This window comes from Chiloscyllium punctatum, chromosome 36 (assembly GCF_047496795.1).
Source record: "Chiloscyllium punctatum isolate Juve2018m chromosome 36, sChiPun1.3, whole genome shotgun sequence".
NCBI lineage: Eukaryota > Metazoa > Chordata > Chondrichthyes > Orectolobiformes > Hemiscylliidae > Chiloscyllium > Chiloscyllium punctatum.
Window position 1 is genome coordinate 21,287,705 of NC_092774.1, and position 72,089 is coordinate 21,359,793.

General features: G+C 46.1%; 1 protein-coding gene across 2 annotated transcripts; it reads left to right on the forward strand.

The window, feature by feature from the left end:
• The first annotated feature begins 4,178 nt into the window (after window positions 1–4,178).
• Window positions 4,179–52,324, forward strand: LOC140460235 (uncharacterized). 2 transcript variants are annotated; one of them, XM_072554667.1, is made up of 3 exons: window positions 4,179–4,289; window positions 5,789–7,333; window positions 7,382–14,425. In XM_072554667.1, exon 2 carries the CDS (start codon window positions 5,893–5,895, stop codon window positions 6,832–6,834), a length of 942 nt encoding a protein of 313 aa, XP_072410768.1. In that variant the 5' UTR covers window positions 4,179–4,289; window positions 5,789–5,892; the 3' UTR covers window positions 6,835–7,333; window positions 7,382–14,425. The 2 variants fall into 2 exon arrangements, with proteins under 2 accessions (XP_072410768.1, XP_072410767.1); XM_072554666.1 differs by lacking the exons at window positions 4,179–4,289; window positions 5,789–7,333; window positions 7,382–14,425 and adding exons at window positions 39,611–39,737; window positions 50,283–52,324.
• Window positions 52,325–72,089: the final 19,765 nt, after the last annotated feature.

Genomic DNA, 72,089 nt, shown 5'->3' on the forward strand with positions numbered 1-72,089 from the left:
GTATCTTGCGGCATAATTTAAACTAATTGGCCAAATTTGAATGTGTTTTTGTCTCATGGCAGCCCAGCTGTTGCTGGCTGTTTTGACCAAATGTTAAATAGTTACCTTGTTCCGGACTCTCTGTGCTTCTCTAAGTCCCGACTCGCTTTTCAATTCTCTTAAAGGTAGGGTAGCCCTACACCTTCATAACACTGAAAAAAACTGATGAAGATGAAGATGTAGGGGTGAGTTGAATAATTTTCAGATATTGAAGGAGATGTGGGGAAAGCTACCCTTGGACCTACGATCAGTTATGCTAGCATAATAAAAATCTCTTTAGGCTATTCCTTTAAAAAACTCCCTTCTCTGGAAAGAAAAGGTAGCCTGCTAATGTGATATTAAGATGTAGGCATTTCAGCCAGTATACATAGTTACAGAGAATTGTTACTTTTTGACCCTTTTAGATAGGTTCATGTGCAAATATAACATTTACTTAGAATATTTAATGATGATCAGTATGGTAGCTAATGAAGCAGTCATTTACGTTTTATTGGTGTATATATTTACAATGGAATTACTGGAATATCAGATTGACATGAGTGATGAAACTAGGGACCTGGGATTCTGAACAGGCCTATTCTGAACAGGCGATAAACCTAATTTGAAAGAAAAATTGTGAGAATATTGGAATATTGCATGCAATTCTGATCTTCTTCCTATCGGAAGGATGTTGTGAAACTTGAAAAGCTTCAGAAAAGATTCACAAGGATGTTGCCAGGGTTGGACGATTTGAGCTAAAAGGAGAGGCTGAATAGGCTGGAGCTGTTTTCCCTGGACCATTGGAGACTGAGGGGTGACCTTACAGAGGTTCACAAAATCATGAGGGGAATGGATAGGATAAACAGATAAGGTATTTTCCCCGGTGTGGATGAATCCAGAACCAGATGGTAGAGATCAGATTGAGAGGGGAAAGATATAAAAGAGACCTTAGGAGTGACTTTTTCATGCAGAGGGTGGTGCGTGTATGGAATGAGCTGCCAGAGGAAGTGGTGGAGGCTGGAACAATTATGACATTTAAAAGGCATTTGGATGGGTATGTGAATAGGAAGGGTTTAAGAGGGATATGAGACGAGTACTGGCAAATGGGAATGGATTAGGTTAGGATATCTGGGCGTCATGGACAAGTTGACCCATAGTGTCTGTTTCTTTGCTGCACATCTTATGACAATCTCCTGGCATAAAGTGTCTGGTTAACTTGCCTGCTTTCCTCGCAATGTGTCTGCAGCCTGGCTTCCAGCTCCATCTCTCAGAGCTGGAGGTTGTGTCCAGCATGTGTTTGCCCTGGATCACAGCAAATCCAAAGACAAGTCCTACTCTGCCCTCTCCAATGTGTATTGTGTAACTGCTTGATCATTTCCGGTGGCTGATAGCCAGAACCCATGAGGATGGCCTCAACCAGGATCTTGGATTCATGTCACACTACAGGTGACCCTTCTTCACCATACACTCCCTCTCAGACACACACATTCTTACATACTCACACACTCAAACAGACCCTCTCATTTACACTCTGTCTCTCAGACACAGGCTTACATTCCATCACACACATACTTTACAAAGCATGCACATACGCAAACACACATTCTCTCATGCACACTCACCCGTGCATATCACGTGAACACACTCACACACACTCTCTCTCATGCACGCACACACACATCAAAGTCTATGGGGTGAATTTGCATTTGCCGAAACATTCTATTTTACTGGGAAGGCGCAAAATATTTTGGAAATAGAACCAGTCTGACTCAAGATTGGGATACAGACAGACTCTAACCTCACACCATTAATACATAGTCTGAACTGAGATGTCATGTTTTTAAATAAAACATTGTTATCTCGAGAATGTGACTTAGAAAAAGTTCTGGGATTTACATATTAATGAACTGAAACCTGCAACCCATTCTAAAAGATGAAAGACTTAACAGCAATCTAGGTTTGTTCAATAGATCATTTCAGTTGCATGATGCTGTAATCGTTTGCGATAAATTCTGTGTCTTATGATCTCCACTGCTACCTGATGAAGGTGCAGCACTCCCAAAACTAGTTCTTCCAAATAAACCTGTTGGACTATAACCTGGTGTTGTGTGATTTTTAAACTTTATTTCTAGATAATACAGCCCACATCTCCCGCTGATGCCAGTAAACTTTACAATGCTGATGAAACGATGCAGTATCTGCAAAGATGAAAATTTTAAGTTTCTAATGATAACAGCGACTCATTCACTGCTCCTTCAGATACACGACAATGGAAACTTAGCTGGAGGCTGTAAGAAATGAGCTGTTTTAAAACAGAAACCTTTTGCATCTCACAGCTTTCAATGAGAGTCTGAGCCCGGCAGTAAGTTCAGGTAACCTTTACTGTGACCCAACTTTGTTACAGCTTCAGATCTTCCAGCAAAAAGGCGTACAAAAAGTAGCTTTTTAAAAACAACTCAAGGTCAAAGCACAAACATGACCCCCCCCCCACCACCACTTTCTTTACTATTCGTCAGCTGAGTTGTCCCTTTGTAACTGGATCCTTGGTACAGCTTTAACCTGTAGCAAGTATTGCCTCACTCAGCAATTTCAACTTACACACTGTATCCAAGTGACTTTCTCGCTGCTCATGTGTCAGGGGAGGGGGGACAATATCAAGAGTTAACTACACGCCTGTGGGTCTGGAGTCATGTGCAGGCCAAACCAGGTAAAGGATGTAGCTGGGACGGTTGAGCGAATCCTTTCCCGCAATGGCAGTTTCCTTCCCTAAAAAGGACATGAGTGAATCAGATGGGGGTTTGTTTTCCCCTGAAAATGATTTCATCATTTGATTGTGAACTCCAGATTTCTGACCGAATTCCAATTCCGCCATCTGCCACAGCGGGATTCGAATCCAGGAGTCCCCAGAACTGGGTTGATAGTGCAGTTGAAATTGTCACTTGCCATCGCTCCTTCAATCCCCTTGTGATGGCATGTGAACTTGTTGGTGGGAGGAGCGAATGAAGCCCTTCCCGCACTGACAGCAGGTGAGCGGGCTGTGCCCGGTGTGAACCCGCTGGTGGGTCAGCAGCTTAGCCGAGCAAGTCAAACCCTTCCCACACTCGAGGCATCTGAAGGTCCTCTCCCCCATGCAGAACTGCTCCTGCTTCTGCAAGTTGGTCACATGACTGAAGCCCTTCCCTCCCTCGGGGCAGGTGAATGGCCTCTTGACCACGTACACCCACATTGGTGCTTCCACAGATCGCCCATATGACTGACCCCCGCCTACACATGGCCTCTATCCAGTTGCTGGTGTTTCAGCAGGCTGGAAGAATCAATGAATGCTTTCCCGCAGGTGAACTGCCTGTCCCGGGTGTGATTGCTCTGGTGTGTCAAGAGGTGGGATGCGCTAATGAATGTCTGCCTACACTGACAGCAGGAGAAAGGTCTCTTCACAGTGTTAATGCATCTGTGGTTTCCAGCACCAATGGGGAAGGGAATCCCCATCGTAATAGTGATTAGGAGGTGAAAAATAGTAGTCATGAAGGCTTTTACAACAGCGAATAATATCAGACGTACACCACAAGAAGCAACATATATGTACATTTTATATCAATGTGCTAATGGTTTAAATGCTGCTCCATTCCTTTAAGTTATGAACATGAGAAAAAAAGCAATCTTTTTCCAAGGTGCAAATTGTATTCTAATAAACGTGTTAAACTGAGGGGGAAAATGACAATATCTTTAAGAGAGACAGAGTGCATCTGAGCACCTTTGCAGAGTCTGCTCCCTCCCTGGATTTACCCCAGTTGCAACAAGTAAATTCTTTCTTTCTTTCTTTCTTTCTTTCTTTCTTTTCTCCCTCTTCCTAAATGAGGAATAGAAAGGAGAAGACATTACTTCACTCTCAGATGTTACCCAGAGGAGGAAGTAACACTCTGAAACTGAGAGGGCGACTTCGGCGTTATGACGTCAAAAATGGGGGCGGGAACCCCTTGAAGGCCAATAGGAGCCACGGTTCCGGCCGGGGACGTACCCCGTGTTCCAAATTGCTGGTCTGGCAGTGGCCAAGCCCTTTGCATCACAAAAGACTACAGTCAGCCGCCGGGCGATTGACCAATTGAGTCGCTGGAGGACCGGCCTTCTTCCGGTCCTCCTGCCAATCAGAGCCGGCCTATGGTCGTAATGCAAAGTTGGACCATGAGCTGGAGAAGCTGCAGCTTCTCTCTCTCTCCCCGAGTGAAGATTGAGCTTTATTCCAGGCTGCAACTTCGTTCCTCTGTCAATCATCTGTAAGTACGGCACTCTCTTTTCTCACCCCGGTTTCCATTGCTTTTGTTTTCATTCTGGAATTCAATTGTTGACTTACAAGAGCTGAAAGGAAAGGAAATGAAATTCATCCAGGAAGGGAGGGGGGGGAGGGTTACACTCTGGAAAGGTTGGCTTGGTCTCACTGTTGTGGGCTTTTGCCCGAAACGTCAGTTTCCCTGCTCCTCGGATGCTGCCCGACCTGCTGTGCTTTTCCAGCACCACTCTGATCTAGACTCTGGTTTCCAGCATCTGCATCTTTTACCTTGGTCTGAACTGTTGAGGACATCGACAGGCTTGGCTTCCTGCACTCGGCAGATTTATTTGTTTGGGTAATACTCGCAGTTAAAGGGGGTGGGCTTCCCCAGGAGATGGTTAGCATTTAGCGCCACGGCAAATTATAATTAGCTGCTTGGCAGTCCAGTCATAGAGGCGAAAGTAGGCACTGCTGGAGATCAGAGTCTAGATTAGAGTGGTGCTGGATGCTGCCTGACCTGCTGCGCTTTTCCAGCAACACATTTTCAGCTCTGATCTCCAGCATCTGCAGTCCTCACTTTCTGCTGGAAAAGTACAGCAGCGTCCGAGGAGCAGGAAAATCGACGTTTCGAGCAAAAGTTCCTGATGAAGGGCTTTCGCCTGAAACTTCGAATTTCCTGCTCCTCGGATGCTGCCTGACTGCTGTGCTTTTCTAGTGGCAGTCATAGAGTCATAGTCACAGAATTACACAGCACAGAAACAGACCGTTCAGTCCAATCAGTCCATGCCGGACGTAGTCGCACCTGTCCTGCCTGCCTGCCTGCTCCTGGCCCATATCCCTCCAAACCTTTCCTATTCATGTACCTATCCAAAAATCTTTTAAATGTTGTAATTGTACCAGCATCGACCACTTCTTCAGCAAAATCATTCTACGTGTGACCCACATTCTATGAAAAAAAGGTCCCAGTGTCTTTTTTTCAGATCTCTCTCCTCTCACATTATAAATGTGCCCCCTTTCATGAAATCGTCCATCCTAGTGACTACATTTATACCCCTCATTACTTTATGAACTTCTCTTCTCGCAACCTCCTACACTCCAGTGATAAAAGCCCAGCCGATCCAACATTTCTTCAAATCTTCCACACCAGGCAACAACTTGTAAGTTTCCTGTGAACTCGCTCCAGCTTGATAATACCCTTCTGATAACTGGATGACCAGAACCGAGCTTGTAAGGGTAGATTCAGATAAAATGCTTTCTTGTCAGAGAATCTAGAATTTGAAGACCCAGATTACAAAAACGTGGTATCTCATTTTAGGCAGAGATGAATAAGTTATTCTCTCTTTTTGCAATGCTCCCCCATAGGGAGTAGTAGAATCTGGCTCTTTGAATGTATTCAAGGCTGAATTGAAAAGAATTTTGAGTGACAAGGGAATGATAGGTTATGGAGGCAGGCAGGAAATGGAATTAAGGCCATAGCAGGACACACATGATCTTCTTGAATTGCAGAGCAAGCCTGATGAATGGCAGTGGCGAGAGACTGAACACGTTCCATGTGTGAGTGGTCCTTCAACTGAGTTTCAAAGCTGGAGAGAGACGAGAATTCCCGTGTGATGGAGAAACCGTGGAAATGTGGGGACTGCGGGAAGGAGTTCAAATTCCCATCCTTGCTTGAACGCCATCGGCGCAGTCACACCGGGGAGAGACCGTTCACCTGCTCTGTGTGCGGGAAGGCATTCATTCATTTGTCCACCCTGGTGACCCACCAGCGGGTTCACACGAGGGAGAGACCATTCACCTGCTCTGTGTGCGGGAAGGAGTTCAGTCAGTCGTCTACCCTGCGGACGCACCGGCGCATCCACACTGAGGAGAGGCCGTTTTCCTGCTCCGTGTGTGGGAAGGTGTTCACCCAGTCGTCTACCCTGCTGATGCACCAGCGCATCCACACTGAGGAGAGGCCGTTTTCCTGCTCCATGTGCGGGAAGGCCTTCAGTCGGTTGTCTACCCTGCTGATGCACCAGCGCATCCACACTGAAGAGAGGCCGTTTTCCTGTTCCATGTGTGGGAAGATGTTCAATAGCTCATCCGCCCTGCGGAGACACCAACGGGTCCACACTGGGGAGAGGCCGTTCACCTGCACCAAGTGCGGCAAGGGATTTACTAATTCCTCTGACCTGCGGAGACACCGGCACATTCACACCGGGGAGAGGCCCTTCACCTGCTCTGAGTGTGGGAAGGGATTCACTAACTCCTCCGCCCTGCAGAGGCACCGGCGTATTCACACCGGGGAGAGGCCCTTCATCTGCTCAGTCTGCGGGAGAGGTTTCACCCACTCAACTGCCCTGCTGATGCACGGGCAGGTCCACACCGAGGAGAATCTGGTCTCCTGTTCTGTGTGCGGGAAGGGATTCACGGACTATTCCAGCCTGCAGAAGCACCAGCAGATTCACACCGGGGAGAGGCCATTCATCTGCTCCGAGTGCGGGAAGGGCTTCACCCGCTCCTCCCACCTGCAGAGGCACCAGCGAGTTCACTTGCCATCGCAGGGGGATTGAAGGAGCTGCAGCTGAGTGCCATTATTGACTGGAATTTCAGTCCAGTTCTGGGTGTTAACTCAAATTCTCAGACCACAAGTAAGTTACAAAAAACTACAATATATTATAATTCAGCTGGTAACAGATCAATAGTCAATAATCCAGAGTATCAATCATAGATATCCCTGAATATGCTAATGAGATCTCTGAATCTTCGGGACAGCATAATTTGTACCCTTAATATGCGTTATTATCTTATTTTCTCTAATTATCACCATATAATATTTTTTATTAGGTTCCCATTAGATAATTAATAAATTTAGTATTATTAAGCATAGCTGCTGATGTGTCTGTATTTGCTTCACTGCATATGAACCAGATAGTTAATGCTTTCAGTATAGCTTCCCCTAAGTGAAACAAAAGCCATTTATGTGGCTTTATTTACGTCAGCTGTAGATTAATACCTGGGATACAACCTGTATTTTAGCCATTTCATTATAGCAATTGCCCATAGTGTTAGGTGCATATATGGGGAATGGGTCTGGGTGGGTTACTCTTCAGAGGGTAGGTATGGACTTGTTGGGCCGAAGGGCCTGTTTCCATACTGTAGGAAATCTAATCTAATCAACAAAACTGTCATGGGAAAGAAACAAATCTGCACATTCCTTATTCCATTCCTATGGTCACTGAGCTAAACCATTGTAAAAGTCAAGTTATTATTTCCGATCGGGAAAGGGTTACTCAGTGGTGGTCACTTGGGCATCTGAGGTAGGTTCCACCCCCAGTTGGTATCCTGGTCTCAATGAACCTCGCTGGGATTGGCACGTGAGGTATAGGGATCATGAAGTTGCTGGACATATTCGGATCGTGGTTTGGGCTCGTTCTGGCCATCCCAGAAGACTACCGCTTACCTCATTAGCGACAGGGAATTCCTGGACCAGTTCATATTGTTTGTCTGGGTCATGTCAGCGATACCAGGAGGAATACATTGCAAAAGCATCGTGTTAAACAAAAGGGAGTTAGCTTCTCAATTAAAGGCTTGATCACTTGCAAATGTTCCGTAACAGGAAACAAACTTTTTTAGATTAGATTAGATTACTTACAGTGTGGAAACAGGCCCTTCGGCCCAACGAGTCCACACCGCCCTGCCGAAGCGCAACCCACCCATACCCCTACATCTACCCCTTACCTACACTACAGGCAATTTAGGATGGCCAATTCACCTGACCTGCACATCTTTGGACTGTGGGAGGAAACCGGAGCACCCGGAGGAAACCCACGCAGACACGGGGAGAACGTGCAAACTCCACACAGTCAGTCGCCTGAGGCGGGGATTGAACCCAGGTCTCTGGCGCTGTGAGGCAGCAGTGCTAACCACTGTGCCACCGTGCCGTCTATAACTGTTCTCCATAATCACCTCCTGACTCCCCAGGTTTGGGGTTTGCATTCCAGTCCATAACTAATGTTTACAGGTTGTTGTAAAGCTCATTCTAATGACTGGATTAAGTGAACTGCCTGGGAATCATTGTGAGAGAATCTCTCCTTCAAGTTGTCGTAACTGTACACCACCCTGGCTCTACACCACCCTGGCCCATCTGTCCTTGCCATGTGATAACTTCTTCAGGGGACAGGAACATATAGCAAACAGCAAACAAGTCCCGAGGAGTATGTATTGCCCTTCGGACATATTGAGTAAATTGGGCTGGTTTCTCCTTGCGGTCAGGTTACTCAGTTTCCTGCGACGGCCCTTGGTTGAGAATGGTCTTGGCTGCTCATCCTCATAATGTCGACTATGAAGCTGGTGACCCGATATTGGACTTCTTGATCTTCCGAGTAAAGGGGAAGGTTAGAATTAGGGGGGGTGTGCTGGGGATTATCAGGAGATGTTCTGGGCTCATCCCCATCAGTCTCATCCCCTTCCTCAAATAGTGTCAGTATGCCAGACACCCATATATGTTCCTCTTTGCATGAGGAACACTGAAAGTTTCACTTTCCTTAATGTTTCTTCTCTCGCTCTGCTTCCTATACTTTTCTTTGTATGGTCAGACCTTCATTGCCAATTGCATGTACAATAGGTTCAGGATGCAGAGTAAAACTTAGATTATTTTTACAGCGGTGTGCTTCAACTCCTTTCTTATCTTCCTTAGTGTCCTTACAGTGTTTCTCCTGTTCCCTTTTTCACCCCCCATCTACCCATTCACACTCAACTTTTAACATCTTGTCTAATCTAATCTCCCAATTTCTGGGAGTTCCATCTGTTGTATGTACCTCTATCCCCCTATCACGTGCATTATTCCTCCAACTGGCCAGCAAGGTATCTTTCCATTTAATATTGGCTTTGTGCTTCCAGTTTTAATTAATAATTTACACTATTTCTCACAATTTTTCGTTCAAATTAGGCTTACTGCTTGTTCACAAGATGTCACATCCCAGGTCTCTAGTTTCCTGACCTATACAGAGGTGACAGAATCAATACTTAAGTGTCATATACACAGTATAATAAAGTGTTTAAATTTAAAATTTACAGTTATTTAGCACTTCTTTTAAATTTTAGAAGAATTAAAATGGAAGTAACTCAACTACAGTATTGTTTGGTCCTAAAATCTTCAATGTACCCACAGCATCTGCTGTTTTGGCTGATCTGTTTGTTCATGCCACACTTTCTCAAGAGTGACCTTTCTTTAGCACCTTTTGATGTCAATTCTTTAATTTTTCCTTTCTGACTTGTCATTAATACATTCAATTTGAACATTTAAGAGAATTAATGCCTCCATTCTATCCAGAAATAGTAGTGTATATAATTCCAATAAATAGATTTTTCGTACTGTTTGGCAAGTTTATCATGTAACACTAAATCAAAATGGCTACAGAATAGAAGGTTATTAAAGCTGCTTTTTCAGTGCCAGTTCTTTGCATGAGGAACACTGAAAGTTTCACTTTCCTTAATGTTTCTTCTCTCGCTCTGCTTCCTATACTTTTCTTTGTATGGTCATACCTTCTTTGCCAATTGCATGTACAATGCTCAATTTGTTTTAAGGGATGGTCCAGGTGAACATTAATTATTACAACCATGTTTAAAATTAACCATGAGGCAATGACACAGATCACTGACAATGTATAAATGGTATAAAGACCAATCAAACTTGCCAATTAGTTCTGATTTTGTAATTCAGGTCTAATACAAATGGTGTAAAATATATATTGACTAATATAAGCATGTACTCTAATTGAGAGATGGAAACTGAACAAATGCCTGACACATTTCACTGTTAATTAAGAATAACAAACAGACTTTAAAGTCACAAAATGAATAAAATTTGTTTAGGGTTGTATGCAGAAAATTGTATCAAGTTTTTCCTAATAAGTGCAACATTTAGCCTGCATCCAAATAACTCCAGTTCCACTCAGCTATTAGATTACATTTTTCTCCAAAATATGATACAGAATTCAAAATTAATCTGAAAAACTTGTGCAATACTTCCTGTGGACCACTAACATAAGCCTAGTTAGTTAATTAAACTACCTAACAAAGCTTGGATGAAACTGGACTGTGCATAATGCATTGTTGAAATAAATTAAAAATCTATTTAAACCACATCCACAATTTCCTTTGCCACTGCCTTCAAAGAGAAACTAAAAACCATTTAAGTGTTCTGAAATGCTGTAGGTCTGATTTACACTACTGGAATTTCAATTTAACCCTCATTAATTCCACAGTTTTTAAAAGGCACCAAACCCAGAAATACAAATTCAAATGGTCAAGACCCACATAGGAAATGAATAATTTTCATGTCTGTGAGCACAAACATGCTAATTTATAACCTCTGAGATAATCGATTTATCATGTCTATTTTTACATTCGCAAAATTAGGACAAACTGAAAAAAGTAATTTACAGAATCAATTTTATCTCCAACTAACCAAACAGATTGTGATTGACCTTATCATGTCAATCTGTCCATTCCAGTAATTCCATTGTAAAGATATACCAATAAAATGTAAATGATTGCTTCTTTGGCTACCATAATCATCATCATTAAGTATTGAGTAAGTGTTTTATTTGCACGTGAACCTATCTGAAAGGGTCAAGATGTCATCACTCTCTGTAACTATGAATACTGGCTGAAATTCCTACATCTTAATACCACAGCAGCAGACTACTTTTCTTTCCAGCGAAGGGAGAGATTATTTTTAAGAATATCCTAGTGAGATTTTTATTATGATAGCATAACTGATTACAGATCTACAACAACACATACAAGGCAGGTGTTCCCACATCTCCTTCAATGCCTGAAAATTGTTCAACATCACCCTCCTATCTTCATTAGTTTTCTCAGATTTTAGAATATTTTACTAAAATCTAGTTCAAATGGCATTGCATTTCTGGAATTAGAAATTAGCTTATCCGTTCAAACAGTATTTGGTCATTTACTCTGGCCAGAAAATGAATTCCAAACATGATAAAATCAAATTCCAAGAGACTTTCACCAATCTTAACAACCCAATTTTTAAAAAATCAACCTTTCCTGGCAGATATTGATTTAAGTTAGTGTAGAAAGTCCCTCAAAAGGATGTAACATTAACCATGCACGATCAAACCTATTAAAAGGCACAGACAACATTTACGAATTACCATGATTTTCCAAAATGCAGACTTAAATCAAAACATTCCCGGATCTTGAGTTCCAGGGGCAAAAAACAACAAAGATTATATCGGACCACATGGAACCACCAACAAACAAAAGTACATTCAAAACAGACCACAAAGAGTTAACACTTAGTTTAATGAGAACTAAACCAAAAGCCTGTTTCTGTGTGTGTGTGTGTGTGTGTGTGTGTGTCTCTCTCTCTCTCTCTCTCTCTGTGTTTCCTTTGAATGTTCGAAGTTTTCAAAATTTCTGCCAATTGTTTTCTACAATCACAATTAAATGTGCCATCAGGTGGAAATGGCTTCTCAGTCTTTTTGTGTCCATTTCATCTGTTTGTTGACAAAGTAACAGTTTTGCAAACAGTTCCCCATTCTATTGACAGCTGTCTTTCTCACACACACACTATCACAATCATTCAATAATTCAAACTGGACGTTCTGTGTGGAATGCTCTGCCCCAGAGGGCAGTGGAGGCCCAGTCTCTGGATTCATTTAAGAAAGAATTGGATAGAGCTCTTTAAAGATAGTGGAGTCAAGGGTTATGGAGATAAGGCTGGAACAGGATACTGATTGGGAATGATCAGCCATGATCATATTGAATGGCGGTGCAGGCTCGAAGGGCTGAATGGCCTACTCCTGCATCTATTGTCTATTGTCCTTTAATTTGTACATTACAATTTAACAAGTTGCCCAATTCACACAGAGAACTTACCAAAATCTCCAATTTCCCTGAGGACCTCAACCCCTATAAATCATTTTCCTGATCAGGTATTCTCTCTCACACAGTCTGAAAGGGAGTCTCCTTTCCAACTACATAGAGGGACTGTCCCATTGTTTCTGTATCATTACTTGCTCAACAATAAAAAATTTCAACCGGCCATATCAATAATACCGAGTGAGAAATTTACAGAGACTGCCTTCCTTTTCCTATAACCTCAGAAATTTAACTGGCCATATCCAAAGGAGTCAGGTCTCTAAGCCCAATTTCTCAGGTAGCGGGGAGCACTTCCCTGACTGTGGTCACCAGTCTAACTGTGTTATCTGAGGAACAATACGAAATGGCTACGGTCACTCTGCAGCAACCTCATAAAAAACAAAAACCTTCTTACCTTATAATCCTGGTCCAGGTTGTTTGTTTAATCCCTTTGAGGTACGAGGTGAGGGGCAGATCATCTGTTGGGACACAAGGAGTGGTCTTAAGGAAAAATGCCTAAGGGTCCCCCACCACTGTTGCATCCGATCAAAACTTTTTTGGTCACTTTATCAGCCTATAGAAACGGTCCCTATGTTGAAAAAAGATTCATGACACTAAAATTAGAAATTCTCAGACCACACGTAAGTTACAAATTAATTGTAATTAAGCCATCGAGAAATCAATAGTCTATAATCGAGTATCAATCAAGATATCCCTGTATGTACTAATGAAAATCTCTGATTTTTAGCAAAAGCGCAGCATATTTTATACTCCTTATGAGCGTAACAATTTTGTATGTTCTAGTTGACACAATGTAATGTTGATAGCTGTAGTTAAGTTCCCATAATATGAACTAGATAGTTAATACATTTACTGAAAATGTGTTGCTGGAAAAGCGCAGCAGGTCAGGCAGCATCCAAGGAGCAGGAGAATCGACGTTTCGGGCATGAGCCCTTCTTCAGGAATCCATTTAGTGTTGTTCACATAGATTAAAACAAGGTTATTAATGTTTTGTCTGTCTGGTGCCATTTGTGTCAACGTGGATAAAATCTAAGATACTGTGAGCATTCTATTCATTAGGTTGTGGAAACTCTGTCTGGGAAAGGATAGACACAATGTTATTGCCAAGATTTGTGCATTCCTCAATTCATTCTCATGGTCAATGTACTTACTTAGCCATTTTAGAGTCATAGCAATGTATGGAAACAGACCCTTCAGTCCAACCCATCCAGATGTCCCAACCCAATCTAGTCCCACCTGCCAGCACCTGGCCCATATCCCTCCAAACCCTTCCTATTCATATACCCATCCAAATGCCTCTTAAATGTTGAAATTGTACCAGCCTCCACCACATCCTTTGGCAGCTCATTCCATACACTTACCACCCTCTGCGTGAAAAAGTTGCCCCTTAGGTCTCTTTTATATCTTTCCCCTCTCACCCTAAACCTTTGCCCTCTAGTTCTGGACTCCCCGACCCCAGGGAAAAGACTTTGTCTATTTATCCTATCCATGCCCCTCATAATTTTGTAAACCTCTAAAAGGTCACCCCTCAGCCTCCGACAATCCAGGGAAAACAGCCCCAGCCTGTTCAGCCTCTCCCTGTACCTCAGATCCTCCAACCCTGGCAACATCCTTGTAAATCTTTTCTGAATCCTTTCAAGTTTCACAACATCTTTCCAATAGGAAGGAGACCAGAATTGCACACAATATTCCAACAGTGGCCTAACCAATGTCCTGCACAGCCGCAACATGACCTCCCAACTCCTGTACTCAATACTCTGACCAATAAAGGACAGCATACCAAACACCTCCTTCACTATCCTATCTACCTGCGACTCCACTTTCAAGGAGCTATGGACCTGCACTCCAAGATCTCTTTGTTCAGCAACACTCCCCATTAAGTGTATAAGTCCTGCTCAGATTTACTTTCCCAAAATACAGCACCTCGCATTTATCTGAATTAAACTCCATCTGCCACTCAGCCCATTGGCCCATCTGGTCCAGATCCTGTTTTTGTAAGGCAAACTTTATCACAAAATGGAGACTTACAAAATTGAGGCACTTGACTATTTTGTTCCCCAATGCTTTATCAGTCATGTATTAATAAGATCAGAAATAAGAATGGGAGTTGGCAATTGACCGTTGTGATGCTCTGTCTTTCATCACCATCCATGGCTGATCATTTACCTGAATGCTCTCTCCTGCGCTGTTTTCATGATTTCACCTAATGAAGGGGCTATGATCCAAGAGCTTGTGCTTTAAATAAATCTGTTGGACTGTAACCTGAGTGTCGTGTCACTTATGACAAAAGAAGATGATTGAGGGTGTTATTAAACATTGATGGAGCAGTGGGATTTGAACCTGGGCGTCAGGATCAGAGGCAGGGGCCACTACCACTGTGCCACAAAAAAAAACCTCTGTAGTGAACAAGTCCTCTTTTGTTGAATGAATGGGTCAGTATGGGTCACCCTCCTCCTACCCCCAGAGCCCATTGTAGTTAACTGTTCATGAATGTATGGGTCACCCCCCTCCTACCCCCAGAGCCCATTGTAGTTAACTGTTCATGAATGTATGGGTCACCCTCCTCCTCCTACCCCCAGAGCCCATTGTAGTTAACTGTTCATGAATGAATGGGTCAGTATGGGTCACCCTCCTCCTCCTACCCCCAGAGCCCATTGTAGTTAACTGTTCATGAATGTATGGGTCAGTATGGGTCACCCTCCTCCTCCTACCCCCAGAGCCCATTGTAGTTAACTGTTCATGAATGTATGGGTCAGTATGGGTCACCCTCCTCCTCCTACCCCCAGAGCCCATTGTAGTTAACTGTTAATGAATGTATGGGTCACCCCCTCCTACCCCCAGAACCCATTGTAGTTAACTGTTCATGAATGTATGGGTCACCCTCCTCCTACCCCCAGAGCCCATTGTAGTTAACTGTTAATGAATGTATGGGTCACCCCCTCCTACCCCCAGAACCCATTGTAGTTAACTGTTCATGAATGTATGGGTCACCCCCCCTCCTACCCCCAGAGCGCATTGTAGTTAACTGTTCATGAATGAATGGGTCAGTATGGGTCACCCCCCTCCTACCCCCAGAGCCCATTGTAGTTAACTGTTAATGAATGTATGGGTCACCCCCCTCCTACCCCCAGAGCCCATTGTAGTTAACTGTTCATGAATGAATGGGTCACCCTCCTCCTCCTCCTACCCCCAGAGCCCATTGTAGTTAACTGTTCATGAATGAATGGGTCAGTATGGGTCACCCCCCTCCTACCCCCAGAGCCCATTGTAGTTAACTGTTCATGAATGAATGGGTCACCCTCCTCCTCCTCCTACCCCCAGAGCCCATTGTAGTTAACTGTTCATGAATGAATGAATGGGTCACCCTCCTCCTCCTACCCCCAGAGCCCATTGTAGTTAACTGTTCATGAATGAATGGGTCAGTATGGGTCACCCTCCTCCTCCTACCCCCAGAGCCCATTGTAGTTAACTGTTCATGAATGAATGGGTCAGTATGGGTCACCCTCCTCCTCCTACCCCCAGAGCCCATTGTAGTTAACTGTTCATGAATGTATGGGTCAGTATGGGTCACCCTCCTCCTCCTACCCCCAGAGCCCATTGTAGTTAACTGTTAATGAATGAATGGGTCAGTATGGGTCACCCCCCTCCTACCCCCAGAGCCCATTGTAGTTAACTGTTCATGAATGTATGGGTCAGTATGGGTCACCCTCCTCCTCCTACCCCCAGAGCCCATTGTAGTTAACTGTTAATGAATGTATGGGTCACCCCCTCCTACCCCCAGAACCCATTGTAGTTAACTGTTCATGAATGTATGGGTCACCCCCCCTCCTACCCCCAGAGCGCATTGTAGTTAACTGTTCATGAATGAATGGGTCAGTATGGGTCACCCCCCTCCTACCCCCAGAGCCCATTGTAGTTAACTGTTAATGAATGTATGGGTCACCCCCCTCCTACCCCCAGAGCCCATTGTAGTTAACTGTTCATGAATGAATGGGTCACCCTCCTCCTCCTCCTACCCCCAGAGCCCATTGTAGTTAACTGTTCATGAATGAATGAATGGGTCACCCTCCTCCTCCTACCCCCAGAGCCCATTGTAGTTAACTGTTCATGAATGAATGGGAAGGGAAAGGGGCGGGGACTAATGACGTACGCATGAACCTCCCCGTCAATCCCTAAGCGTGCTGTCGGTACGGACTAATCGGAGAGCGACATTCGGCGGGGCGGGACGGAACAAACTGGCACCGCAAAGCCGGCTGCCATTGGTCAGCTGGAGTAAGGTGCGCTCTGATTGGAGGGGGCGGCCGGGTGACGCGCGTCACTGAAGGGGGGGAGACGGAATGAAGAAGAAAAACAAAGATGGCGGCGCGAGGCTGCGGTTTTCTCACTGACTCAGCGGGCGGTTTCTGACGGAGGGAGGGGGGCAGACAGGCATCGTTTACCTCAGAAAATACCTTTAAAATACATTTCAAATCAAAGCCGGAACTTTTCAAACAAAAAGTTGTGAAGAAAAGGAGACAGTCCCCGGTGGTGGGGGGTTTATTGTTTATTTTTGTATAATTTCCGGGGCCCGGGAAGGGGGAGGTGACGGTTACCGGGTGAACGAGAAAACAAATTTAAAAATGTCGGCGGTGGAGGAGAGAGAGCCGGCGCCCGCAGCTTCTTCTTCTTCGGCGGCGGCCGGAGCCCAGGAGCTCGACGACCCCCCGGAGCTGGAGGAAGGTCCTGGTGTTGGATCCGGGATAAAGGTCTAAACAAAAGTAAGAGATGTCCGACTGACATTCAACAAGATACTGTTTTGGTGGGTGAGGGGGGGCCGCTCACTGGTTATTTTAATCTGAGTCTGGTCCCTGAAGCTTCACCTTTTTAATCATAAAACCTTGTAACTTGTTCACAACCATCCTGTTCATCCAAAATATAAATTATAATTCACGTTCTAGCTGGATTTACAGACAATAGGTGCAGGAGTAGGCCATTCAGCCCATCGAGCCTGCACTATCATTCAATATGATCATGGCTGATCATCCTTCATCAGTATCCTGTTCCTGCCTTATCTCCATAACCCTTGACTCCACTATCTTTAAGAGCTCTATCCAACTCTTTCTTCAATGAATCCAGAGACTGGCCCGCCACTGCCCTCTGGGGCAGAGCATTCCACACAGCCACCCACCCACCCACCACTCTCTGGGTGCAGACGTTTCTCCTCGTCTCTGTCCTAAACGGTCTACCCCGTATTTTTAAGTTGTGTCCTCTGGTTCGGCACTCCCCCATCAGCGGAAATATGTTCCCTCCTGCCAGAAATAAAATCGGGTGTCTTATTTCCCGATGGCTGTTGGGTGTGCAGTGGCCGTCGTATTAAACGGCGAGTTCCCCTCTTTAAAGGCAGCTGCTGTTTCTCTACCGCTCTGGATGTTAAAAAAAAAATCACGCAACACCAGGTTATAGAGTCCAACAGGTAACCCAATGCTGCGTGTGATTTTTTTAAACTTTGTACACCTCAGTCCAACACCGGCATCTCCAAATCATGACTGCTCTGGGTGTTGGCAGTTTCCTTAATTAGATGTTGGTTGGTGGGCGATGGGGAGTCCATCCTTGACTGAGAACAGTGTCACAGGCACGAAGCATTAGACTTTAAAACCATATTTTTATGGAAAGCTTTCTCTTTACCAAAATTTAAAAAAAATACCAAACAAGAATATAACATTGTAACCATAACAGTAAAGCAACCACTGCACTACTCTATAATTAAACAAATTAAACCTATACCCGTTACAGCCCAATAAGTATTGCTGCTCGGCGCAACAAGACTGTCGCTCTCAACTTTCGAGAGCATCAGTTATTTACACCAACGTTTGTTCGAAATTCTTCCTCTCAGGGCATCGAGTTCACATCACAGCTAAACAAAGGCCCTAATTGAAATGGCAGGCAAATCGGCTTCAAATCAAAAAGTGCTGCCATATCTTATTAAAGTCTTCCATTTTTTCGAACACCATAGTTGTGGGAAAGTCCAAAAGAACATGTTCCATAATTAACTTACGCCACCCCGACAGACTCTGGGGATTCACAGACACTGAGCCCGTTAGAATGTTATTCCTTGCACAAAAAGTGAGTATGTTAAAAAGCTTTCACCCAGGCACATCTAGCGAAGATAAATTCAGCAACCCCAGGAGAAGAGAGACTAGGTCCACCTTAACTTTGGTCCCCAAGACCCTTTACTAGTGCCACAGCACTCCAATACATACAAGGCTTGTGATAGGACCACAAGCAATGAGTGAGGGTCCCTGTGCTTATTTTACACGGGAGTGGGGTGGGGCATATTGAAGATGCTTCCTCCTTAAATTTTGCGAGATGATCTGAGCCAGATGAACCCTATGAAGAGTCTTTAACTCCATAGCCTGGGTCCTATTACAGATTGAAATTTTCCTTGCATTCTCACAAATATCCTCCCGTGTTTCTGAAGTAAGCTCAACTCCGAACTCTCTCTCCCAGACTTCACGTAGTCATTTGGTGTCATCTGAAAAACCTCCCCCAACAGATGATAAAGAGTACTCAGTGTGTTCCAATCAGATCTATAACACTCAGCTTAAAGCAAAGTCTCTTTTCGAATAAAATCTCTAATCTGAAAGAAACAGAAGTGGTCCTTACTCGATCGCCCATATTTACGAATTATTTGGTCAAAGGACATCATCGTTTCACCCTCAAACAAAACAAGAAACTCCCCTAAAAACCCAAAGTTTAAACCTGGGATCCGTTATCCCTGGCTGGAAATCTGGCATGCCAATTGTGGGAGTAGGAGAAAGTTTTAGACATGTTACCTTTCATCTGCCTTGTTTCCCCTCCATGCTTTGACAGTATTAGTAACTATTGGATTACGGCAATGTTTCACAATGGTCCTCATTTTGTTTAAAAACAACAGGTTGATTAGAGGACATTTTGCCTGAGAGGCCTCAATGTCCAGCCATATCAGCACTGAGTCCTCACATGCCCAATCATTTGCAAAAGATAGAAGGGAGCCTAAACAATATCCTCTGATAGTTGGAAGGCTTTCTTCCCCCCCCCCCCCCAGCCAAACAAAAAATCCCTGGGCTATTGTAGGTTTGCTAGCTTAATGAGGACTGTCTATGGTACCAAATAAAAGAATTAAACCAACCTTTCCATAAGCAAAGGGAGCATCGACAGAGAGTATAATAAGCAAGGAAGAACATTCCTTTTGATAGCTGAAAATGTGTTGCTGGAAAAGCGCAGCAGGTCAGGCAGCATCCAAGGAACGGACTACTTGACCTAGTCATGATATCGGAAGTGTCTCTGTGCCTACCACTTCCTCTGGAAGTTCATTCATTCACAAACTGCGTAAAAAAAAGTAGACCCTCAGGTTCCTTTTAAATCTCTCTCCTCTCACATGAAAACTTATGTCCCCTAGTTTTGAACTCCCCTACGCTAAGGAAGAGACCTTTGCTATTCGCCTTACCTACACCACTCATGATTTTATGACGCATTATAAGGTCTCCCCTCCACTGCAGTGAAAAAAGTCCCAGCCTTTCCTTGTAACTCAAACCCTCCAGTCCTGGCAACATCCTGGTAAATCTTTTCCGAGCCCCCTCTAATAGTATTCTTCCTTTAACGGTGTGACCAGAACTGTACTCAGTACTCTAAGAGTGGCCTCAGCAACATCCTGGACAGCTCAACGTACTCAATAGTGTGAACAGTGAACAGAAGTGTGCTAAACACCTTAACCACCCTGTCTACCAGTGATGTAACTTTGACAGAACTATGTACCTGAACCTCCCCCAGGTCTCTCTCTTCTACAACACCCAAGACCCTACCATTAACTGTACAATTCCTGCCCTTGTTTGTTTTACCAAAATGCAACCCCATCCCTATCTCTCTCATATTCATGTTGTCTCTCAAACACACACACATACACCCCCACACTCTCACCCTCTCACAGGCTTATACTCCATCATACTCTCACATTCTTGAAGAAGGGCTTATGCCTGAAACGTCGATTCTCCTGTTCCTTGGATGCTGCCTGACCTGCTTTTCCAGCAACACATTTTCAGCTCATAACTCTCACTTTACCAAGCATGTGCACACGAAAAATATAAACTCTCTTATGCACACTCACGCACAACCTCATGTGCACACGTGCGCGCACACTCACGCCTATAGAGTGAATTTACATTTGGAGTCACAGATATACAGTATGGAAACAGACCCTTCGGTCCAACTTGTCCATGCTGACCAGATATCCTAATCTAATCTAGTCCCATTTGCTAGCACTTGGCCCATACCTCTCTAAACCTTTCTTATTCATATATTCATCCAGATGCCTTTTAAATGCTGTAATTGTACCAGCCTCCACCACTTCCTGTGGCAGCTCATTCCATAAATGCACCACCCTCTGCGTGAAAATGTTGCCCCTTAGGTCCCTTTTATATCTTTCCCTTCTCACCCTAAACCTTTGCCCCTCTAGTTCTGGACTCCCCCACCCCAGGGAAAAGATTTTGCTTATTTATTATGTCGTTCATGATTTTATAAACCTTAGCCTCCGACCCACCAGGGAAAACAGCCCCAGCCGATTCAGCTCAAATTCTCGTACGCTGGCAACATCCTGTAAATCTTTTCTGAACCCTTTCAAGTTTCACAACATATTTCTGTTAGGAAGGACACCAGAATTGCACACAATATTCCAAGTGTGGCCTAACCAATGTCCTGTACAGTTGCAACATGAACTCATACTCCATGCTCTGACCAATAAACCAAAGCATACCAAATGCCTTCTTCACTATCTTATCCACCTGCGACTGCACTTTCAAGGAACTATGATCCTGAACTGCAAGTTCAGCAACACTCCCTAGGACCTTACCATTAAGTGTATAAGTTCTGCTCAGATTTGTTTTTTGAAAACGCAGCACCTCGCATTTATCTAAATTAAACTCCATCTGCCACTCCTCAGCCCATTGGCCCATTTGATCAAGATCATGCTGTATTCAGAGGTAACCTCCTTTGCTGTCCACTACGCCTCCAGTTTTGGTGTGATCTGCAAACTTATTATACCTATGTTCACATCCAAATCATTTATATTAATGATGAAAAGTAATGGACCCAGCAACAATTCTTGTGGCACACCACTGGTCACAGGCCTCAAGTCTGAAAAGCACCCCTCCACCGCAACTCTCTGTCTTCTACCTTCGAGCCAGAAATTGCAGAATTATATTTGCAGGTACGTTCAATTTTGCTCAGATGCACCCACACACACACACACACAAAAGTCTATGGGTGAATTTGCAGATACATTCTATTTTGTTCAAAAAGCACACAATCTGCCGGCAGTCAATCCATGTAATATTTTATAAATTCCTACTTTGGAAATAGAACCAGTCTGATTCAAGATTGGGATACAGAGACTCTAACCTCACTCCTTTTATGCATTGACTGAGCTGAAAAGTCACCTTTAAGTTGCATCAAGAATATTACTTAAAAGTCGTTCTGGGATTTCCATATTAATGAACTGAAATCTGCAACCCATTCTAAAAGATGAAAGACTCAACAATAGTCTAGGTTTGTTCAATTCAGTCGCATGACACTGATCTCTTGCTACAAATTCTCTGTCTTATGATCCTGCTCCACAACTACCTGATGAAGGAGCAGCGCTCCAAAGGCTTGTGCTTCCAAATAAACCAATTGGACTATAACCTGATGTTGTGTGATTTTTAATCTTTGTTTCTAGTGAACACAGCCACACCTCCTGCTGCTGCCAGTAAACCTTACAATGCTGATGAAATGATGAACCTACAGTCCCAAAGAATTACAATTTCTAACAATATTAACTACTCATTCACTGCTTCTTCTGATATACGACATTGGAAACTTAGCGCTGGAGGCTGAAAGAAATTAGCTGCTTTAAAACAAAAACCTTTCGGATCTTGCACCTTTTAATGAGTCAGACTGTGAATTCAGGTAACCTTTACTGAGACCCAACTTTGTTACAGCTTCAGATCTTCCCAGCAAAGGCATGTGAAAAGTAGCTTATTTCTTTGTAAAACAGCTCAAGGTCGAAGTGCACACACTCCCCATCCCTCACTTCCTTTACTATTGGTCAACACCGAGTTGTCCCTTTGTAATTCGATCCTCGATACAGCCTTAACCCGTAGGAAGTATTGCCTGACTCAGCAATTTCAGCCTGCACACTGTATCCAAGTTAGTTTCTCCCGCTTCTTGGCAGGAGGGTGGGTCTGGAGTTGCGTGTAGGCAAGACCAGGTAAAGGATGCAGCTGGGACGATTGAGTGAATCCTTTACAGCAATGGCACTTTCCTTCCCTAAAAAGGACATGAGTGAATCAGATGGGGTTGTTTTTCCTCCTGAAAATGGTTTCATCGTTAGATTCTGAACTCAAGATTTCTGACCAAATTTCAATTCTGCCATCTGCCAAGCCGGGATTCGAACCTGGAACTGGATTGATCATCCAGTCGATAATGTCACTCAGCCCTGGCTCCTTCAATCCCCCTGCGATGGCACGTGAACTCGCTGGTGCCTCTGCAGGTGGGAGGAGTGGGTGAAGTCCTTCTCGCACTGAGAGCAGGTGAATGGCCTCTCCCCAGTCTGGGCCTACTGGTGGGTCAGCAGGCTGGAAGAACCAATGATCACACATTATCCAGGACATAGAAACCTGAAAACCCTAATGCAGCCAGATAGCCTTAAGTGTGTACGGAGGGCAACTTCATTTAGGTGACAATAAATGGTAAATATTCAGCCTAGAGCCCAGTTGCAAGTGGAGTTCCGCAGGGATCAGTTCTGGATCCTCTGCTGTTTGTAATTTTTATTAATGACTTGGAAGAGGGAGTCGAAGGGTGGGTCAGTAAATTTGCAGACGATACGAAGATTGGTGGAGTTGTGGATAGTGAGGAGGGCTGTTGTCGGCTGCAAAGGGACTTCGATATGATGCAGTGCTGGGCTGAGGAGTGGCAGATGGAGTTCAACCCTGTCAAGTGTGAGGTTGTCCATTTTGGAAGGACAAATAAGAATGCAGCGTACAGGGTTAACGGTAGGGTTCTTAGTAAGGTGGAGGAGCAGAGGGATCTTGGGGTGTATGTTCATAGATCTTTGAAAGTTGCCACTCAGGTGGATAGAGCTTGTAAGAAGGCCTATGGTGTATTAGTGTTCATTAGCAGAGGGATTGAATTCAAGAGTCGTGAGGTGATGTTGCAGCTGTATAGGAGCTTGGTAAGGCCACATTTGGAGTAATGTGTGCAGTTCTGGTCACCTTATTTTAGGAAAGATGTGGAAGCTTTGGAGAGGGTGCAGAGGAGATTTACCAGGATGTTGCCTGGAATGGAGACTAGGTCATACGAGGATAGGTTGAAAGTGCTAGGCCTTTTCTCATTGGAACGTCGAAGGATGAGGGGTGACTTGATAGAGGTTTATAAGATGATCGGGGAATAGATAGAGTAGACAGTCAGAGACTTTTTCCCCAGGTACAACAGAGTGTTACAAGGGGACATAAATTTAAGGTGAAGGGTGGAAGGTATAGGGGGGATGTCAGGAGTAGGTTCTTTACCCAGAGAGTGGTGGGGGCATGGAATGCGCTGCCTGTGGGAGTGGCAGAGTCCGAATCATTGGTGACCTTTAAGCGGCAATTGGATAGGTACATGGATAGGTGCTTAAGCTAGGACAAATGTTCGGCACAATATAGTGGACCGAAGGGCCTGTTCTGTGCTGTATTGTTCTAATAACCTGGAATAAGCTGCCGACAAAGGTGCTGAATCAAAGTATGAAAATAAAATACCAAGACTGCTTGCAGAAAGAAAGCCAGTAAAGTTGCTGAATGAGTCAGGTGGAGAATAGGTCCCAGGGAAATAGTGAGGAAAGAGATTAACCTGAGATTCGTACAGTTGGGAAAGGGAGTGAGTCCAACAGTCAGGGCAGGAAGGAATAAAGCAGAGAACAAGGTAGGACTGATCAATTATACTGCATTTATTTCAATGCAAGAGGCCTAATAGGGAAGGCTGATGAAATTACAGAAACGTGGCCTCATGGATGGACAGGACTGCCAGCTGAATGTTCCAGGGTACAAATGCTCTAGGAAGGATAGAAAGGGGGGAGCAAGAGAGGAGGGGGATTGGCGATTTTGATAACGGAAACTATTATTGCTATACTTAGGGAGGATATTCCTGGGAATACATCCAGGGAAGTTATTTGGGTGGAACTGAGAAATAAGAAAGGGATGATCACCTTTATTAGGATTGTAATATAGACCCCCTAATAGTCAGGAAATTGAGAAACAAATTTGTTAGGAGATTTCAGTTATCTTTAAGAATAATAGGGTAGTTATGGTCCGGAATTTTAACATTCCAAACGTAGACTGGGACTGCCATAGAGTTTAGGGTTCAGATGGAGAGGAATTTGTGTGTACAATAAAATTTTCTGATTCAGTACATGCATGTTCCGATGTGCGAAGGTGCAAAACTTGACCTACTTTTGGGTATTATGGCAGGGCAGGTGACTGAGGTGTCAGTGAGGGAGCACTTTGGAGCCAGTGACCATAATTCCATTAGATTTAAAATGGAAAAGGATAGACTGGATCTAAAAGTTGAAGTTCAAAATTGGAGGAATTGGCTAATTTTGATGGTATTAGGCAAGAACTTTCAAAAGCTGATTGGGGGCAGATGTTCTCAGGTAAAGGGAAAATGGGAAGCCTTCAAAAATGCGATAACGAGAATTCAGAGACAGTATATTCCTGTTCGGCTGAAAGGAAAGGCTGGATGACTAGAGAAATTGAGGTTTTGGTTAATAAAAAGAAGGAAGCATATGACAAGTATAGAAGTCGAACAAATTCTTACAAGAATATAAAGGCAGTAGGAATGTAGTTGAGGGTGAAAGGGGGACATGAGATAGCTTTGGCAAATAGGATTAAGGAGAATCAAAAAGGGAACTAGGGAGAGAATAGGATCTCAAACATCAGCAAGGCAGCTTGTGTGTGGAGGTGCAGGAGATTTGGGAGAAACTAAATGAATATTTTGCATCAGTATTTACTGTGGAGAAGGATGTGGAAGGTATAGAATGTGGGGATAAAGATGGTGACATCTTGAACAATGCCCATATTACATAGGTGGTGGTGCTGGATGTCTTGAAACGTATAAAAGTGAATAAATCAACAAGACGAATCAGGTGTATCACAGAACATTGTGGGAAGCTAGGGAGTGATAGCTGGTCTCCTTGCTGAGATATTTGTATCATCGATAGTCAGGTGAGGTTCCAGAAGACTAGGTTAGCTAATGTGGTGCCACTATTTAAGAAAGGTGGTAAGGAAAAGCCAGGGAACTATAGATCGGTGAGCTTGACGTCAGTTGTTGGATGGAATCCTGAGAAACCGGGTTTATATGTATTTGGAAAGGCAAGGACTGATTAGGGATAGTCAACATAGCTTTGTGCGTGGGAAATCATATCTCAAGAACTTGACCGAGTTTTTTTTGAAGTAACATATAGGATTGATGAGGGAGGAGTGGTGGGTGTCAGTCTTCAGTCAGGCGTTCAACAAGGTTCCTCATGGTTTGCAAGGTAAGACCTCATGAAACACAGGAAGAACTAGTCAAACAGATACAGAACTGGCTTGAAGGTAGAAGACAGAGGGTGGTGGTGGAGGGTTGCTTTTCAGACTGGAGGCCTGTGACCAGTGGAGTGCCACAAGGATTGGTGCTGAGTCCACTACTTTTCCATAATTTACTTAAATGATTTGGATGTGAACATTGGAGGTATAGTTAGTGAGTTTGCGGATGACACCAAAATTGGAGGTTCAGTGGACAGCAAAGAAGGTTACCTTAGAGTACAATAGGATCTTGATCAGATGGGCTGAGGAGTGGCAGATGGAGTTTAATTCAGATAAATGTGAGGTGCTGCATTTTGGAAATGCAAATCATATCAAAACTTATACACTTAATTCTAAGGTCCCAGGGAGTATTGCTGAACAAAGAAACTTTGGAGTGCAAGTTCATAGTTCCTTCTTCTACCTTTTGAGTCACCTTGAGGGTGGAATCGACTCCAGGGCTCTGGCGCTGTGTGGCAGTGCTAACCACTGAGCAACCATGCCTCCCAGAGCTGAGAGGTTCTGCGTTGCCTTTGTAGCTTCCAACTTCTCGCGTGCCCTCAGCAGAGGCTCTCCCCTCCTGATATTGTTGGACCACACCCACTGCAACCCCCCTTTCCAATTCTGCGGCCCTGAACACATTGGTTCCTGAATCCTGGCACCAGACACCGATACCACCTGGCCTCCTGTTACCATCTGCAGAAAACGGAGACAATCCCTGTCCCTATGTCCACCTCCTCAATTTTGTTCTTTACTCCCACCACCCAGCCAGTTTGCTCCTCTCCCTTGCAGCCCTCTCTCAGATCCCCTTTACCTGCCTGACCCACGTTCACACACTCCTAACCCTGTCCACTGACCCAATCAGAAGGGTCTCTCCTGAGGGGAATGACTGTCTCCAAAATAAAGTGTCTGGTTAATTTTCCCCCTTTCCCCCCCACCAAGTGTCTGCAGCCTGGTTTCCAGCTCCATCTCTCTGAGCCGAAGGTCCTCCAGCCTGTGTTTGCCCTGGATCACAGCATCCAGAGGCTCCCACCTTCTGCGAGTCGGAAGAAAAATCGCAGCCACCCCTCTCCAATGTGTGTTCTGTAACTGCTTAATCGTTTCTAGTGGCCAAGCAGAGGCTGAAACCCGGGATGGCCTCAACTGGGACCTTGGGTTCATGTCACACGACAGGTGACTATACCGCTGCACTATATACACTTTCACATACACACAGACACAGACCCTCTCTCATACACGTACTCTCGGACACTCACACATGCGGCCCCCCCCACACTGACACCCTCTTACAGGCTTGTACTTAATCTCTCTAACACTTTACCAAGCATGCACATATACAAACACACACTTTCTCACATACATATAAGTGAATTTGCATTTGCAGATGCATTCTATTTTGCTCAAAACGTACGCAATCTGCAGGCAGTCAATCCATGTAATACTTTGTAAATTCCTACTTTGGAATAGAACCAGTCTGACTCAAGATTGCGATACAGGTAGACTCGAACCTAACTTAAAAGGAGAATGTGACTTAAAAGTAGTTCTGGGATTTACATTTAAATGAACTGAAACCTGTAACCCATTTTAAAAGATAAAAGACTTAACAATCTAGGTTTGTTCAAAATATCATTTCAGTTGCATGACACTGATATATTGCTATAAATTCTGTGTCTTTTGATCCTGCTCCACAGCCAACTGTTGAAGAAGCAATGCTCCAAAAGCTCGTGCTTACAAATAAATCTGTTGGACTATAAGCTGGTGTTTTTGAACTTTATTTCTAGTGAACACTTCCTGCTGCTTGCCAGTAAACTTTATAATGCCGATGAAATGATGAACCTGCAGTCATGAAAAATTTAGAATTTCTAACGATACTAGCTACTCACTCACTGCTCCTTCTGATACGCGAGATTGGAAACTTAGTGCTGGAGGCAAAAAGAAATGAGCAGCTTTAAAACAGAAACCTGTTGGATCTGTCAGCTTTAATAAGAGTCTGAGCCTGGTGGTAAGTTCTGGTAACTTTTATTGCGACCCAACCTCGTTACAACTTCAAATCTTCCCAGCAAAAAAAGCGCACAAAAACTAGCTTTTTTTTAAAAAACAACAACTCTAGGTCAAACCACCCACCCCACCCCCATGCCACGCTTTACTATTGGTCAGCATTGAGTTGCCCCATTGTAACTGGATCCTTGGTACAGCCTTAACCCATAGGAAGTATTGCCTCACTCAGCAATTTCAACCCTGTATCTAATGTGTCCCCACTCATTTGCTCGTGGGGAGGGCAATCACACTGCTCTGGGTCTGGCGTCATGTGTAGGCCAGCCCCAGTAAAGGATGCAGCTGGAAACGACTGAGTGAATCCTTTCCCACAACGGCACTTCCCTAAAAAGGTCATGAGTGAATCAGATGGGTTTTCTTCCCCCCCCACCCGAAAATGGTTTCATCGTTAGATTCTGAACTCCAGATTTCTGACCAAATTCCAATTCTACCATCTGCTACGGCTTGATTCAAACATGGGAGTCCCCAGAACTGGGTGGGCCATCAAGTCGATAATGGAATTCAGCTCCTTCAAGACCCCTGTGATGGCACCTGAGCTCACTGGTGCCTCTGCAGGTGGAAGGAGTGGGTATAGCCCTTCCTGCACTGACAGCAGGTGAGCAGCCTCTCCCCTGTGTGGACCCGCTGGGGTTTCTGAAGAATATTATGGGGACTGCATAATTGTGGACGGCCTGAAAAACCTTCTGGGGTGGGGGGGGGGGTGGTTCTGCAGAGAAACAGGAAAGAAAAGAGACTGGAGAATTAGGGGAATAAAAAGAACAGCAAACATTATAAAAGAAAGACTGGTAAGAAAAGGAGACTAAAAAGAGAATAAAAAGGTGAAACAAATGATATGGGGGTGGTGGCTGGGGGAGAAAACAGATAGACCATAAAGAGATGGTGGAGACAAAAACCTGGAGAGGAGGTGTTCTGCAGAGGGATGACAGAGGAAAGAGAGGGGATTTTTTAAAAAAGGACAAAAAGAGAAACTAAAAGACAGAGAAACAAAGAAAAAAAAGAATGTGAAAGAACAGAGACAAAGGCAGAAAAGTAAGGTTAAAGCCAGAAATGCAAAAGAAAGTGTCAGGCAGGCTGAGAGACGAAGACAGGGTGGGAGAGAGTGAGATGCACAGAACCGTGTCAGCCAGCATAGAAATAGATCCTTTGATTCAACCAATTTATGCCAAACTTAATTTAAAAATGTGTTGCTGGAAAAGAGCAGCAGGTTAGGCAGCATCAAAGGAACAGGAGAATTGACGTTTCGGGCATAAGCCCTTCTTCAGGAATGAGGAGGGTGTGCCAAGCAGGCTGAGATAAAAGGTAGGGAGGATGGACCTGGGGGAGAGGCAGTTGGAATACGATAGGTGGAAGGAGGTTAAGGTGAGGGTGATAAGCGGGAGAGGGGGTGGGGGGCGGAGAGGTCGGGAAGAAGATTGCAAGTCAAGAAGGCGATGCTGAGTCCGAGGGTTGGGACTGAGAAAAGGTGGGGGGAGGGGAAATGAGAAAGCTGGAGAAATCTGCATTCATCACTTGTGGTTGGAGGGTTCCTAGGCAGAAGATGAGGCACTCTTTCTCCAGGCGTCGTGTTGCCATGGTCTGGCAATGAAGGAGGCCAAGGACCTGCATGTCCTTGACGGAGTGGGAGGGGGAGTTAAAGTGTTCAGCCACGGGGCGGTTCGGTTGGTTGGTGCGGGTGTCCCAGAGGTGTTCTCTGAATTGTTCTGCAAGTAGTCGGCCTGTCTCCCCAATGTATAGGAGGCCACATCGGGTGCAGCGAATGCACTAAATGATGTGTGTGGAGGTGCAGATGAATTTCAAGGGAGTTGCGGAGGGAGTGGTCTTTCCGGAACGCTGATAGGGGCGGGGAGGGAAATAGATCCTTGGTGGTGGGGTCTGTTTGGAGGTGGCGGAAATGACAAAGGATGATACGATGTATCTGGAGGTTGGTGGGGTGGTAGGTGAGGACCAGTGGGGTTCCATCCTGGTGGCGATTGGAGGGGTGGGGTTCAAGGGCGGAGGAGCGGGAAGTGGAGGAGATGCGGTGGAGAGCATCGTCAACGTCTGAAGGGAAATTGCGGTCTTCGAAGAAGGAGGACATCTGGGTTGTTCGGTATTGGAATTGGTCCTCCTGGGAGCAGATGCGGCGAAGGCAAAAGAATTGGGAATATGGGATGGCGTTTTTACGGGGGCAGGGTGGGAGGAGGTGTAATCTAGGTAGCTGTGGGAGTCAGTCAGTTTATAGTAAACGTCCGTGTTGAGTTGGTCGTCCGAGATAGAAATGGAGAGGTCTAGGAAGGGGAGAGAGGAGTCTGAGACGGTCCAGGTAAATTTGAGGTCGGGGTGGAAGGTGCTAGTAAAGTGGATGAACTGTTCAACCTCCTCGTGGGAGCACGAGGTAGCGCCAATATTGTCATCGATGTAGCGGAAGAAGGTGGTGGTGCCAGTGTAGCTGCGGAAGATTGACTGTTCCACATATCCGACGAAGAGGCAGGCATAGCTGGGGCCCATGCAGGTCCCCATGGCTACTCCTTTGGTTTGGAGGAAGTGGGAGGATTGGAAAGAGAAGTTGTTCAGAGTGAGGACCATTTCAGTCAGTCGAAGGAGGGTATCAGTTGGTTCGGCGGGAAAGGAAGAAGCTGAGGGCTTTGAGGCTTTCGTGATGGGGGATAGCGGTGTATAGGGACTGGATGTCCATGGTGAAGATAAGGCGTTGGGGGGCGGGCAAGCTAAAATCATGAACAAGGTGGAGGGCGTGGGTGGTGTCCCGAAGGTAGGTGGGGAGTTCTTGAACTAAGGGGGACAGGACCGTGTCAAGGTATGCAGAAATGAGTTCAATGGGGCAGGCGCACATTGTCTTAGCCTGCTCCTGCCCCACCGAACTCATTTCTGCATACCTTGACACAGTCCTGTCCCCTTTAGTCCAAGAATTCCCCACCTACGTTCGGGACATCACCCACGCCCTCCACCTTCTCCATGATTTTTGCTTCCCTGGCCCCAATGCCTTATCTTCACCCTGGACCACCCCAGTCCCTATACACCTCCATCCCCCATCACAAAGGCCTCAAAGCTTCTTCCTTTCCCGCCGACCCAACCAGTACCCTTCCACTGAATTGGTCCTCAGTCTGAACAACTTCTGTTTCCAATCCTCCCACTTCCTCCAAACCAAAGGAGTAGCCATGGGGACCCGCATGGGCCCCAGCTATACCTGCCTCTTCGTTGGATATGTGGAACAGTCCATCTTCTGCAGCTACACTGGCACCACCCCCCACCTTTTCCTCTGCTACATCGATGATAATATTGGCGCTACCTCGTGCTCCCACGAGGAGATTGAACAATTCATCCACTTTACCAGCACCTTCCACCCCGACCTCAAATTTACCTGGACCGTCTCAGACTCCTCTCTCCCCTTCCTAGACCTCTCCATTTCTATCTCGGACAACCGACTCAACACGGACGTTTACTATAAACTGACTGACTCCCACAGCTACCTAGATTACACCTCCTCCTACCCTGCCCCCTGTAAAAACGCCATCCCATATTCCCAATTCCTTTGCCTTTGCTGCATCTGCTCCCAGGAGGACCAATTCCAATACCGAACAACCCAGATGGCCTCCTTCTTCAAGGACCGCAATTTCCCCTCAGATGTGGTTGACGATGCTCTCCATCGCATCTCCTCCACTTCCCGCTCCTCTGCCCTTGAGCCCCGCCCCTCCAATCGCCACCAGGACAGAACCCACTGGTCCTCACCTACCACCCCACCAACCTCCAGATAGATCGTACCATCCTTTGTCATTTCTGGCACCTCCAAACAGACCCCACCACCAAGGATCTATTTCCCTCCCCTCCCCTATCAGTGTTCCAGAAAGACCACTCCCTCTGCGACTCCCTCGTCAGATCCACACCCCCCCACCAACCCAACCTCCACTCCCGGCACCTTCCCCTGCAACCGCCGGAAATGCAAAACTTGCTCCCACACCTCCCCCCTCACTTCCCTCCAAGGCCCCAAGGGATCCTTCCATATCTGTCAGAAATTCATCTGCACCTCCACACACATCATTTACTGCATCCGCTGCACCCGATGTGGCCTCCTATACATTGGGGAGACAGGCCGACTACTTGCGGAACGTTTCAGAGAACACCTCTGGGACACCCGCACCAACCAACCGAACCGCCCCGTGGCTCAACACTTTAACTCCCCCTCCCACTCCGTCAAGGACATGCAGGTCCTTGGCCTCCTCCTCTATCGCCAGACCATGGCAATACGACGCCTGGAGGAAGAGCACCTCATCTTCTGCCTAGGAACCCTCCAACCACAAGTGATGAATGCAGATTTCTCCAGCTTTCTCATTTCCCCTCCCCCCACCTTTTCTCAGTCCCAACTCTCAGACTCAGCACCACCTTCTTGACCTGCAATCTTCTTCCTGACCTCTCTGCCCCCACCCCCTCTCCGGCCTATCACCCTCACCTTAACCTCCTTCCACCTATCGTATTCCCACCGCCCCTCCCCCAGGTCCATCCTCCCTACCTTTTGTCTTAGCCTGCTTGGCACACCCTCCTCATTCCTGAAGAAGGGCTTATGCCTGAAACGTCGATTCTCCTGTTCCTTTGATGCTGCCTGACCTGCTGCGCTTTTCCAGTGACACATTTTTAAGGTCTGATCTCCAGCATCTGCAGTCCTCACTTTCTCCTATGGCGAACATAATCCCAAACTCAATTAGTTCCACTTGCCTGCTCTTGGCCTGTATCAGTCCTTTCCTATTCATGTAATTATTGACATCTTTTAAATGTTGTCACTGGCCAGCACTTCCTAGGGAAGTTCATTGCATTTGCAAACCACTCTCTGTTAAAAAAAAAAGCCCCTCTTGTCTTTCTAATATCTCTTCCCGCTCACTTTAAAAATGGAACCCCTAGTCTTGGAATCTTGTATCCTAGGGAAAATACATCATTAACTTGACCCATTCCTCTCATGATTTTATAACCTCTAAAGTCACCTCTCAATCTCCTACACTCCAATAAATAAATCCGGGCCTATTCTTCCCCTCTTTATAACCCCAATCCTCCATAACCAGCAACATCTGAGTAAATCGTTTTGGAACTTTCCCCGGCTTAATAATATCCTTTCCATTACATTGGTGACTAGAACTGGACACAATCCTCCAGAAGAGACCTCACCAATGTCCCATGCAACCTCAACGTAACGTCCCAACTCCTATAACACAAAGGACCGAGCAATGAGGCAAGTGTGCTGAACGTCTTTTTAACCACCCTGTCAATGTGGTGCAAACTTCAAACAATTATGTACCTGAACCCACAGAACAGACTGTTAGAGGTGGAAAAGAAGGAGAGAGACAGAGTGAGAAAAGGGGAAAGAAGAGTCAGACAGAATCCGAGAGAAACGGACAGAAGTTAAGGAAAGACATGGAGAGACTGAGGAAGGGATACTAATCCAGTGGGTTCCAGCTTTTTCTATGGTTTCACACACTCCCTCTCACCCATGAGGGACGGGCCCTTGTCCTGGAGTCTGCTTCAGTCTAGATGGTTCAGGGAGGGGTGGGGGTGTTGGAGAGTGGTTAATTGAACAAAACTGGCACTGGGACTCTAACTGTACTCACACACAAGACACACACACAGACAGACAGAAACCCTCTGATACTCACCTTCTGCTCCATCCATATGACAGAGGAAGTTATGGCTGTCAGGACCTATTTTAAATGCCTTCAGGTCTATCAGTTAAAGATCCCTCTGTGTCCAAATCTCAGCCTATCCAGTCAGTTCCTTCTACCTAGGGCATACCTCCACTAGGTATGGAGCACTGCAAGAGACATCTTAGCTGAGACTAGGCAGGGAGGAGGTGTGAGGGAAAGTAGTAGCTCAATAATTAAATCCAAACCGTGTGTCTGTCTCCCCCACCCCACCCCCTCCCCTACCGATCTCATCACCTCACACACTGGCTCCAGACGTAAAACACACACAGAGACAAAGCTGTAGTTTCAAATCGGCAACAGCCACAACACACGTTCATTTAGACAACAGAGCACCGGCTTTTGCGTCCAGTATCTCTCAGGCCCTGGCCCACAAGCCTCATTCCTGATGAAGGGCTTCTGCCCAAAATGTCGATGCTCCTGCTCCTCGGATGCTGCCTGACCTGCTGTGCTTTTCCAGCAACATGCTCTCGACTCTTATCTCCAGCTTCTGCTGTCCTCACTTTCTCCTAACAAATTTATTTCATAAGGTCACACAAGATTTTCACACAAATCAATTAAACATGAACAAGTCAGCAAGTTTACTTTTAATTCAATTTAGTTTACGAATGGGGATTACACAGATTTATGGGTGGCACGGTGGTTCAGTGGTTAGCACTGCTGCCTCACAGCACTAGGGTCCCAGGTTCAATTCCAGCCTTGGGTGACTGTCTGTGTGGAGTTCGCACATTCTCCCTTTGTCTGTGTGGGTTTCCTCCAGTTTCCTCCCACAGTCCAAAGATGTGCAGGTCAGGTATTGCCCATAGTGTTAGGTGCATTAGTCAGAGGGAAATGGGTCTAGGTGGGTTACTCTTTGGAGGGTCGGTGTGGACTGGCTGGGCCGAAGGGCCTGTTTCCACACTGTAGGGAATCTCATGTACTGTACAAATTAATATGAGCTTATTAAACAGAGCAACTCTGATCATGTATGGAGGGACATCGTCTTTTCCTCATTTATTTAAATGATTTGGATGGGAGCATAAGAGGTATAGTTAGTAAGTTTGCAGATGACACCAAAATTGGAGGTATTACAGTGAAGAGGGTTACCTCAGATTACAACAGGATCTGGACCACATGAGCCAATGGGCTGAGAAGTGGCAGATGGAGTTTAATTCAGAGAAATGGGAGATGCTGCATTTTTGGGAAAGCAAATCTTAGCACGTTTGTAAGTCTGTGAATCTGTTGTGGTTCTGTTCGCCGAGCTGGGAATTTGTGTTGCAGACGTTTCGTCCCCTGTCTCGGTGACATCCTCAGTGTTTGGGAGCCTCCTGTGAAGCGCTTCTGTGATGTTTCCTCCGGCATTTATAGTGGTTTGAATCTGCCGCTTCCGGTTGTCAGTTCCAGCTGCAGTGGTCGGTATGTTGGGTCCAGGTCGATGTGTTTGTTGATTGAATCTGTGGATGAGTGCCATGCCTCTAGGAATTCCCTGGCTGTTCTCTGTTTGGCTTGCCCTATAATAGTAGTGTTGTCCCAGTCGAATTCATGTTGCTTGTCGTCTGTGTGTGTGGCTACTAAGGATAGCTGGTCGTGTCGTTTCGTGGCTAGTTGGTGTTCATGGATTCTACTATTATCGGACAAGCCAAACAGAGAACAGTCAGGGACTTTTCAAGAGGCATGGCACTCATCCACAGATTCTATTAACAAACACATCGACCTGGACCCAATATACCGCCCACTGCAGCGGACAGCGGGAACTGACAACCGGAAGCGGCAGAGACAAACCACTATAAATACCGGAGGAAACAGCACAGAAGCGCTTCACAGGAAGCTCCCAAGCACTGAGGATGTCCCCTAGACAGGGGACGAAATGTCTGCAACACAAATTCCCAGCTCGGCGAACAGAATCACAACAACGAGCACCCGAGCTACAAATTTTCACACAAACTTTGAGTCAGTGAATCTGTGCCTCACTCTGTAATGTGCCTCTGTCTCTTTGCTAAAGTCTGTTTTTCTGTATTAGTGTGACCAGCTCTGCAAGCAATTGGACACCGTATATCTTGGAGGCAAGTTTGAGAGTGTCTGTGTACGAATGACAAACTCTGTCTGCAAAGGCACAGACTGTCCCTGAGGCATGTGATTGAAAGTCTCTTTATGGCTGTTGGTGAATCTGATTTTGTGCCCGTGTGTCCATGTGTTTGTGTGTGCCCAGCTCTGCCTGAAATGGGACGCACTTTGAAAGAATGAATTAAACAGTGACGAATCAAAGTCAGATGTTCTCTTTCTCTGATAAGTAAAGTAATACAAAGTCACCTTCTGCTGGCCTACCCTACAAGCATCACATTTCCCTGTTCCACTGCATCTGCTTCCTCGTCCTGCTTGGTTGGGGAATGGGATTGGGGGAAGGGGAAGGGTTGGATCCATCAGGATTTTATTGAGAATCGCAGCAGCTCAGGCTCACTGCCTTTATTCCTGACGAAGGGCTTTTGCCCGAAACGTTGATTTCGAAGCTACTTGGATGCTGCCTGAACCTGCTGTGCTCTTCCAGCACCACTAATCCAGTAGCAACACACAGCTGCCTGCAGTCATGTGTGAACTTGCTGGTGTCTCAGAGGGTAAGATGATCGAGTAAATCCTTTCCCACAGAGGGAGCAGGTAACAACCTCAGTGTGTTTCAGAAGGGTTTTTTTTTGAATGGGAAAATCATTTCTCACACACAGAGCAGGGAATGTGTTTACGTCTGTGCATGTTTGATAAAGTGTGTGTGTGTGTGTGTGTGTGATTAGGTATAAGCCTGTGAGAGGGTGTGTGCAGGTATGAGTGTGGGGAGAGTATGCGTGTATCTGAGACAGAGCATGTGTGTGAGAGAGGGTCTGCGTGAATGTGTTGTGCCTTGGGGTCACCTGGAGTGTGCCATGAACCCACGGTCCCAGTTGAGGCCATCCTCATGCGTTCTGAACTTGCCTATCAGCCTCTACTCGGCCACCAGAAATGATGAAGCAGTTACACCACACACGTTGGAGAGGGCAGGGTGGGACTTGTCTTTTGATTTGCAGAAGGTGGGTGGCTCTGGATGCCGTGATCCAGGGCAAACACAGGCTGGAGGACCTTCGGCTCCGAGAGATAGAGCTGGGAGCCAGACTGGGGAGAAAGGGGGAAAGTTACCTGGACAGTTTGTTCTGGGAGATGGTCATTCCCCTTAACGCAGAGAGCCTTCTGATTGGGTCGGTGGACAGGGTCAGGAGGGTTGTGACCATGAGTCAGGGAGGTAAAGGGGATCTGAGAGAGGGCTGCAACTGGGTGGGTGTTCGAAGTAAGAACAGTTTTGAGGAGGGGGAGGTGGTGGGTAAGGGACAGAATAGTAACAGGAATTGTCTCCGTTCTCTGCAGGTAGCAGCTTGCTCTGTAGTCGGTGTCTATCTGGCGCCAGGATTCGGGAACCGATGTGCTCAGAGCAGGAGAAGTGGGAAAGGATGGTTGCAGCGGGTGTGGTCCAACCATGTCAGGAGGAGAGAGCCTCTGCTGAGGCCGCACGAGAAATTAGAAGCGACAAGGCAGAACCTCAAATGTCTGGGTGGCATGGTGGTTCAGTGGTTAGCACTGGTGCCTCACAGTGTAAGGGACCCAGGTTAAATTCCAGCCTCGGGCGACAGCCTGTGTCCATTCTGGGACGTTCTCAGTCTCGTGTCTGCGTCTGTTAACTCCGGGTTTTCTCCCACAGTCCAACGATCTGCAGTTGAGGGTGGATCGGCCGTGCTGAAGTGTCCAGGGATGTGCAGGTTAGGGTGCATTAGCCATGGGTAGCTCCAGGGTAAGCGGGTTGGTCTGGGTGGGATGCTGTTCGGAAGGTCGGTGTGAATTCGATGGGCTGAATGGCCCGTAAGAATTAAATGATTCCACTGCCTTAGCCACGTGTATATCGAGAAATGGTTGTCCCAAGTCTGCTGTGGGAGGAGTGGGTTTCAGTTTGTGGGCGACTAACACCGGTCCTGGCGAAGGTGGGATTAGTGTTGTCTCTCCCCCCACCCCTCTGCACCCCCATTGCTCCTGCTTTCTCTCCCCCAGTCTTTCTCTTCCTCCCCACCCCACCATCTGCCCCTGTCCTTTCTCTCTCCTCACACTCTGCACGCCCATTCTCTCTCCCTCATCCCCTGCACCCTCATTCTCTTTCCCCCATCCTCCCCAGTCTGTCTTTATGCCCCAACCATGTTCCCTGTCCATTTTCTCTCTCTTCCCTACCCTCTGCCCCTTTGTCCATTGTCTCTCTCTCTCTCTCCCTCTCTCTCTCTCCCTCTCCCCTCCCAACCCCCCCAACCCCCCCCCCCAACCCCCCCCCCCAACCCCCCCCCCCAACCCCCCCCCCAACCCCCCCCCAACCCCCCCCCAACCCCCCCCCCAACCCCCCCACCCCCAACCCCCCCCCCAACCCCCCCACCCCCAACCCCCCCCCCAACCCCCCCACCCCCAACCCCCCCCCCAACCCCCCCACCCCCAACCCCCCCCCCAACCCCCCCACCCCCCAGCTGTCCTTACTCGTGCCTCGAGCCCTCTTTGATCGCTGTATTAAGCCCTTCTAAGGAGAGACAGAGAGAATGGATGGCGATGACAGGGGTGTGCAAGAAATGGCTGATCTTTAAGATTGAGAAGAGCTAAAATGATATATTCAGAAACATCGTTAAAGTCTGAAAGCACGTTCAATTTTAAAGTAAAGCTGTAGACCGTCTTTCGGAAACTTGCAGTGAAATGCGCAACGTTGTTTCTCCTGCTCCTCCGACGCTGCCTGACTGGCTGTGCTTGTCTAGCACCACATTCTTTGACTTTGAAATATGTGCAGGTAGGCCACCGCTCAGGACAGACTGCAAAGGGTGAATGGCATATTCCTAGTCTTGTGAAATTGGTTCAGACTATGTTGAAATAGAGTAATTAAGAGATGGAGAGCAGGGAAACAAACCCTTCGGTCCATGCCAACTAGATATCCTAATTTAATCTAATGATCTATTTGCCAGGACTTGGCCCATATCCGTTCTGACTCATATACCCATCTAGATGCCTTTTAACTGTTGTAGTTGGCCAGCCTCCACCATTTCCTTTTGCAGCTTGTTCAATACATGTCTGCATGAAAATGTTACCCCTCAGGCCCCTTTTAAATCTTTCCCCTCTTACCCAAAACCTACGCCCCTCTAGTTTGGGACTCCTGTCAGAGAATTGTCCAATTATGAATAAAGCTTGTACGCAGACCTTATGAAATTGATTGATACGTTTGTTTATTTCACTATATACTGTAGTGGAAGAGGTCACTGACCACTAAGCAGAGAATGACTGCTCTGCATTGATGATTCACAACCTCCCCACCCAGGTACAAGCATATGCAGTTTATTAAGGGTATTATTAAGGGATTGATAGTCGATTGTAAGACAATACTGTTTTAATTCCAGTTGACAGTTTAATAGTTTTGAAAGCAGGCTAACAATGCTTAAACAGTATCAATCTACTAAACAATGTGCAGTCAGCTCGTCTAAAGGCATTGATAAAGTAATCAGGAATATCCTGTCTACATTGAGTATCTTGGTGACATCTAGTCTGCAGGACTATTGTGTCGGCTGGATTCCTGGGGATGCAGAGAGAGCCTTCGGGGCTTCTGGAAGTGCAATGTCAATGTGAGTTAATGAATCACATTCACGGGTCGTTTACATAACATGTTCCTCCGATGAGGTAATGGTTCGTTTACTGTCCGTTTCTGGGTGTAGCTAATTTGAGGCACCAATGGCATTGTGGGTAAGCCATCTTTTCCCTAGGGAGAAACATGGTTTCTGTAGGCAACATGGTTTTCCTTTCTCCCACAACTCCCCTACCCTGGGGAAAAGGCATACACAGTTGAGTAGCCATGCAGATAAAATGCAAAAGGATTAAAATGTTGAGCCACAGAGTTTTAAAAAGAAATTGTGACTCCAGCCTTTATTTCTCCTGTTGGCATTTGTACACTTAAAATGTCAATAACATCGCCATAGGGCATATTGCGCATGCACGCCGGTGTCAGCAAAGCACTGTGCATGTTCCTCGCTGTCGGCAGACTGGGCGGGCGAATTTCTTTTGATGGACCAATGGGAGGCCCTGGAGGACCGGAAGGAGTCCTGTCCTCCTGCCAATCAGAGTCCAGCTATTGTCTGAATGCGGAAGTTGGAGCACGAGCTTCTGAAACCACTATTGCTCTCACTCAGTGAAAATTAAGCTTTACTCCAGATTGCAACGTTGTTCCTCTCTCCAACATCTGTGAGTACAACACTCTTTTCCTCAGCCTCCCCTTTTTCCATTTCTTTTTGTTTCATTCTGGGGTTCGATTGTTGATGTGCAGCGACTGTGAGGAAAAGGAGTGAATCCAGGCAGGGGACAGACTGTGGAAAAGTTGGTCCAGGTCTGTGTCTCAGTTGGCAAACACATGGCAAATGTGGTACCCCAATGTAAAGGTACAGCCTTTGCTGTGAGAGAAATTGCAGAAAGGAGTGTGCATTGTTTATTGGTGATTATATTGGGTTGTGGAGAAAGTGAGGACTGCAGATGCTGGAGATCAGAATCGAAAAGTGTGGCACTGGAAAAGCGCAGCAGGTCTGAGAAGAGGGAGTGTGTCGACGTTTTAGGCATGAGCCCTTCATCAGGAATGATGTGTGGATGTACAAAGGGGCCTCCGCGTCCTTCTACACCAGTCACTGCCAGTTGTAGCAAACAATGAGCAAGTTAAGTGGTATATTAGCAAGAAGAATTGCGTTCAGAAGTGGGGATGCCTTCCTGCAGTTAGGGGGGTCGTTGAATATATTCAAGGCTGGGTTAATCTGATTTTTGAACAACAAAGCAGTGGATGGTTATGGGGAAGGCGAGAAAATGGTTTTACGTGTATAGAACAGTTAAGTAGTCATACAGCACAGAAACAGACCCTTTAGTCCAACTAGTCCATGCTGACTACGTTCTTAAATTAAACTAGTCCTATTTGCCTGTGTTTGGCCCATAATCCTCCAAATCTTTCCTATTCATGTACTTATCCAAATGTTTTTTAACTGTTATAACTTCACCTCTCAGCATAAGTCTCAACCATCTTGATCTCAAGAACCTATCAATCGCTGTCTTAAATATACTCAGTGACCTGGCCTCCACAGCCTTCTGTGGCAATGAATTCCATCGATTCCCCACTCTCTGGCAGAAGAAGCTTCTCCTTATCTCTGCTCTAAAAGTCTCCCTTTTATTCAAAGATGGTGTCCTCGGCTCCTAGTCTCTCCTACCACTGGAAACATCTTCCCAGCATCCACTCTGTCCAGATGGTTCAGTATTCTGTATGTATCAGTTAGATCCCTGTTGAGTGTGGGCCTGTTAATCAGCATGAACCAAACCCTTCAGGGTGAGGTACAGCAGGGATTAGGTTCAGCAAAGTGAGAATGGAGGGATTGTGTGTGTGTGGGATGGAGATTTTCAGCTTGAAGGGAATGAGAGGGGAACGAAGTTCGCTATGGATTAGAATTGATCGGGATGGGCTGATGGGTCGAGGAGTGGCAGATAGAGTTGAATTTAGATATCTGGGAGGTGTTGCACTTTGGTAAAGCAGTGCAGGCAGGACTTACACAGTTAGTGGGGAATGTTGCCGAGCAAAGAGACCTTGGAGTGTAGGTTCATAGTTCATTGAAAGTGGAGTTGTAGGTCGACGGGTTTGGTATGCCTTCTTGTATCGGTCAGTGCATTGAGTTTCGGAGTTGGGAGGTGATTTTTGCAGCTGTACAGGACCTTGGTTAGGCCACTTTTGGAATATTGTGTGCAATTCTGGTGTCACTGCATTCGGAAAGATGTTATGGAACTTGAAAGGGTTCAGAAAAGATTTACAAGGCAGTTGCCAGATTTGGAGGGGTTGAGTAATAGGCAGAGGCTGAATAGGCTTGGGGCTGTTTTCCCTGGAGCGTTGGAGGCTGAGGGATGTCCTTACACAAGTTTGTAATGGGCATGAATAGGGTGGGTAGGCGAGTCTAGAATCAGAGGGCATAGGTTTGAGGTGAGAGGGGAAGGATTTAAAAGGAACCTGTGGGGCAATGTTTTCACGCAGAGGGTGTTGCGAGCTGCCAGAAGAAGTGGAGGAGACTGGTGAAGTTACAATATTTAAAATACATCTAGGTGGGTACATGAATATAGAGTCAGAGCCAGTCATACTGCATGGAAGCAGACCCTTTGGTCCAACTGGCCCGTGCCTACCATGTTCCCAAATTAAGCTAGACCCACCTACCTGCATTTGGCTCATGTCCCTCCAAACCTTTATGTACGAATCCAAATGTCTTTTAAACATTGTAACTGTACCTGTATCCACCATTCCTCTGGTGTTCATTCAAATGTTGCCCCTCACATCCTTTTAAAATCTTGCATGGTGGCTCAGTGGTTAGCACTTCTGCCTCACAGCGCCAGGGACCCGGGTTCAATTCCAATCTCGGGTGACTGTCTGTGTGGAGTTTGCACATTGTCTGCTTGGGTTTCCTCTGGGTGCTCTGGTTTCCTCCCACAGTCCAAAGATGTGCATTAGTCAGGGGGAGTTGGGTCTGGGTGGGTTACTCTTTGGAGGGTCTGTTGGGCCGAAGGGCCTGTTTCCATACTGTAGGAATTTAATCTAATCTAATCACCTTCAAAATATCCCCCTAGTTTTGAACTCTCCCACCTTCGAGAAAATACCTTTGCTATTTAGCTCATCTAAGCCGCTAATGATTTTGTAAACCTCTATAAAGGTTACTCCCTCTACCACCTACCCTCCAGTGAAGAAAGTCCCAACCTAGCAAATCTTTTCTGAATCCTCTCCAGTTTAGTAATATGCTTACTATAACAGCGTGACCAGAACTGCGCACAGTACTTCAGAACAGGCCTCACCAACAACACCCTTTGGGGATATGGGCCAGATGCTGGTAATTGGGACTAGATTAATTGAGGATATTAGGTCGGCATGGACGAGTTGGACCGAAGGGTTTGTTTCTGTGCTTGTCTGACACTAATCATCTTCTGTGAAAGCAGAAGTGTTGTTGTGAAGGCTGGACTTCCAAAGCAGCTTTCAAACATGTTTTGCCCTTACTGGGAACAGAAGTTACAATGATATCCTTCATTTGTGAGACAGCAAATGAGTGAATACATTTTTGGTGGAAATTGGGAATTCATTGAACTGTGGGGATGAAGTGCTCTAAATAAAGTGTCCTGAGTGAGGAGCCTAGAGAAGGGGTAGGTGGGTTTTTGTTTAAAACTGCTCATTTCTTTCAGCCTCCAAAATTGTATTTCCAACACTGTGCATCAGAAGGAGCGGTGAATCAGTAACTGGTATCGTTAGAAGCCTTACGATTTTCAGTACTGCAGGTATTGCATTGTTCTATCAGCATTTGAAAGATTACTGGCAGCAGTGGGAGGTGTGGGCTGTATTCACCTGAAACAATTAAGCAGTTAGATAACACACATACAAGAGGGCAGGGTGAGACTTGTCTTTCGATTTTTTCAGAAGGTGGGAGGTTCTGAGTGCTGTGATCCGGGGCGTGGACAACTGCGGTAAATCATAGAAGCCCTATAGTGTGGAAGCAAGCCATTCAGCCCATCAAGTCTACGCTGACCTCTCTCTCTCTCTCTCTCTCTCTCTCTCTCTTTCTCTCTCCGTGCTGTGTGTGTGGAATGCGCTGAGATTAGGATGAGGGGACATGGCATGAAGATTAGGGGAAGTAAATTGGGAGCTATAGACCAGTGAGCCTGACGTTGTTGGAGGCAATCCTGAGGGACAGGATGTACATGTATTTGGAAAGACAAGGACTGATTAGGGATAGTCAACATGGCTTTGTGTATGGGAAATCATGTCTCACAAACTTGATTGGGTTTTTTGAAGAAGTAACAAAGAGGATTGCTGAGGGCAGAGCAGTGGAGGTGATCTATATGGATTTCAGTAAGGTGTTCGACGAGGTTCCCTGTGGGAGACTGTTTAGCAAGATTAGATCTCATGGAATACAGGGAGAACTAGCCATTTGGATATAGAGTCGGGAGTGTGATGCTGGAAAAGCACAGCCGGTTAGGCATCATCCGAGGAGTAGAAGAATTGATATTTTGGGCAGAAGCCCTTCATCAGGAAGGATTTGGGTACAGAACTGGCTCAAAGGTGGTGGTGGAGGTTTGTTTTACAGACTGGAGGCCTGTGACCAGTGGAGTGCCACAAGGATTGGTGCTGGGTCCTCTACCTTTCATCATTTATATAAATGATTTGAATGTGTGTTTAAGAGGTATAGTTAGTAAGTTTGCAGATGACACCAAAATTGGAGATGTAGTGAACAGTGAAGAAGGTTACCTCGGATTACAACGGGATCTTGATCAGATGAGCCAATGGGGAGTGGCAGTTGCAATTTAATTTAGATAAATGAGAGTTGCTGCATTTTGGGAAAGCAAATCTTAGCAGGACTTGTATTCTTTATGGTAAGGTCCTGGAGAGTATTGCTGAACAAAGAGACCTTGGAGTGCAGGTTCATAACTCCTTGAAAGTGGAGTCGCAGGTAGATAAGAAGGCGTTTGGTCTGCTTTCCTTTATTGGTCAGACTATTGAGTACAGAGTTGGGAGGTCATGTTTAGATTAGATTAGATCACTTACAGTGTGGAAACAGGCCCTTCGGCCCAACAAGTCCACACCGACCCGCAACCCACCCAGACCCGTTAACTTGCACCTAATACTATGGGCAATTTAGCATGGCCAATTCACCTAACCGGGACATCTTTGTGACTGTGGGAGGAAACCGGAGCACCCGGAGGAAACCCACGCAGACACGGGGAGAATGTGCAAACTCCACACAGTCAGTCGCCTGAGGTGGGAATTGAACCCGGGTCTCTGGCGCTGTGAGGCAGCAGTGCTAACCACTGTGCCGTACTGCTATACAGGACATTGGTTAGGCCACTTTTGCTTGCAGTTCTGGTCGCCTTCACATTGGAAAGATGTTGCGAAACTTGAAAGGATTCAGAAAAGATTTACAAGGCTGTTGCCAGGGTTTGGAGGATTTGAGCTACAGGGAGAGTTGAGTAGGCTAAGGCCATTTTCTCTCGAGCGTCGGAGGCTGAGGGGTGATCTCGTAGAGGTTTACAAAATCATGAGAGGCATGGATAGGTTAAATAGACAAGGTCTTTTCCCTGGGGTGGGTGAATCCAGAACGAGAGGGCATAGGTTTAAGGTGAGAAGGGAAAGATATAAAAGAGACCTAAGGGGCAACGTTTTCATGTACGTGTGTGGAATGCGCTGCCAGAGGAAGTGGTGGAGGCTGGTACAATTCCAATATTTAAAAGGCATCTGGATGGGTATATGAATAGGAAGGGTTTGGAGGGATATGGGCCAGGTGCTGGCAGGTGGGACTAGATTGGGTTGGGATATCTGGTCGGCAGGGACGGGTTGAACCGAAGGGTCTGCTTCTGTGATGTCTGTCTCTATGACAGAGGTGAGGATGAACTGCTTTTCCCGGACAGTCATGAATCTATGGAATTCTGTGCCCAAGGAAACAGTAGAGGCAGCTTCGTCAGCTATATTCAAGACGCAGTTGGATAGGGTTTTGCACAGTCCGGGAATTAAGGGTGTCAGATAATGAAGGTAGGAGGAGCTGAGACAATGGATAGATCAGCCATGATCTTAATGAATGGTGGAGCAGGCTGGATGGGCCAAATGGCCTACTGCTGCTTCTATTACTATGAATATATAACTCTGTATTTCTCATTGGCTAACCCACCTAACCTGGACACTATAGGCAATTTAGTATGGCCAGTCCAAATCAAGGCATGTGAGCAATGTAGTGATGTAAAAAATGAACATCAGGGAATGATAAAAAAGGACAAGGAGAATAAATCGACCAGCAATCAATGATGGATTCAAAACATCCCAAAATTGAAACTAAAAACAGTGTGTCTGAATGTGTGCTGCATTGTAACAAAAGTGAATGAATTGACTGTACACGTTGAAGAGAATAATTAGGATCTGAGATTCCTTACAGAGACATGGCTTCAGGATGACAAGGATTGGATGTGGCATTCAAGTTGAATGGGAAGCTGGATAAAGGTAGAGGGTTGGCACTGTTAATCAAAGCACTGATAACATGGTCGTCTGGTGTCAGCTCGAATTACAGGTCCTGATTTCTCCGTTGAAAATGTGTTGCTGGAAAAGCGTAGCAGGTCAGGCAGCATCCAAGGAACAGGAGAACTGACGTTTCGGGCATCAGCCCTTCTTCAGGATACATTCCGACCCGGACTCCGGACTACGTTCCGACCAACAAAATTTGGACCCAACCAGGATTTCTCCTCCTGATTTCTCTGTCCTCTGTTGATCTCCCTATTCCCACATGGATAAATGGCATCTGTTCTCAGCTGTGTGGGATTTCTGCTGATGCTCTGACCCCCTTTTGGAACAATACAATATTCAGTTAATCAGGACCCAGCCCACACAATCCCAGCCTGTCAACCATCCAGACAGAGAAGAGTCATGGTAGCAGGGAATAAAAGAAGAAAAATGATACAAAATTAGAAATAAATAAGCACGAGCACCGACTACATAATGTTTGTTCATTAGGAAGTAAACTAGAAATCAGGGTATCCCAGGATTCTTATAGTGCCCTAATTGTGGAATTCTCTCTCCTTACATCTAACTATTAGTACCCAGCTATGATTTACAAGTATATTTACAGCAACAGAAATAAAGTATCTGTTAACAAATAGACATCAAGATATACAGCACAGAAATAGACTTTTCAATCCAACACATCCATGCTGACAAGATATCCTTTGTAAATCTAGTTCCATTTTCCAGCATTTGGCCTGTATACCTCCAAACCCTTCCTATTCACATACCCATCCAGATGCCTTTTAAATGTAATTGTACCGGCCACTTCCTCTGGCAGCTCATTCCATACACGCACCACCCTCTGTGTGGAAAAGTTGCCCCCCTTAGGTCCCTTTTAAATCTTTCTCCTCTTACCCTCAACCTCTACTCTCTGGTTTTAGATACCCCCACCCTGGAGAAAAGACCTTGCCTATTTACTCTACCCATGCCCTTTGAGTTTATAAACCTCCATAAGGTTACCCCTCAACCTCCAATGTTCCAGGGAAAACAGCCCCATTCTATTCAGTGTTTCCTAATACCTCAAAACCTCCTACCCCGGTGACATTCTTATGAATCTTTTCTGCACCTTCTCAAGTTTTACAACATCCTTCCTATCCTATAGTAGGGAGACCAGAATCAAATGCAATATTCTAAAAATAGCATATCAAATGTCCTGTTCAGCTGCAACATGACTTCCCAACTCTTATACCCAATTCATTCAATGGGCCAAATGGCCTGTTTCTGCACTTCAGGGACTTTATGATTTTATCCAGTGTCTCATCAATTTTTAGTCACTATCTCCGTTATACAGTGTGTCAGGGTGGGATCACCGGTACCAGAATTGCACACAATACTCCAAAGGTGGCCTAACCAATGTCCTGTGAAGTGGACTATCCTGTCTACCTGCGATTCCACTTTCATAAAACTAAGAACCTGCCACAGAGTCACACAGCATGGAAACAGACTATAATCCCAAAATTAAACTAGTCTCTCCTGCCTGCTCCTGACCTGTATCCTTCCAAATTTTTCCCTTTCATGCACTTATCCAAATATTTTTTAATTGTATCCCCATCCACCACTTCCTAAGGAAGTTCATTCCACACATGAATCACCCTCCGTGTATGATTAGTATTTGAATGGCAAGGATGAGGTTGAATTGAAATGGTTCATAAAATAAATAGTTATTCCAAACCCCCTACAGCAGGTTTGGTAGCAACTGCAACTCAGGAGTCTCTCAAATCGCTATTGCCTTGGAGTTGGGGGTGGAGGGGAGGGCAAGTGTTGGATTCGCAGAGGAGGAGATTTTCTGTGAGGGTGAAGCTAAAATGAAACCACGTTCTTTGCTTGATCTCAATGCATTGACTTGGAGGAGAGTGAAGGAAGTTTGCAAACTGTCCTCCCCTCCACACATGCCTCAGCTGCAGGGCTGCGCAGGCGCAGTGCGGGCCCACTGTCAGCCCCGCCCCCACGATCCATTGTGAACGTCACAACCCGGAAGTAGCCCTGTCCAGTTTCAGGGTTTGGAGATGCCTGTGTTGGTCTGAGGTGCAAAGTTAAAAATCCCACAACATCTGGTTATAGTCCAAGTTTATTTGGCAGCACTAGCTATCTGAGCGCTGCTCCTTTTGTCAGGTAGTTGTCGAGTATAAGATCACAAGACATAGAATTTATAACTAAAGTTTACAACTGGAATTATACATTGAAAACAACCTGGATTGTTCAAGTCTCTCATCTTTTAGAATGACCAGGTTGGTTTCAGTTCTTTCATATGTAAATCCCAGAACTTTTTTTTTAAAAAAGTTAAAATTCTCAAGTGAACTTTAACAATAGCAACATCTTTTTTGTCCCAGGGCAAGAGGGTTGTCACTGGCTAGACCAGCATTTATTGTCTATCTGTAATTACCCTGGAGAAGGTCAAGATGAGCTACTTTCTTGAAGCGCAGTTCTTGAAGGGGCTGGGTCACCCACAGTGCTAATAGGGCAGGAATTCCAGGATTTAGACCTGCAATAGTGAAGAACCAATAATATATTTCCAATTCAGGATGGTGAGTAGCTTAGAGAAGAACTTTCAGGTGTTTCTGTTCTTATTGCATCCTTCTGGATAATATGGGTTGTGGATTTGGAAGGTGCAGTCCAAGGAGCTCAGAAAAGATTTACAAGGATGTTGCCAGGGTTGTAGGATTTAAGCTATAGGGAGAGGCTGAACAGGCTGGGGCTGTTTTCTCTGGAGTGTCAGAGGCTGAGGGGTGACCTTATAGAGGTTTACAAAATTATGAGGGGCATGGATAGGGTAAATAGACAAAGTCTTTTCCCTGGGCTGGGGAGTGCAGAACAAGAGGGCATAGGTTTAGGGTGAGAGGGGAAAGATATAAAAGAGACCTAAAGGGGCAACCTTTTCACGCAGAGGGTGGTACATGTATGGAATGAGCTGCCAGAGGAAGTGGTGGATGCTGGTACAATTGCAACATTTAAGAGGCATTTGCATGGGTATATGAATATGAAGGGTTTGGAGGGATATGGGCCGGGTGCTGGCAGGTGGGACTAGATTGGGTTGGGATATCTGGTCGGCATGGACGGGTTGGACGGAAGGGTCTGTTTCCATGCTATACATCTCTATGACTCTATGATTCTAATAGGTGCCAAGTCATGTCTCACTAAGGTGTGAGGTGCCCTGTGTGAGGCTGTCTGTGCCCCAATGTTCAGACTGATTCTATTTCTAAAAGGGATTTCCAGAATCCTACATAGATTCATGCAGTTTTTGAGCAAAATAAAATATAATTCTGCAAGTACAAATTTGCCCCACAAACTTGTGTGTGTGTGGGGGCGGCAGGGTGTGAGAGAGTGTGTATGTGTGAGAGGGTGCGTGCGTGGGTGTGAGCATATAAGAGAGGGTCTATAGGAGTGTGTGTGTGTAGTGCACCTGTAGTGTGACATGAACCCAGTTGAGGTCATCCCCATGGGTACTGAACTTGGATATCAGCCTCTGCTCAGCCACTTTATCGTTGTTGCCTGTCCTGATGTCTGTCTTGGAAGATGGTCACCCAAAGGTCCAAGGTCGAATGTCCCGCCCCACTGAAGTGTTTCCCGACTGGGAGGGAACACTCCTGCCTGGTGATTGTTGTGCAATGTCCATTCGTCCATTACCATAGCCTCTGCTCAGTCTTGCCAACGTACCATGCCTCAGGACATCCTTGCCTGCAGTGTATGAGATAGACAACATTGGCAGAATCTCATGAGTACCTACCGCATACATGTGTAATGGTAGTATCTTGCAGCGTCTGCCATGTGGCTTCTGGGAAATACTGGACAACGAAGGGTACTCTGTCAAGTCTGTCTCCTGAGGAGGTCAGTACAGTTTTTTTTTGTGGCACTTCGGGACTGGCGGTCGATGAGTTGAGCATTGTACCCTGTTCTTATGAGGGCATCCTTGAGTCCTTTTCAAGTGTCTATCACATTCCTCCTCATCTGAACAGATCCTATGTATGCTTGACTGTAGACTGTCAGTTTCAGAGTGAAACTCTCTCCCTCTGGGCAAAATCTGGGAGCAAAGCAATGTCTTCCCCCTTTCCATTCCCCATCCTGGGAGGGAGGGTGAGGGGAAACACTGTTCACTTGTAGCAACTGGAGTGAATCCATGGAGGGAGCAGACCCTGCAAAGGTGCTCAGATACTCCCTTGTCCCTCTTAAAGGTATTTTCCTTGAGTATTCCCTCAGTTTGGCACGTATATACAGTTGGCACCCTCAAAGGATCGCTTCTTTGCTCATGTTCACAATTAAAAGGATAGTTTCTCATAGGATTGAGCAGCATTTAAGGGATTGTTAAATTGATATAAAATTATTCTTCACCTAACGTAGTGATGGAATGACGTTCTGTATTTCTTGTCACCTGTTTTATTTATTGGGACAGCAGGAAGTCATTCAGAAACTTTTTTGGCATGCTTTTTTTTCAAGCAGCCCTGACATTTCATTGTCATGTCCTTGATTCAGCTCCATTTCCAGCACCTTTCTCAGCAGCTTGTCATTGTCACCTAAATGAAGTTTTCCTCCATACACACTTAAAGCTATCTGGTTGCATGAGGGTTTTCCGGTTTCTGTGTCCTGGATAATATGTGATCAGCAGGCATCTGGCAATCTACAGGAATTGTCACCTATGTTATGTTTATTTAACTGTACTGACAATGATCACTTACTTTGTGAATTTTTTTTTGCAGGAAGTCATGTGGGGAAAAAAGCCATTGATCTGTCGACTTCTGACAGAGCTCCTTGATTCTTTGGGACTTGAACATCAGCAGCTGTTCAAATGGAGAGAAAATGTTTGCTTTTGACTGCTTGAGAGGTTTTGGACACTAGTGTGGCAGGAAGAATACTGAGACACCCGAGTGAGGGAAATTCAATGCGCTGACTGTGAAAAGTGCTTCAAACCATTTACTCAGCTTGGGGGTATCAAAATCTCACCCCTCACGGTGGGGAGAGACCGTGCACCCATTCTGTTTGTAATTTCAAACACAGCGACACAAGGAAAGTTCCCCCTCCATGGAGAAACCGTGGAAATGTGGGGACTGTGGGAAGGGATTCTCTTCCCCCTCGGCGCTGGAAACCCACAGACGCGTTCACACCGGGGAGAGGCCGTTCAGCTGCTCTCAGTGTGGGCAGAGATTCACTGAAGCATCCCACCTCGTGAGACACCAGCGCGTTCACACCGGGGAGAGACCATTTACCTGCTCAGTGTGCGGGAAAGGATTCAGCCAGATGGGCAATCTACAGACGCACCAGCAGGTTCACACGGGAGAGAAGCCGTTCACCTGCCCCGTATGTGGGAAGGGATTTGCTCAGGCATCTCGACTGTTAATCCATAAGCGCGTTCACACCGGGGAGAGGCCGTTCACCTGCTCTGTGTGCGGGAAGGGTTTCAGTCAGATGGGCAACTTGCAGACGCACCAGCGGGTCCACACGGGAGAGAAGCCATTCACCTGCCCTGTGTGTGGGAAGGGGTTTGTTCAATCATCTCGACTGTTAATCCATAAGCGGGTCCACACCGGGGAGAGGCCATTCACCTGCTCAGTGTGCGGGAAGGGATTCACTCAGTCATCTACACTCCTGATCCACCAGCGGGTACACACCGGGGAGAGACCATTCACCTGCACCGTGTGCGGGAAGGGATTCACCCAGTCCTCTACACTCCAGATCCACCAGCGGGTCCACACCGGGGAGAAGCCGTTCACCTGCTCAGTGTGCGGGAAGGGATTCAGTCGGATGGGCAACCTGCAGATGCACCAGCGGGTCCACACGGGAGAGAAGCCATTCACCTGCTCAGTGTGTGGGAAGGGGTTTGCTCAGTCAGCTGCACTCCTAACCCACCAGCGGGTCCACACCGGGGAGAGACCATTCACCTGCTCTCAGTGTGGGAAGGGATTCATCAACTCTTCCGCCCTGCTGACCCACCAGCGGGTCCACACGGGGGAGAGGCCATTCACCTGCTTTGATTGCGGGAAGGGATTCATCAATTCTTTTGCCCTGCTGACCCACCAGCGGGTCCACACCAGAGAGAGGCCATTCACCAGCTCACTGCGGGAAGGCTTAATCAATTCTTCCACTCCACTGACCCACCGGCAGGTACACACCGGGGAGAGGCCGTTCACCTGCTGTCACTGTGGGAAAGGATTCACCCGGTCCTCCCACCTGCGGAGGCACCAGCGAGTTCACGAGCCACCGCAGGTGGATTGAAGGAACAACGGCTGAGAGCCATTATCGACTGTACTATTAACCCAGTTCTGAGAACGTGTGTAGGGTATAAGGCGGCAGGGAAAGAGGTCTGTTCTGTGTTTTGTGAAACAAGAGATTCAGCTGAGCATGACTCTGATCAGATAAGAACTTGCAGTTAACAGTGGGTGCTGGAGGCAAGGTAATGGATTAACAAGGTGGAAAAGCAGTCATTATGTAGAGTAACAATATTGGAAGCATTCAGTGTGCAAAGTCGGCCTAACAGGGGAAAAGTATCCATTGTATGAATCCAGTTAACAAGGTTAAGAACATTAATTGTATAACAGTAAAGGGCTTGGTCTCTGCTATTGATGCTCATTGATTGTAACGGTCACCCACTTAATATGTATATTGCCTTATCTGGATGCTCTTCCCTGTAAAATGACGATATAATTCATTGAGAAATTGCTGTTTCAGAGAAGACCGTGAACTCATGTCTTTGAGCATGTGAGCTGTCTCCCACCAGGGCCCGGAATAAAAATGAAAGAGGTAAACCCATACTGTGTCTCAGAGTTTTGCTTTGACGGGGGGGGGGGGGGGGGGGAGGTGGAATACTGGACAACACCAGGTTCAAACACTGCATCGGCAGTTGACAGAATTGGAATTCGGTCAGAAATCCTGTGTTCAGCATCTAATGATGAAACCATTTTCGGGGGAAAAGAAAAACCATCTGATTCACTCTTATCACTTTTAGGGAAGGAAACTGCCGTTGCAGGAAAGCATTCAGTCAGTGGTCCCGGCTGCATCCTTTATCCAGTCTGTCCTACACTGTGGGTCTGGAGTCACGTGGTGTGGTTGACTGCACCTCCCCTCCCCACCCACCCCCCCCCCCCCCCCGTGCCCCCCAACTTCCAGCAAATGAATAGGGAGAAACTGACTTGGAAAGGGTGACTGGTTTCCAGCATCTGCAGTCCTCACTTTTGCCTAATTTCAACCCAGAGTCTAGATGAAGGGCTTTTGCTCGAAATGTTGGTTTTCCTGCTCCTCGGATGCTGCCTCCTGACCTGCTGTGCTTTTCCAGCACCACTCTAATCTAAATGACTGGGTTGAAATTGCTGAGGTGAGGCAATACTTCCTACGGGTTAAGGCTGTACCAAGGATCCAATTACAAAGGGACAACTCAGTACTGATCAATAGTAAAGCAAGTGGGCTTTGACCTTGAGCTGTATTTTTTTTAAAAAAGGCTACTTTTCATAATGCCCTATTGTTGGGGAGATCTAAAGCTGTAACAATGTTGGGTGGCAGTAAAGGTTACCTGAACTTAGTGCCGGGCTCAGGCTCTCATTGAAAACTATGAGATAAAACAGGTTTTTGTTTTAAAGCTGCTCAATTAAGGACAAAAGGGTAACTAGGGAGAGAATAGGGCCCCTCAAAGATCAGCAAGGCGGCCTTTGTGTGGAGCCACAGAAAATGGGGGAGATACTAAATGAGTATTTTGCATCCGTATTTACTGTGGAAAAGGATATGGAAGATATAGACTGAAGGGAAATAGATGATGATGTCTTGCAAAATGTCCAGATTACAGAGGAGGAAGTGTTGGATGTCTTGAAACGGGTAAAGGTGTACCCTAGAACTCTGTGGGAAGCTAGAGAAGTGATTGCTGGGCCTCTTGCTGAGATACTTGTATCATTGATAGTCACAGGTGAGGTGTCGGAAGACTGGAGGTTGGCTAACGTGGTGCCATTGTTTAAGAAAGGTGGTGAGGACAAGCCAGGGAACTATAGACTAGTGAGCTTGATGTTGGTGATGGGCAAGTTGTTGGAGGGAATCCTGAGGGACAGGATGTACATGTATTTGGAAAGGCAAGGACTGATTCAGGATAGTCAACATGGCTTTGTGTGTGGGAAATCATGTCTCACAAACTTGATTGAGTTTTTTGAGGAAGTAACAAAGAGGATTGATGAGGGCATAGCAGTAGGTGTGATCTATATGGACTTCAGTAAGGTGTTCGACAAGGTTCCCCATCGGAGACTGATTAGCAAGGTTAGATCTCATAGAATATAGGGAGAGCTAGCCATTTGGATACAGAACTGACAGAGGGTGGTGGTGGAGGGTTGTTTTTCAGATTGGAGGCCTGTGACCAGTGGAGTGCCACAAGGATCGGTGCTGGGTCCTCTACTTTGGTCATTTATGTAAATGATTTGGATGCGCGTATAAGAGGTTAGTAAGTTTGCAGATGACACCAAAATTGGAGGTGTAGTCGACAGCAAAGAGGGTTACCTCAGATTACAACAGATTCTTGACCAGATGGGCCAATGGGCTGAGAAGTGGCAGATGGAGTTTAATTCAGATAAATGCGAGGTGCTGCATTTTGGGAAAGCAAATCTTAGCAGGACTTGATACACTTAATGGGAGTGTTGCTGAACAAAGAGATCTTGGAGTGCTGGTAGATAGTGGAGTCGCAGGTAGATAGGATAGTGAAGAAGGCGTTTGGTATGCTTTCCTTTATTCATCAGAGTATTGAGTACAGGAGTTGGAGGTCATGTTGCAGCTGTACAGGACATTTGCTAGGCCACTGTTGGAATATTGTGTGCAATTCTGGTCTCCTTCCTATCTGAAAGATGTTGTGAAACTTGAAAGGGTTCAGAAAAGATTTATAAGGATCTTGCCAGGGTTGGAGGGTTTGAGGTATAGGGAGAGGCTGAACAGGCTGGGGCTGTTTTCCTTGGAGTATCAGAGGCTGAGGGTGACCTTATAGAGGTTTACTAAATTGAGGGGTGTGGATAGGGTAAATAGGCAAAGTCTTTTCCCTGGGGTGGGGGAGTCCAGAACTAGAGGGCATAGATTTAGGGCGAGAGGGGAAAGATATAAAAGAAACCTCAGGGGCAACTTTTTCATGCAGAGGGTGGTACGTGTATGGAATGAGCTGCCACGGGAAGTGGTGGAGGCTGGTACAATTGCAACATTTAAGAGGCATTTGGATGGGGATATGAATAGGAAGGGTTTGGAGGGATATGGGCCGTGTGTTGGCAGGTGGGACTAGATTGGGTTGGGATATCTGGTTGGAATGGATGGGTTGGACCGAAGGGTCTGTTTCCGTGCTGTACATCTCTATGACTCTTTCTTTCAGCCTCTTGCACAAAGGTTCCAATGTCGTGTCTCAGAAGGAACAGTGAATGATTAGTTCGTATCGTTAGAAATTGTATATTTTTCAGGACTGCAGATTAATTGTTTCATTGGCATTTTAAAGTTTACTGGCAGCAGTGGGAGGTGTAGGCTGTATTCACTGTAACTAATTTTAAAAATCTCACAACACCAGGTTATAGTCCGACAGGTTCATTTGGGAGGATGAGCTTTCAGAGCGCTGCTCCTTCATCAGGTAGCTGAGGACCAGGATCATAAGACATAGAATTTGTAGCAAAAGACTACAGCGTCATGCAACTGAAATGATATAGTGAACAAATCTAGATTGCTGTTAAGTCTTTAATCTTTTAGAATGGGTTGCAGATTTCAGTTCATTGATACATAAATCCCATAACTACTTTTCGGTCACATTCTCGAGGTCACTTAAGGTTTTATAAAAAGAGGTGACATCTCAGCTCAGACAATGCATGTAAGGTGTGAGGTCAGAGTCTGTCTGTGTCCCAATCTTGAGTCAGACTGGTTCTATTTCCAAAGTAGGAATTTATAAAATATTACATGGATTGACTGCCTACAGATTGAGCAAAATCTGCAAATTTACCCTTACAGACATTTGCGTGTTTGCGTGAGAGTGTGTGCATGCGCACCTGACTTTGTGCATGTGAGTGTGAGTAAGAAAGTGTGTTTGTGTGTGTGCAGGCTTGGTAAAGTGTGTGTTTGTGATGGGGTATAAGCCTGTGCGTGGGGGTGAGTATATAGTGTACCATATTTGGGTCATCTGTAGTGTGATACGAACCCAAGTCCTGGTTGAGGCCATCCACATGGGTACCAAACTTGGCTATCAGCCTCTGCTCAGCCCTGAGAAACGATGAAGCAGTTACACAACACACACTGGAGAGGGCAGGGTGGGACTTGTCTCTTGATTTCCAGAAGATGGGAGGCTCTGGATGCTGTGATCCAGGGCAAACACACGCTGGAGGACCTTTGGCTCAGAGAGGTGGAGCTGGGAGATGGTGGGTGGGGGGGTGCATGAGAAATGGCTGCTTTTTAAATTTGAGAATAGTTATGATATATTCAGAAACATTATTGAAGCCTGAAAGCATTTTTTTTTTCAAAAAGTTACAGACATCTTTCTGGAACTTGCATTGTAATATGCGCAGTTAGGCCACAGCTCAGGCCAGGCTGGAAGGGGGGAATAGTCTTGTGAATTTGGTTCTGACGATGTAGAAATACAGTCATAGAGTTGTAGAGTATAGAAACAAATTCTTCAGTCTGTGCCCGATCAGATATCCTAAATTAATCTTGGCCCATTTGCCAGCACTTGGCCTATATCCCTCGAAACCCTTCCTATTCGTTTACAGATGCCTTTTAAATGTAAGTTTAACAGCCTCCATAACTTCGTTCAATACACGCACCACCCTCTGCATGAGAAAGTTGCCCTTTAGGTCCCCTTTAAATCTCTCCCCTCTAACCCTAAACCTATGTCCCTCTAGCTTGGGACTCCCGTACCCTGAGGGAAATTTCTTTTAGATTAGATTAGATTCCCTACAGTGTGGAAACAGGCCCTTCAGCCCAACCAGTCCACACCGACCCTCCGAAGTGTAATCCACCCAGACCAATTTCCCTCTGAATGATGCACCTAACACTATGCAATTTAGCACGGCCAATTTACTCGACCTGCACATCTTTATGGGAGAAAACCAGAGCACCCGGAGCAAACCCACGCAGACATGGGGAGAGTGTGCAAACTCCACAAACAGTTGGGACCCTGGTGCTGTGAGGCATCAGTGCTAACCACTGAGCCACCGTGCCGCCCCTAAAAGACATACAAAAGTAGAGCAGCCAGACAAAATGCAAAACGAATAAAGTGTTGAGCTGCGGGGGAAAAACAATTGTGTGTCCAGCATTTTTCTCTCTGTTGGCATTTGGGCAATTAAAATTTGTCAGTTAACACGAGCATCTCGACTGAGCATGCCCCCCTGTGTCAGCGAGCATTGTGCCTGCAGATACATACCACCGTCTTTCCATGGGCCAATGGGGTGTTGTGGAGGACCAGAAGTAGTCTTGTCCTCCTGCCAATCAGAGCTCCCCTATTGTCTGAATGCGGAAGTTGGATCTCCTGAAGTTGCTGCTGCTGCTCCTCTCTCTCTGAATGAAGATTGAGCTTCACCCCAGACTGCAACTTCCTTCCTCTGTCCATTATCTGTGAGTACAACACTCTCTTTTCTCACCCTCCCCGTTTTCCATTCCGGGGTTCAATTGTTAACTTGAATAACTGAAAGGAAAGGGAGTGAATCCAGGGAGAGGACAAACTCTGGAAAAGTTGGTCCAGTTGGCAAAGACGTGGTAAGTGCAGTACCACAATGTGAATTTATAGCTTTTGCTGTGAAAAAAAAAACGCAGAAAGGAGGTGCATTGTTTAAATGGTGACATATTGGGATGTGGAGAAAGTGAGGACAGCAGATGCTGGAGATCAGAGTCAAAAAGTGTGACGCTGCAAAAGCACAGCAGGTCAGGCAGCAGCCGAGGAGCAGGAGAATCGACGTTTCGGGCACGAGCCCTTCAGGAATGATGTGTGGATGTACAAAGGGACCTCCTTCTACACCAGTCAATGCTAGTTGTCAGACAGGTGCAGCAAGCAATCAGCAAGGCAAGTGATATATCAGCAAGAGGAATTGTGTTCAGAAGTGGGGATGTCTTCCTGCAGTTACGGGGATATTGAATATATTGAATATATTCAGGGTGGAGTTCAGCTGATTTTTGAACAACAAAGAAATGGATGGTTTTGGGGGAAGGCAAGAAAATGGTTTTAAAGACCAGTACAGAACAGATACAGAGTCATACAGCACAGAAACCGACCCTTCAGTTCAACTAGTGCGTGCTGAGTATGTTCTCAAATTAAACTAGTCCCACCTGCAAATGTTTGACCCATATCCCTCTGAAACTTTCCTATTCGTGGACTTATCCAAAATGTCTTTTGAATTCAAAGTTTGTGAGAAAATTTGTAGCTCGGGTGCTCGTTGTTGTGGTTCTGTTCGCCGAGCTGGGAATTTGTGTTGCAGACATTTCGTCCCCTGTCTAGGGGATATCCTCAGTGTTTGGGAGCCTCCTGTGAAGCACTTCTGTGATGTTTCCTCCGGCATTTATACTGATTTGTACCTGCCGCTTCCGGTTGTCAGTTCCAGCTGTCCGCTGCAGTGGTCGGTATATTGGGTTCAGGTCGATGTGTTTGTTCATAGAATCTGTGGATGAGTGCCATACCTCTAGAAATTCCCTGGCTGTTCTCTGTTTGGCTTGTCCTATAATAGTAGTGTTGTCCCAGTCAAACTCATGTTGCTTGTCATCTGTGTGTGTGGCTACTAAGGATAGCTGGTCGTGTCATTTCATGGCTAGTTGGTGTTCATGGATGCAGATCGTTAGCTGTCTTCCTGTTTATCCTGTGTAGTGTTTTGTGCAATTCTTGCATGGGATTTTGTATACTACGTTGGTTTTGCTCATGCTGGGTATTGGGTCCCTTGTTCTGGTCGGTTGTTGTCTGAGAGTGGCTGTTGGTTTGTGTGCTGTTATGAGTCCTAGTGGTCGCAGTAGTCTGGCTGTCAGTTCGGAAATGCTCTTGGTGTATGGTAGTGTGGCTAGTCCTTTGGGTTGCTGCATGTCCTCGTTCCGTTGTCTTTCCCTTAGGCATCTGTTGATGAAATTGCGAAATTGTTGATGAACTACGAAAGCAACCACCCCAACACACACACAAAAGTAGTTGCATCAAGACACTGTTCAAAAGGGCTACAAACACACTGCAGTACACCAGAACTGCAAAAAGAGGAAGAACAACACTTATACAATGTATTCGCCAAAAATGGATACCAGCGCAATTTCATCAACAGATGCTTAAGGGAAAGACAATGGAATGTGGACATGCCACAACCCAAAGGACTAGCCACGTTACCATACATCAAGAACATTTCTGAACTGACAGCCAGACTACTACGACCACTAGGAATAATAATAGAACACAAACCAACAGCCACTCTCAGACAACAATTCACCAGGACGAAGGACCCGATACCCAGTATGAGCAAAACCAACGTACTGTACAAAATCCCATGCAAGGACTGCACAAAACACTACACAGAACAAACAGGAAGACAGCTAACGATCCGTATCCATGAACACCAACTAGCCATGAAACGACACGACCAGCTATCCTTAGTAGCCACACACGCAGATGACAAGCAACATGAATTCGACTGGGACAACACTACTATTATAGGGCAAGCCAAACAGAGAACAGCCAGGGAATTCCTAGAGGCATGGCACTCATCCACAGATTCAATCAACAAACACATCGACCTGAACCCAATATACCGACCCACTGCAGCGGACAGCTGGAACTGACAACCGGAAGCGGCAGAGACAAACCACTATAAATGCCGGAGGAAACAGCACAGAAGCGCTTCACAGGAAGCTCCCAAACACTGAGGATGTCACCTAGACAGGGGACGAAACGTCTGCAACACAAATTCCCAGCTCGGCGAACAGAACCACAACAACGCGCACCCGAGCTACAAATTTTCTCACAAACTTTGAATTCAAAAGACATTTTGGATAAGTCCACGAATAGGAAAGTTTCAGAGGGATATGGGTCAAACATTTGCAGGTGGGACTAGTTTAATTTGATTAAGAACAGTTGAGAAAACATTACATGTTTTAATTTTACTGTGTCGTGAGTCTGGTTTGTTTGTTTTGGCTGGTGTACTCTTCGTTGTGATGGCTTTCACCCCAACCACACAGAGTGTTACAAGGGGACATAAATTTAAGGTGAAGGATGTATAGGGGAGATGTCAGGGGTGGGTTCTTTACCCAGAGAGTGGTGGGGGCATGGAATGCGCTGCCCGTGGGAGTGGTAGAGTCAGAATCATTGGCGACCTTGAAGCGGCATTTGGATAGGTGCATGGATGGGTGCTTAATCTAGGTTAGAAGTTCGGCACAACATCGTGGGCCGAAGGGCCTGTTCTGTGCTGTATTGTTCTATGTTCTATGGTAATGAGTTCCACAGCCTCACCACACTGAGGATTTTCATGAAATCCTCAGTAGAGCCTTGGAAGGGAAAATGTTGACAAGGGCAGAATATAGGGTGCTAACTGCAAAACGGCAGGAAGACGTTCGACAAAGCAAAACCTTGATAATGTAGGGACAAATAAGGAACTTTGACTTGTGACCTCCTCATTGTTGTCAGTGTTCAAGATAACGGTCATAACAAAAAACATGTACTGTGTTGACATTGATTGACCAATGTCTAGGCACTGTAGTTGGTTGAATACGATAATGTAAGACAAATTATATAACCAGAACCACTAATGTAATTGAATGTCGGTAACCATAAAACAAGTGTATACTATTGATTGAATGTAAACTGCTCTTAAAATAACACAACTGATGTATATCAAACTGATGTATTTTATTATTTGGGGAGTTTGTTGCAGTCTTGTGGAAATGGCTCTGCAGGGATTGAATAAAAGCAGTGTAAGAAAAGTGTCCACGTGTCATCTGGTCAGTTACAAGGCTTCAGGCAGTTCCAGAATCCTTCCAGCATGCAAGCAGGCCATTCACCCCATCAGGTCAGCACTGACCGTTCCACCCAGAGCCACTTTGCTACCTCATCCCTGTAACCCTGCATTTCCCACGGCCCAACCACCATAACCCACATATCATTTGGACTGTGGGAGGAAACCAGAGCACCCGGAGAAAACCCACATAGACCGGGGCGGGGGGGGGGGGGGGGGGGGGTGGGAGGAATGAAAAAAGTGACACACTGAGTTGCTCAAGAGTGGAAATGAACCAGGGTACCTGATGACGTGAGACCATTGTACCACCAGCCCCATGCTGGTCTCGAAAGGACTGAATGCCAAAGACTCGGGAACCCCTGAGAGAAAAACAAAACTCTCCTATCTTAAACGAGAGGCCACCTATTTGTTAACTGTGTCCACTCATTTCTAGTCTCTGGAACGAAGGGGTTTATACACTCACATTGTTAAGTCCTCTCGGGATGTTATACACCTCCATCAGATCATCTGATTCTTCTCAGCTCTAATTGATACAAGCCCAGCCCAACATCCCATTGTCCCCAATTATAAATTGAGTAAATTAGCTCTGAACCACTTCGAATGTATTTACATTATTTAAGTAAAGAGACCAAATCTGGTGGTCTGCCCCAATACTACTGACAAATGGAGAAAGACATTGTCATTTGTGTTAAGGGAGTGGAGTATAAAGTCTGTCATTTTCTGCCTTAATCCCTTGTGGCGCCTTTATGCTAATTTTATCATGTCCCCAAATTCTTCTGTAGCTCTGGGATTTTGCAGTCTCTCTCAATGCTGCTTTGGACAGGTTTCCCTTCATTAAACTCCTACCTCGCCTGTTCCCAACCTGCTTGACCTGTCAATAACACCTTTGCACGTGCTTCCTTCATCAACGCTGTGAATAGGCATTTAAAAGAAAAAACCTGAATCCCTTGCACTGTATTCCATTCCTCACCTCTTGGCAACCCTAAATGTTTCGACTGCTTTTGTTTCCTGTTCACTCACCAATGCTCTGTCCAGGAATCTCCCGGGTGTGGAGCCGCTGGTGACTGCGCAGGGACGACTGGTCGCTGAACGCCTTGCCGCAATCCAGGCAGGCAAATGGCTTCTCCCCCGTGTGGAGCCGCCAGTGCGTCCGGAGGTGAGAGGCCTGGGTGAAGGCCTTCCCGCACTCCGAGCAGGCGAACGGTCTCTCCCCAGTGTGGACCCGCCGGTGGGCCACAAGGTGGGAGGAGTGGGCGAAGCCCTTGCCGCACTCCGAGCAGGTGAATGGCCGCTCACCCGTGTGGACCCGGCTGTGGGCCACGAGGTGGGAGGCCTGGATAAAGCCCTTCCCGCACACGGGGCAGATGGACCGCCAATCCCTAGTGTGGACCCGCTGGTGGGCCAGCAGGTGGGAGGAGTGAGCGAAGGCCCTGTCACACTCGGGGCAAGTGAACGGCCTCTCCCCGGTGTGACTGCGCCGATGCGTCTCCAGGGCAGATGGGACACGGAAGCCTTTCCCACAGTCGCCACACTTCCACGGTTTCTCCACAGGGCGGGATTCCTCAGGTTTCTCCATGGCCAAAGCTTCAGCAACAAACAAACGTGTGTACAGCTCCTCACCCCTGTGAATTCCCCTTTCCAGGCTGTATAATTGTTTCAGGTTCCACACTCAGTGTGGTGCAAGAGGAGGGCATCTATAGAGTCTTACTGATGCTGAAAATATACTGAAGCAAGGACCAAAAAGCTTTGCTCCTTCTCATAGAATCAGTCGAAAACCGTTGCGATCCTGATGAATTGAACGACTGTCAGACATTGATGTGAAAGTGAGGACTGCAGATGCTGGAGAGTCAGAGTCAAAAAGTGTGGCGCTGGTAAAGTGCAGGTCAGCAGCATCTGAGGAGCAGGAGAGACAGTGTTTCGGGCAGAAGTCCTTCATCCATTGAGTTTGAAATTTCCGTCTTCGGATCTTCAAAAACTCTGTAAAAAGAGGTTACGAAAGTCATCACTGTTCATCCAGAATAGACTTTCATAACAAGCAATTCTCCTTTCTATGAAACATGTTTTTCTTTTCCACAAAATTGAAAGCACCATCCCACTCTCTGTCCTCCTGTATTCTCGCACTACTCTAACCAACTCTCCTGAAGGTGCTGATTCAGGTTCTTACAGGGGCAGAAAAGCAAAAACGTCAAGACTGACATCTCTTTGAATTTTGGATAAGTCCACACAAAAGTTAATATTACAACATTGGGATACTGCTAAGAGTGAGCACGTCTGATTTTGGGAAGTGAATAAAAGTGTAAATTCGGGATGAACCTGCATGCAACTTCTTGAGAAACAACCAGACGTAAAATGGTTAATGTCTCAGGGCAGGCTGGGGGTGGGGGGGGGGGGTAGAAGCTAGTAACGAGACATCAAGGCATTGACACTGACACCAGAGAGAACCTGAACATACAGACATGGCAAACGTTAGTGACCCACATCAACACTTGATCCATGTCCCTTTAAATCCTTCCTATTCATAAGGATATTCATATCCGATACCTTTTAATCATTGCCCTTTTAAATCTTCACCCCCCCTTAAATCTATTTCCGTCTAGTTCTGGACTCCTCCATCTCAGGGAAAAGATCTTGTCTATTTACCCTATCCATACCCATCATTATTATATAAACGTCTACAAAGTCACCCCTCAGCCTCTGGCACGCTAGAGAAAACAAATCCACCCTATTCAGCTCAAACCCTGGCAAAATGCTTCTAAATGCTTTCCTGAGCCCTTACAAGTTTCACAACAATTCTTCCGACCGGAGGCAGACCAGAATTGCACACAATATTCCTAATCAACGTCCTGTACAGCCACCACATTACCTCCCAGCTCCTGTACTCAACGAGGCGTTCGCGAAAAAGTTTTCAAAACCCACAAAAGACAACCGGAAAAGAACGGAGGAACAAACCGAACTTCTGAGGGTCAGCCTGGAAGCATCAACGCCTCGGGTGGGGCGGATGGGGGAAAAGGAAGCAGAATGTGCTGGAGCCAAGGCGGAGGAAGAACAGAGGGTGCAAAACCGGCTGCACTGAGAAATATTGCATTTACTGATCTTACATTTATTTGCGGGAAGCGGGTGCATTTTAAAAATAAAAACAGAAAAGATATCTACCCCTACCCCTTCCCCCTACTCCTTCCCAATCTCCATCCCTCCGTCCCTCCCTACCCTGGTAATTAAGACACATACCTGAGTTTGCAGAGCCTGCTCCCTCCCTGAGTTCACTCCAGTTGCTACAAGTGAACAGGGTCTCCCCCCCCCCCGCACGCGCTCCAGGATGAGGAGTTGCCCAGAGGAAGGGAGCTTCACTCAAACTGACAGGGCCACTTCCGCGTTGTGACGTCAACAGTGGCGCGAGGGGGCGGGGCGAGGCCGGCGGCCGGGCCCCCGCACTGCGCCTGCTCCGGCCGGCCGGCTTGCATTGCGCCTGCGCCTTCCTGCAGCGGTCCGGGTGGACAACGCAGGTCGCAAATATCTGTTCCCCTCACGGAATCCCGAATAGGGTGGGAGCGGGCCACTTAGGCCCAACGAGTCCACACCGACCCTCCGAACGGGAACCCACCCAGACCGTTTCCTCTACCCCTATTGGTCTACATTTATCCCTGACGAATGCACCTAATTTAGACATCCCTGGGCACTATGGGTAATTTAGCACAGCCAATCCACCCTAACCTGCACATCCCTGGGCACTATGGGTAATTTAACATGGCCAATCCACCCTAACCTACACATCCCTGGGCACTGTGGGTAATTTAGCATGGCCAATCCACCCTATCCTACACATCCCTGGGCACTATGGGTAATTTAGCACAGCCAATCCACCCTAACCTGCACATCCCTGGGCACTGTGGGTAATTTATCACGGCCAATCCACCCGAACCTGCACATCCCTGGGTACTATGGGTAATTTATCACGGCCAATCCACCCTAACCTGCACATCCCTGAGCACTATGGGTAATTTAGCATGGTCAATCCACACTAACCTGCACACCCATGATGCCATCCTGTTCCCCCTTGGTTCAGGATCTCCCCACATACGTTCGGGACACCATCTATGCCCTCCACCTCCTCCATTACTTTTGTTTCCCTGATCCCCAATGTCTCAGTGTCACCATGGACAAGCAGTTCCTGTACACATCCATCCACCATGACGCAGGCCTCCAAGCCTTCCTCTCTCGCCTACCCAACCAGTATCCTTCCACTAACACACTCATTTGATTGGCTGAACTGGTCCTCACCCTCAACATTTTCTCCTTCAAATTCTTCCACTTTCTCCAAATCAGAGAGGCAGCCATGGACATCCACATGGATCCCAGCTATGCCTCCATCTTCTTTGGGTACATAGAACAGTCCATCTAACACAGTTACAGCATCACCATCCCCCACCTTTTCCTCCATGACATCGATGAACTCTGCCTCGTTCTCCGACGAGAAGGTTGAAGAGTTCATCAACTTCACTAACACCTTCCACCCCGACCTCAAGTTATCCTTGACCATCTCCTCTTCCTGGACCTCTCTATCTCCATTTCTGCTGACAGACTCAACACAGACAACAACTTCAAACCCCCCAACTCCCACATCTACCTGGACTGTGCTTCTTCTCAACCTGCTGCCTCTAGAAACCCTATCCCTTACTCCCAGTTCCTCCGCCTCCACTGCATCTGCTCTAAGGAGAACCACTCCCATCAACGAACATCCTAGATGGACTCCTTCTTCAAGGACTACAATTTCTCCTCCCAAGTGGTCGACGATGCCCTTCAGCGCTTATCCTCCACTTCCTGCACATCCGCCCTTGAACCCTACCCCTCCAATCACAACAAGGACTGTACCCCTCACCTTCAACCCCAACAACAATAATGCATCATCCTACACCATTTCCACTAGGGACAAACAGACCCCACCACCAGAGATATATATTCCTCCCCATCCCTATCTGCATTCCACAGAGACCATTCCCTCCACAACTCCCTTATTAGGTCCACGACCCCCCTTCCCCCCCCCCCCCCCACCCCCCACCAACCCATCTTCCACTCTCAGCATCTTTCCCTGCCACCACACGAAGCGCAAACCCTGCGCCCACAACTCCCCCCTCACCTGCGTGCAAGGCCCCAAAGGATCCTTCCACATCTGACATAGATTTACCTGTACTTCCACACATCACCTACTGTGTCTGTTGCTCTTGATATGGTCTCCTTTACATTGGGGAGATAGGACACCAACTTCCAGAATGTTTCAGAGAACATCTCTGGGACACCCACACTAAACAACCCCACTGTCCTGTGGCTGAACACTTCAACTCCCCCTCCCACTCTGCCAAGGACATGTAAGGTCCTCTGCACTGACCTGCTGCGCTTTTCCAGGAACACATTTTCAGCTCTGATCTCCAGCATCTCCAGTCCTCACTTTCTCCTCGAAGATTTTAACCTACTGCGAATCCTCTTGCAATCCTCTTTCTGAAGGGCTCGTGCCCGAAACATCGATTCTCCTGCTCCTTGTACGCTGCCTGACCTGCTGCGCTTTTCCAGGAACATATTTTCAGCACGGATCCCTCTGCCAAATTGTAACCACTTGACGCCTGGAGGAAGAATGCCTCACCTTTCACCTTGGGACCCTCCAACCACATGGGATCAATGTTGATTTCACCAGTTTCCTCCCCTCCCCTCCCCCCACTTTATCCCAGACCCAACCCTCCAATTTGCCACCACCATCTTGATCTGTCCTACCTGTCCATCTTCTTCCCCACCTAACCACTCCACTCTGACATATCAACATCAACCCCCACCTCCACCTACCTATTGCATTCCCAGTTACCTTTCCCCTAGCCCCAACCCGCTCCTATTTTTCTCTCAGCCCCCTTGGGGCTCCCCCATATTCCGGATGAAAAACTTATGCTCAAAGCGTTAAAACTTTCCTTCTCCTCAGATGCTGCCTGACTGGCTGTGCTTTTCCAGCACCACACTTTTTGATTCTGATCTCCAGTCCTGATTTTCTCCTGGACACTATTGGACAGTTTAGCATGGCCAATCCACCATGCACGTCTTTTGACTATGGGAGGAAAGCCACACAGACTCCGGGGGGTGGGGGGGGGGGGGGGGGAGGATCTTTTTCTTTTAGATTACTTACAGTGTGGAAACAGGCCCTTCGGCCCAACAAGTCCACACCGCCCCGCCGAAGCGTAACCCACCCATACCCCTACATTTACCCCTTACCTAACACTACGGGCAATTTAGCATGGCCAATTCACCTGACCTGCACATCTTTTGGACTGTGGGAGGAAACCGGAGCACCCGCAGGAAACCCACGCAGACACGGGGAGAATGTGCAAACTCCACACAGTCAGTCGCCTGAGGCAGGAATTGAACCCGGGTCTCTGGCGCTGTGAGGCAGCAGTGCTAACCACTCCACCATGCTGCCCATGGGCGCTGAAAGAGGTGGGTGGTGAAAACTTTATTGACTGTACTCCATGCTGGATTGTTGAGTAAGTTTAAATCTCATGGGGTCTGAGAGAGCTAGCCAATTGGGTACAAAATTTAGGAGTGCATTGCTGCAGATGCTGGAATCTGTCCCGAAAACAACAAATGCTGGAGATCACAGCGGGTCAGGCAGCATCCCTGCAGAGATGGCAAGCTAATGTTTCAATTCCAGATGACTCCTCATCATAGAGATTTATGAATTCATGGGGAGTAGAGATAAGGTGAATGTTTTCCCTGGGCTGAGGGACTTCAAGACTAGGGGACATATTTCTAAGGTGAGAACATGAAGATTTAAAAACAAAACAAGGAGGAACAGGTTTACACAGAGTGTCGTTCTTGTGTGGAATGAACCTCCAGAGGAAGTGGTGGATGTGGGTACATCCAATTTTTTTTTAGATTTAGATGAGATTCCCTACAGTGTGGAAACAGGTCCTTCGGCCCAACCAGTCCACACCGACCCTCCAAAGAGTAACCCACCCAGACCCATTTCCCTTTGACTAATACCCCTAACACTATGGTCAATTTAGCATGGCCAATTCACCCGACCTGCACATCTTTGGACTGTGGGAGGAAACCGGAGCACCCGGAGGAAACCCACGCAGACACGGGGAGAGTGTCCAAACTCCACACAGACATTTGGATAAGTACATGAAGCAGAAATGTTTGGAGGGATATTGGACCAAGCGCAGGAGGGTGGGACTAGTTTAGTTTGGGATTAAGGTTGACATATGGACTGATTGGACCAAAGTGTCTGTTTCCTCACTGTGCGACTCTATGACTGGATAGAGTTGACGTAGAGAAGATGATTTCACTACTATGTGATACTAGGACCTGGGGATAGAAAATACCTTTAAAATACATTTCAAATTAAAGTCGGAACTTTTCAAACAAAAGTTGTGAAGAAAAGGAGACAGTCCCCGGTGGGGTTTATTGTTTATTTTTGTATAATTTCCGGGGCCCGGGAAGGGGGAGGTGACGGTTACCGGGTGAACGAGAAAACAAATTTAAAATGTCGGCGGTGGAGGAGAGAGAGCCGGCGCCCGCGGCTTCTTCGGCGGCGGCGGCCGGAGCCCAGGAGCTCAACAACCCCCCGGAGCTGGAGGAAGGTCCGAGCTCCAAGAAGCGGGGGGTCCGGCTGGAGGCTGGATTTGCTCAAGGCTTGTATCATATTAACTTATTTAAATGGTACCTACTGTATGGGGCTATGGTTTACATTAAAACCGGAGGATCATGTCAGAGTGTTTGTTTATATTTAGCAGTTGTAGTTGGTAAAATACACTCCCTGGAGGAGCACCTTCTATGATGCTGCATTTCTTACCTTCTGCCCTTCCCCCGTTTATAGAGTCATACAGATGTACAGCACGAAAACAGACCCTTCGGTCCAACCCGTCCACGCCGATCAGATATCCCAACCCAATCTAGTCCCACCTGCCAGCACACGGCCCATATCCCTCCAAACCCTTCCTATTCATATACCCGTCCAAATGCCTCTTAACAGTTGTAATTGTAACAGCCTCCACCACTTCCTCTGACAGTTCATTCCATACACGTACCACCCTCTGTGTGAAAAAGTTGCCCCTTAGGTCCCTTTTATATCTTTCCTCTCTCACCCTAAACCTATGCCTCTAGTTCTGGACCCCAGGGAAAAGAGTTTGCCTATTTATCCTATCCATGCCCCTCATAATTTTGTAAACCTCTATAAGGTCACCCCTCAGCCTCCAACGTTTCAGGGAAAACAGCCCCAGCCCGTTCAGCCTCTCCCTGTAGCTCAAATCCTCAAACTCTGGCAACATCCTTGTAAATCTTTTCTGATCCCTTTCAACTTTAACAATTTTTTATCTCCCATCTTGATTTTAAACTTTTTGGTTAAATCTAATTATTAATCAGACTTGGTGTTCAGTGTGTGCTGTTAATTTGTTTGTTGTGTTATTATAAGGCAATATTAATGGTGTAATTTTATTTCTGATGTCAGAGTTTGACATTGAATGTGCAGGTGTGAATACCAGTAAGTTGTGAAAATAAATCAAGAACTTGTGCTTTTTAATAAAAAAAGCAGTTCATTGATATTAATGATATTGTCTCATTTGAGGGTGATGATTCTAGTCTGACCAACAAACCATTTCATGCGTTGAATTAAAATCTTTTAGAAAATAACTTTGGCAGGCTAAGTTTTATACAACCCAAAATACAGTTAGTAGTCATGTATTCCTACCTTTGTCACTTTATACTTTTCTGGAGAACCTCTGACAGATGTCAGTAATTTTGTTAACTTGAAAAATAATTAATGCAATGTGTTTTATTTGAATTGTACTTGGTTGGACAAAGTAATGGAAAAGGTTTTTCAAAGGAATCATTACAACTTGGGTTTATGTATAGCCTTTGATGTAATAAGGCATTTTAAGGCATTGCACAGGGATACTATCAAGCAAAATTTGACATGTGGAGATATTCGGGCAAGAGATGTACGTTTTGAGGAGAGATGTATTTAGTCAGAACTTGGGGCCCAGATAGCTGATGGCATTACTTCCAGTTTTGGAGCTTTGAAAACCAGTGATATACATGACATCAGATTAACAGAACAGAGAAATCTGAGAGATGTGGGGATGAAGGATGTTAGAGATGGGGGAAGGGCAAGCCTAGAGCAAGATTAGAAAGCTGTGGCGCGCATTTTAAAATTATGATCCAAACTAACACGACGATGAAGCAGCATCCTCAACAAATAAGAAATAGCTCCCAACTCAGATTCCCTCTCTTCTTCTCTTTCCCAGTTCTTTTCGAAATAAGAAATGTCTTTTTCTTCCACTGGAAAATGGTCTTACAGTTTGTGGTGTCTGAAGTGTCACTTGTTTACTCACCTTTTAAGAAGCCTTTCAGGCAAGCTGGCCAAAAGCAATCACTTCACTCCTCCTAAACGGTCCATTTCTCCTCCAATGAATCATTTTGTCATGTTTTCTGTATTCCCAGCACCCACAGGATGATCAGTGGGTGATCAGTACCACAGGGATCAGTGCTGGGGCCAAAATTATTTGCAATATGTTTATTGCCAAGTCTGCAGAAGAGACAGTTGACGGGGAGGCAGGCAGGTGGTGAGGATGACATGAACCATCTGCAGAGGGATTTAGATATGTTAAGCAAATGAGCCAAAAACTTGGCAGATGGAACATCATGTGGGAATATGATGTTGTGCACTTTGGCAGGAGGTGAAGAGCTGAATATTAAATGGAGGAAGCTGCAGAATAGATGGATTTGGAAGCCTACATCCATGAGTCTCTTCATCTATGTTCAATGAGTACTGTAATAAGGAATGAAAATGGGAGGTTGGCCTTTAAATAGAGTATAAAGTAGGGAGGTTATAGTGAACCTATGTCAGGCACCAGGCAGGCCACAACTGAACACTGGGAATAGCTTTGGGTCCTTCCAGTATGGAAAGATATACTGGCATTGGAGGTGGTCCAGAGAAGGTTGACCAGGATGATATCAGGTATGGAAGGAATGTCTTATGAGGAGAAGTGAATCGGTTGGGCCTGTACTTATTAGAAGGTAGACGAATTAGAGGTAACCTTATTGTCACATACGAGATTCTTAGGAGAAGTCACAGGCAAGTTGTTGGTGAGTCTAGGACCAGAGGGAATAAGGGATTGCGTATTTAGGATAGATAGGAAACTCTCTTCAGTGCAGTAAATCTGTAGAACCTGTTACTACAGAGGGCTGTTGAGCCTGGATTGTTTAAGTGCATACAGGGCTAAGATAGATGTTTTAATCAGTAAGGGAATTGAGGATTTGGGGGAAACTGCAGGAAAGTATTCTGGTAAACATCAACTCCAATCCTGATCTGAATGGCAGAGTCGACTCAATGGGCTGAATTGAATAGTAAATAATAAAGGGGAAAAGGATACAACTGGCAACTCCAGGCCAGTCAGTGTTGGGAAACTTAGGGATTGTAGGAAATTGGTGGCATTTTGGCATTGTTACTAGATTTAACATCTGGAGTTTTAAATTGCCGCTGTGCCCCTGATGCAGTTTGAAATCAATTAAAATAACTGGAATATAAAGCTTATTGCTGCTTTGGTGATCTTATCAATTGTCATAAGTACCTATCTTGTTCACTAATAACCTTTTTAAGGAAGGGAATCTTTAGTCCTTCCCCAGTTTGGCGAATGTGTCACGCTTGATCCAGTGATTTGGTTGACCCTCTGAAATGGCACTTGGTTTTTCTGGGAGACAAGGTGCCACATGCTATAAGTGAATAGAGGGAAATATTCAGGAGAAAATTGTCACTGAAGGGAAGATTGTGGTCTAGTGATACTGGTTGAGTAAGATCTAGCTCTTCTAAGGACAAAAATTCAAATCCCATTCTGGCTGCTAGTGGAATTTATGTTCAACTAATAGAAGAGATCTGGAAGTGAACGTTTGTCTCAGTACTGACAACCAAGAAACCATTATTGTATAAAACAATGAATTGCAGATATTGGAGATCAGAAAAAAAGGCAAAATTGCTGGGGAAACACAGCAGATCTGGCAGCATCTGTGGGGAGATAACAGTTAATGTTTTGAATCCAGCCAAGTTTTGAAAGGCCACTGGACTCCAAACATTAACACTGTCATCTCTTCACAGATGCTGCCAGAACTGTTGTGTTTCTCCAACCATTATTGATTATTGTCAAACTGTCCTTTTAGGGAGGGAAGTCTACCATTCATCAACCCTGCGCATGCGTGCACGCACACTGTGTGACTCCAGACCTACAGCAATGTTGTTGACTACATGCTTGAAGGCAGTTGAGAGTCAATTACTTGGTCCAAGGGCCATGAGGGATGGTGAGCAAATGTTGGACATGCTAGCAACAATCACATCCCAGAAAATATTTTTTAAACTGAAAAAGCATAGGTTACTGAAGGACAGCGAAAACAAATTGCTATGGAAAAGTTACGTCCAACTAACTTGATTTCCTTGTGGTAATAATGATGGTTGAAAATATCACTTTAAATCCCTCTTCAGAGGTGACTCCCCTGTTGAAATATTGCATGCAACTCTGGGCTCTCTGCTCTGGGAAGGATATTGTGAAACTTGGAAGGGTTCAGAAAAGACTTACAAGGGTTCTGCCA

Coding starts and splice junctions, on each gene's coding strand:
- LOC140460235 (XM_072554666.1), top strand. CDS start 50,605: ATGGAGAAACCGTGGAAATGTGGGGACTGTGGGAAGGGATTCTCTTCC.